At 31.5% G+C, this 52097-nt stretch overlaps 4 protein-coding genes and 1 pseudogene across 4 annotated transcripts; 2 read left to right on the forward strand and 3 right to left on the reverse strand.

Annotated features, from left to right (window-relative positions):
- Positions 1-3021: 3021 nt before the first annotated feature.
- Positions 3022-6797, reverse strand: LOC25492318 (AT-hook motif nuclear-localized protein 1). The gene is made up of 5 exons (XM_024780594.1): positions 6470-6797; positions 4442-4494; positions 4151-4285; positions 3484-3651; positions 3022-3186 (listed from the first exon to the last, which is right to left on the reverse strand). Exons 1-5 carry the CDS (start codon positions 6795-6797, stop codon positions 3022-3024), a joined length of 849 nt encoding a protein of 282 aa, XP_024636362.1.
- Positions 6798-16569: 9772 nt separating this feature from the next.
- On the forward strand, positions 16570-17610 carry LOC25492319 (uncharacterized; annotated as a pseudogene).
- Positions 17611-19743: 2133 nt separating this feature from the next.
- On the forward strand, positions 19744-21165 carry LOC11421309 (uncharacterized). The gene is made up of 4 exons (XM_003606247.4): positions 19744-20202; positions 20290-20412; positions 20497-20726; positions 20848-21165. Exons 1-3 carry the CDS (start codon positions 19759-19761, stop codon positions 20698-20700), a joined length of 771 nt encoding a protein of 256 aa, XP_003606295.3. The 5' UTR covers positions 19744-19758; the 3' UTR covers positions 20701-20726; positions 20848-21165.
- Positions 21166-31067: 9902 nt separating this feature from the next.
- On the reverse strand, positions 31068-36032 carry LOC120579960 (AT-hook motif nuclear-localized protein 9). The gene is made up of 5 exons (XM_039832738.1): positions 35669-36032; positions 33096-33163; positions 32835-32969; positions 32187-32342; positions 31068-31742 (listed from the first exon to the last, which is right to left on the reverse strand). The coding sequence occupies exons 1-5, from the start codon at positions 35997-35999 to the stop codon at positions 31266-31268; spliced, it is 1167 nt and encodes a 388-aa protein (XP_039688672.1). The 5' UTR covers positions 36000-36032; the 3' UTR covers positions 31068-31265.
- Positions 36033-43478: 7446 nt separating this feature from the next.
- On the reverse strand, positions 43479-48459 carry LOC25492323 (AT-hook motif nuclear-localized protein 9). The gene is made up of 5 exons (XM_013600417.2): positions 48044-48459; positions 45907-45974; positions 45269-45403; positions 44713-44880; positions 43479-44255 (listed from the first exon to the last, which is right to left on the reverse strand). Exons 1-5 carry the CDS (start codon positions 48372-48374, stop codon positions 43917-43919), a joined length of 1041 nt encoding a protein of 346 aa, XP_013455871.1. The 5' UTR covers positions 48375-48459; the 3' UTR covers positions 43479-43916.
- Between the last annotated feature and the right edge of the window lie 3638 nt (positions 48460-52097).

The raw sequence follows: 52097 nt of genomic DNA on the forward strand, positions 1-52097 counted from the left end.
ATACATCAAGAAACATGTGATAATTTTTGGAGATTTTTTAGAGAAAATTTTAAGCATGCAGGGGTTCAAACAGCAAAGAAAAATGGTGCAAATAGCAGAAAATAAACAAAAACGTAAAAAGAAACCTAAGCCCAACCCAAAGCCCAAAACTACAAGGTCCGGATGCACAGGAGCCACACGATTGATCCAGGATCCTGAAACCCTAGATCAAACGGCCAGGAATCAAAGGGGAATGGACCGGTCCTGGACCGGTCCGGTTCACTGGCTATATAAGGGGAGGAGCTCCGATTTTTTCCATTTTCCACTTCCCTTTCTCTCTCTAAGTTCTTCTCTCTTCTCTCACCTCTCTCTAACCCTCACCGCCGGTGAGGATGAAGCCACGGCGGAGACCTTGAAGGTCCGCCGGAAGCTTCATCTTCTCCGGCGAGTCCTATGCACTTTCCGGTGAAAAATTTCCAGAACTTAAAGATTTTCAAATCTTTTGATTCGTCCTTTAACCCTAAACACGAATCCAGCAATTGTTTTTTCAAATACAGCTTGAAACGACATAGATCTTGAAAACTTTATACGGTTTTGAAATGATTTTTTGATCTTTTTTGAAGGAAAAGGTTTAGATCCTTACGGATCTACATCGTTTCGTTGTTTGATTACTTTTCTGGTGCTTGTTCTTGCTTTCAAAACTTAGATCCTTATGGATCTAGGTTTTGTGTTTACGGTTACGGTCTTATCTTTGAATTCTGGAAATTTTTAGATCTGTTTCGCTTGCGTGATTTTTTACAGGTTTAAACTATGATATTATTTTCTGAGAAAGAGATTCTGAGTTTTACCTAAGGTTTTGGTTGAAACCTTTAATGGAGGAAATCTTTGGAAAAACTTTATTCTGTGTTTTCTGTGTTGTTGATTCTTCTGCTTGCTTCACCGGTCCAGATTCTGCTTCTTTCCTTCTTCTCTCTCTGTGATTTCGTGCTTGAGCTTGCTTCTTGGACTTACGTGAGGAAACCCTGTGATCAGTGCTTGAGCTTGCTTCAATGTGAGCTCGCACTTGGAATTGCAGGAAAATCTTCAATCCAGTGATGAAGATTCACACGAATCTCTGAGGATTGATGCAAAAATCAATGGAATCGTGTATGAATTTTGGTTCTGGAATTTTTTAGGGTTCTTGTGTTCTTACTGGTTTCTCTGTGATTTTTGGTTTTGATCTAACTGACAAGAAAGAGAAAGATTGATTCTGTTTTTGGTGAAGTGGCGTGTGATTAATGGCTCTGAATCTGACTCACTGTATATATAGCTGACATGTGTGCATTGGAACCAATGGAATTGTGACATCTGGACTTGTATCAAAGTGGCACGGCCTTGGTCCTGAAATGAACTTTGGGCTTTTCTGCAAAAACAAAAACTTTAAGGACTAAACTGCAATTAACCCTAAAAGGACTGAAATGTAAAAAATAATAATAGTAAAAAAGGACTGAAATGAAATAGAAAATTGTTTGGACAAAATGCAATTTTGGGGCCTCAATTGAGGGACCAAAATGCAATTAAAAATAAAATTGAGTAAAAAACGTAATTTGACCAAACGTAAAGCGAAACAAAAAATAAAACTGACAAAACGGACTAAAACGAACCAATGGCTTAAATGAGGTACTTCAAAGTAACCTCTCTATGCCAAAATTTTGTGTGAAATGACCAAAATGCCCCTAGGGCTAAAAATGACCTAAACAGATTGAAATTGACTTAACACTGACTCAGACGCAAGCTTGAAATGAATTTAACAGGGTTTACTGATGAAATGTTAAAAAAACAATCTGGAAAGACTCGGAGACAGTCACAAGGATGAAAATGGGTCCCACTGCAGGAAATGACCAAAATACCCTTCTGTATGACTTTTTTGCAAATTTTGAAATAAACTGTAGAAAAAGCAATGTAATGATTCAGAGACACTTTTGAATGACTTACAAGACAAGTAAAGACATTTCGAAAGGTTTTATGCAAGAAAAACATAGATGAAATTGTGATTGAAAATACTGCGAGGCAGAGACAATTTGAACTGTGCAGTTGAAATTTGATAATTGACAAAGTTTGAAATGAAATTGGGCCCAGTATTTTTAGGTCCAAAAACAGGGTATAACAATAAAGAAGTTGCATGACGCTCGAGGTGTATTGTCTGATATTAGTATTATGTTGATAGTGTCGTGTAGTATGTACTAGGACATGGTTTATATATCGTGTACTCGTTAGTCAGTGCATGTTTACTTCAGACAGGATTATGTAATTTGTACTCATCAGCTTGTACTTTGCTATTTTATTCGGTTAATATTAATTTTAATATTTTTGTACGTCTACTGATGTCCATGAATTGATCTGGGTCATAATGATTACAAACCATAACTTTGTTGGTTTGACTTTGTTGGTTTGACCTATTTTAACCATTCAATTATTGATTAGATTTAGACATAAACAATTATAATTGTGTACTTAATTCGACGTTCTTAAACCTTCAAGGGTTATGGGTTCACCCCAAGACTTTGGATAGCAATAATTGCTGAAAATATTTAGTGACCAAGACATTGGCCTAGCTATTTTCGTCAAATGTCTTAAAATCAAGTAATCAGAAACTCTAGATTCGTAGCTTGCAGTTACACAAACAATTCAGAGAAGAAAATCTGACATGACTTATTCACATAACCTAAAACTAAATAAATTAATCCATAAAACCATCATAACATTCCAAACACTAAATATAAAATCAATCCAATCAATAAGTCTGCAAAATATTCAAACACCGGAAAAACTAGATTCGCAACTTTCACTTCCAACAAAGTCGAACACTAGAAAAACATGTTGCTAACATAAGCAATAGCAACAAATATGTGTGTGTGTGTGTGTGTGTGTGTGTGAGAGAGAGAGAGAGAGAGAGAGAGAGAGAGAGAGAGAGAGGGAGAGGGAGGGAGAGGGAGCGGGAGAGAGAGAGAGAGAGATTATGTTCTTCATAATCTAAAAGGTTGAACAAAGGTGCGTTATATTTTAGGAATGTTGTGGGCAGCTAGGTTCTCCTTCAATAGTTAACTTAGGACCTTTCGAGTTATTATCCCTTATTGCTTCTTGATTAGTCGCCATGTTTGGAGCAGCTGAAGATGTAGATGCATACATTCTCTTCTTTATGTTTTTCTTGCAAGTTGCCAAAATTATCTAATGGAAAAAGAGAAAGTTTTAGTAAGTGTGTAACAATGGATATTAAAACAATTCAACACAATGACGTTAAAGATTTGTATTTTATTCACTACTGTTAGTTTAGTCGTGATAAATATTGGTTGGGATTTAAAACAGAAGGTAGTTTCTCTCCTCCTAACAAGAATTTTCACACACGAAATAGTTTGGGATTGAAAACTTATTGTATTTTGATAAATAATTTCAATCAATTCTGACCCTTGAAATCATCCAGAGGATTTTTTTTTTTTTTTTTTTTTTTTAAAAAAAAATTCTTACCTTAACAGTAGTAGCAGCTATCAATAAGTTGTCAACACGACCTCCAAAAACCTTGCCATCAGGTTGAGCCAATGAAACACTCAACATGCCAATTTTCCTTTGTGAACCACCAGCAGCACCACCAGTAATGGTGCATGGTCCACTTAAAGATAAGATGTCAAAGTGACCCTATATTTATAAAAAAAATAAAAAAAATATCAAGGTGATTAATGTAATGCATATTCAATGACCAAACTAATTTGCATAAAAAATTATCAAACAAATAGACGATCAACATATTTCATGACCAAATTATTCGATGAATGTAGAAATCACACTTGATACATCAAAATATGGTTCTCATAATCTTTCTTGATCTTTCATTAGGCTAATTGTGCTATTGTTAGTTCAATTTAGTTTTTACTAATTGCACAAGTATTTACCCTAATTAGTACTATTAAAGAGTATAAATTTTCATATCTCCCATTAACATCTTTATTTAAGCTTTATTAATTTTCTCCATTACTCTTACTTTTTCTAGTACAAAAAATGAGAGTTGAAATAAAAATTTCGTAGGATGAATAGTAAAATGATACATCTTATAAATTGATATATAAAGAAGTAATGGTGAAAATTTTTATGAATATTATTAATACATATAGGAGATTAATTGTTTCAACAGTGGTACCTCATGTCTTGAAAAACCATTAGAAACATCAGGTTCACAAAGGGTGAGACTTGATACAGTTCCACAAGCAGAAAGTATGCAAACATTTTCTTGAGGAACTTTCTCCATAAATGCAAATAACTTTCTAACCACATCCTGAAAATCACCAAAAACAACACTCTCAATTTATACCATACACATAGATTTTGAGAAATATCTGAACTCTAGGGTTTGTCTTAATAATTCAATTTAAACTATTTTTAATATGTCCAAATTAGAATTTCAAATACATTTGTACTGATCTCATATTACCTCTCTAGGGTTCACAATCAGCATATAAGGTGTCATGTTTCCTCCATCTGTTTCTGCAATACATTCATCTGCAACAAATATAAGTGCATATGTACTTGTAGCTTCAAGCATATTAACTATATATAGATAATAGACATTGTAAAATATTTTAGAAAAATTTAAATTATAAATAAGACTAACTAGATGTCTGTATAAAGTTATTTGCACTGTTGGTGCATTGTAATCAAATCATACAACAAATGTAAAATGAGATTTAAAATTAACCTTGAAAACTTAACAATCTTGGGCAGAAACATAATTTTCCAAAATTAACCTTCTTGAAAGTATGGAAACTTAGATTATTTACTCCTATTTGTGTCAAAAACTTAAAGACACTTTACATATTTTAAATTACATATTTGTAATGATCTTAATTTTTTTATAAAAAAATTGAAAATACGTTAATAATTAGATATAAGGTCGTATATTATTTATGATTTATATCAAATATTTTTCTTCTATTTATTGCAAGGTTTTTTTTTGTGTGTTTATAGTTTATTAATAAATACTTCGAATTAAATGAATTTTTTTTTTATTGTCATGAAATAAATTATAAATATTTATAACGCATAAATATTGATTTAAAAAGTAACGTGCAGAAAATTTACTTTCCCGAGACACTAAAAGACGAAGATAAATAAAATCTTCAGACTACTTTCATATAAAATATCGTATTAATTAAGACTTATATCTTTATATTAATTTTATTCATTATATTTTTATAACTAAAATACTTGTTTTTCTATCTTGCGCATAAAATAAAATATTTTGAACATCCTAAAATTCTTCCGTCAAAAGTAACCGAAATTAATAGAAAAACCAACATTTAGTGAGTCCACTAAAGATGGTCAAACAAATATTAGATATAAATAAAGTCGATAAATTATAATTTTGATAACGCTAAATATGTACTTTTATGAAACACATTTTTTACTTTAAAATTGTACTTGAAAATATTTTTATTTATTTAAAACTTCATAACATAATAAAATTCACAACCCAAAAAACCAAAATCAAATGGAAGAGTGACCTCACTAAAAGTGGTCAAATGAATTATATTAGTTCTCAAATAAATTCGTAGATATTTCGCATCTATTACTTATTAAATAATTTGTCAAAAATAACTTATTAAATAAATAATAAAAATAAAATATTTTCATTTTATCAAAATAGTTTTGGGAACTCCAAGACCTAAAAAAAAGAAATCAAATATTAGTTTTCATATATGAAAAACTGAATACTATATGATTTCCTCTTTAACAAAATATTGTTTGAAGGATTTCATAATAAATTAAATGTCTTCAACAAAAGTGTTACCGGTTAGTATCTTGGTGTTAATCACAAATCATATTATAAATTGAAAAATATTCAACAACCACTTGCACAATATTACTTCAACTTTTCAATTCCAAACAAGTATCAATATGAATTGAAGAAACATAAAACATAGTTTTTGTTTTGACAAATTAAAATGTAGTAGCAAATAAAATTATCTAGTTTTCACTAAAACCATAAAATCAAAAATAATAAGAGGCATGTGAATGAGTAGAAACAAGTTAAAAACAAAAAACAAAATAGGTGATGGATTTTGTTTGTTTTAGATATGTAATGTTCGACCACTAATCTAGACATATCCTCAATCAGATTTCGATTAGAGACAACGGCTTTGTCATGTATTATGAGAAATTTTGGATCTCAAAATCAGCAGTCGAGATCGTTTATGACGTGAAATGCATGTTATTATTGGTCCGTCTTCAATCCATTGAAAACCAAAATTATGTTCGTCATTCGGATTTGATTTGATAACAAAAGCCGCACAATTGAAAAGGAAAAAAATGTCAAACTCAAATGCATAAAAAAAAAAAAAAGACACGATGCACAATCATTCCAACAATTATTAATGTTAAAAATGAACTTTCAAACCAACATAACAAAATTAAAAACAATAAATATTCATGAAAAAAAAAATCAATGGAAAGAAACTCATACCAATGGGAGCCAAACTCTGCAGTTTTCCAGAACCACGAGGACGTCCCCTTCCACGCTTCTCCTCACTTCCACTAGGCTGATTGGAAGTCCTCGGTGGCAACTTGGTAGGAGACAGTCGATTCCTATCAACCTCAGACTTTCGAGGCCTTCCTCTCCCCCTTTTCACCAAAGCAGAGTTTGAACCTCCGATTTCAGACTTTACTACGGTGTCCAAACCAGCATCAACTCTATCAGCTTCCATCTCGGTGATGGCATGGTTGGTGGTTTTTGACCTGTCTTGGGATGAATTAAGTGAGAGTGTAAGTTCTAGGTTCACATTGTCCTCCATGAGTGAGATACCCTTTGAGATTCTAAAGCTATTTCTTCAAAAAAACCAAAAATTGAACTAACTTTGTTTTTGGTTTGTAGAAAAAATGTAGATGGTTGTATTTCACTACACACTATTTAAGAACGCCAGAAAGAAAGAAAATAAATATAAAATAAAAGCCTTTTTATTATCTTAAGTTAATTTATCTTCTTTTTTCTAATATTCATATTTATATTAGTCAAAAAATTATGCATATTTGTTCAAAATAATTATGTTTTTATTTATTTAATATATAATTATTATTTTAAAATTAATAATAGATAATAATAATAATAATTATTATTATTATTATAAAATAAAATTTAATATATGTAAATTAAAGTTATAAGTAATTAATTTGGACTTTTTCTATGATGAATTAAATCAATTGGCCCTTTTCCATGTTCCAAATTTGAGGTAAAAACAAATAAAATAATATATTAATATTTATTTAATATATTTTTTTGAAAAGGTATTTTATTTATTTAATATTATATTTTATGAGAGTTGAGGGTGTCAACTTTGTTGGGATGTTCACTTTGTCAAAAAAAAAAAAAAAAAAACTTTGTTGGGATGCTCACGTTTTTCTGGGATGTTTTCCTCACTCTTAATTCACCAAAAAAATATATATTAATATTTATTACAATAGCTAATTATTATTGTTTAGTATAGTTTTTTTTTTAAGGATACTATTTTTTAGCATAGTTGTATCTCATTTTTTTACAGTATTTTATACTGAATGAATGATAAAATCTTGAACATGAGGAAGATGAAACTAATTTTATAAAACTACCAATATTTATGCATCACCTATCGAATGCACTCCTAATAATCTGCCTGACCATCGTATACCTAAACTAGTAGATGATTTTGTTAACAATTTTTTTCTCACTGGCTAGTTTTTTTTTTTTTTTTTGAATAATTCTCACTATCTAGTTGATATACAAGGAAGTGCACAATATATCTTCGTAAAAAAAAAGTTATCTATCCTCAAGGACTTGTGATTATAAATATTATTTTTGTCCTAAGTATTTAGCTAGATGGTTTTGGTCTTTTGAGAACTTAATGTTTGATTTGGCTTTGAAGATATGCAAATTATAAATGATTGCATTGGAAGTTTTGGAGATTGTTACTACAATGAACAGTTCTAAATCCTATTTCTTTTCAGTGTTATGGAATGCATTGCTTAAGGATGAGGTAACTCTAAAATATTCTTTGTTCTCTTTTCAAGATACAAAGGGTGTTTCATACCAACATAGCTCCATATTCTCATGATTTCTATGTTGGTAAAACCTATTGAGGGCTATCACGAATTTCATCCCAAAGGTCTCTAGACTATTTTCATGCTTCAAGACCTTTGAATAGCCTCATATTTGCAGCAACGTCGTTGTATTTTGATCTATATTAGGGTTTTGAAGTCCCACAACAAAAGAAAAAATGGATTGTGCTAATGATCCTAGTTTATTTCCCTATATCACTATAGTACTTATAGGAGAATAAGAGCCTCAGATTATATATACAGACAGACGGAAATCATAGCTTTTTTCAAGATTGCCTACAGCCTAGTATAGGTGGAACTCACTGAGACATCTTGTCTCATCCCAATTCTTTTATTTTTATTTCAGTTAAGCATGTTACTTGTTATGAAGATAACCAGAAGATGTTTCATGATTATACACATCATTTTATATTAGCATATTGCAACTAGTTTTTATGTATTTTGTACTCAATTATTATTTTACATCATGTACTCGTTAGTGATGTACATGATTGTTTCAAACGGTATTATGTACCTTGTACGATTTAGCTAGTACTTTATCAGATGAATAAAACTGATTAGCCAATGTATTTTCATTCAAGTAAGAAATTATATTGTAATTTTAATGTATCTAGTACTTTAAACGGTCTAAATATTCTAAATAATTTAGTATGGCAGTTATAGAGTTGAAGGTTCGATTCAAGTTTCTAAAAAGTCGAGTCTAAAGTCAATTGATTTGTTACCTATTTACAGCAATAATTTTTTTAATAGTGGTCAATTTTTTTTCTTACTAATATGTAATACTAAGTTAGTCTCAATAGTTCACTTTAAACCATCTTTAATAGGTCAAAATTATAATTTGAAATATATTTTTATCCGTCTTATATTACCTCGTCTGGGTTTACAATTAGCAGATAAGGTGGCATGCTTCTTTCAGCTGTTTCTGCAACAAATCCACCTAAAACAAATATAAGTTTAATTTTAAAGCATAGGAAATAGATAAACTCACATGCCTACAAAACATAATTTAACAATCGAAAGTAGTTTCCAATATAAAGTACGGTGGCATTTAGCATGGGAATGGACAGTTGTTTTCGGAAAGTAAATTTTACCCATTAAATCAAATGAAGATCATACTTTTATCATACTCTCTCAACACTATATTTTTCCCCACTATCTTTCATCACCATTCTCTCTCTCCTCCATGCTCCAATCCACCACTAGCAATGTCACGTTCATGGTCTGTGAATATTTGTTTCCCTTTTTCTTGAATATTCTAACAAAAATTCTAGTTACAAATTTGTGTGTTTTTCGATTTTCCATCCAGTTGAATTTCAAACCAACACCAAGAGTTTCTCCACCAAGTAGATTGTTTACAATGTTCATGGCTTCATGATCTCTCTCTTCCAGTTCATGGCTTCATATTCTGATTTCTTATAGATTGTCTACAATTATTTTTTATCTCTAGTCTGGTTCATCACAAGAAAAACTATCACTAATTGATTTTCTAAACATATTTCCTTTTCATTTGATCTGATTTTGTTTGGGTTGTTTGATTTTCATTTGGTTGTAGTAACGGTGGTGGGAAAGTTACTCACAAACTAATCTTACATTGGTCCTACATATAATACAAGTGATATTTATCTTTTAGAATAGAAAAAGAATGGAATGATGTTGGATTTTTCTCAGCAATGCAATACGACATTTATCTGGTTCTTATATACTTCTATTTCTAATAATAATCACTAGGATGTTAACTAGTTCTTATCCAACACGGAAAAAAAATAGAACAGATAATAAAATGATTTTAGATACTTTTTTCAAAAAAAGTGATTTTAGATACTAAAATGTTCAATTGGATTCTACTAAAAAAACCATAATTCTACCAAAAATATAATGTTAATTAAAAGAAATAAAACTCCAGATCTTAACAGAAATGTAAGAGTGTAAAAGAGAAAGGAAAAAAATATGGTGTAGGTAGTCCATGATAAAATTAATACTTCTCTTTAATCTAATAGTTGAAAAAAACTTTTTCATGGTGGGAAACAACTCTCCATTCCCATACTAAACCCCACCTATAAGTACATATGCACTTGTACCTTCAAGGCAAATTTACTATACATAGATAATAGACATTGTAAAATATTTTAGAAATATTTAAATTATAAAATATGATCTATTAGATGTTTATGTAAAGTTATTTGTACAGCTAGTGCATACTAATCAAACTCTACAACAAATTATAAAAATCATAATGTTTTGCAAAAACTTAATTTTCCAAAACTTTACATCATCGAAACATGAACTATTCACACCTTTTTTGTGTCAAAAACTTAAAAGATACTTTCAAAATTACATATTTGTAACGATCTTACATTTTTTTTTTTTATGAAAATACAATAATAACTAAATAAATGATAGTAGGTTATTTAAGATTTATGTCATAAATATTTTATCTTCTATTTATCATATCGTTATTGTGTATTTAATATTTCCAAATAAAATATTTAAATGAAATGAATTTTATTTTCTTTATTGTCATAAAAAATATATTATAAGGTGACAACTAGACTACCCATGAAAGAATGATGGGTAATTTATCCCAACCAATACACATTAGCCACATAAGCACATATTCATGAACTATCTTGATCCCACAAATAAATTGTTCATTTTCATTGGTTGGTGGGTAAATTACCCACCATTCTTCAAAGGTAATTTAGAAAAAAACCACATTATAAAGGTTTTTTCTAGATTACCCTCTCTTATTTAGAGAGTATTTTACCCTCTCATGATATCAACCAATCAAAATGTAATATACATTGGCAACATTAAAGGTCATAAATGAGTCAATTTTTTTCTAAAAAAAGAATCAATTATAATCATAAGGTAACTTTTAATACTTTTAATTTTTATTTAATTATAGACATAATTACATTAGAGATCCTTTATTTTATTTATTTGTTACATTTGGGTCCTTTATCTTTATTTTTTTCCGCTTAGGTCTTTTATCTCTTATAAAAGCACATATACATCATTTTTCTCATTTTTTTATTAAAAATAATACATAATTTTATTTTTTAAAATATCTTTTTATTAAATATGATGAAGATGTTCATCATCTTCATCTTCTTCCTTTGAATCTTCATTATCTTCATTGAATCAAAAAAATTGTTACACAAATATATCTCCAAATATCATGAATTAATGTTATATTCACCTCAAATCTTTCTTTAAAAACAAAAATCAAACCCCTATAGAGAAAGATATTTAGTTTCATCACAAAAAAAAAGAAAAGAAATAGTTATATAAATTGTCACACTGTATATTATTATTATTATTATTATTATTATTATTATTATTATTATTATTATTATTATTATTATTATTATTATTTTCTAACTCAATATTCAAGCCCGACATAAAAAATAACCCCAAAATTGATAGTAGCTTTGCACATCAATTTTGTTGTTTTCAGAACAATCTTAACTTTCGTAAAGCCTAACCCTTCCGCAAGTGACTAAGCCTCCACCATCCGCCTTGCAACATTTGTGAAATTAAGTTTTTGATTTTTATGCTTAAAATAAGATTTGAGGTGAATATAACATTAATTCACGATATTTGGAGATATATTTTAGTAGAATTTTTTATTTATTTAAAGTAGATGATGAAGATTCAAAGGAAGAAGATGAAGATGATGAACATCTTCATCATATTTTTGGATTTTTTTTTCAGTTTTAATAAAAATATATTTTAAAAAATAAAATTATGTATTTTTTAATAAAAAAAATGCGAAAAAAATGTATATGTGCTTTTAAGAGAGATAAAGGACCTAAACGGGAAAAAATAAAGACAAAGGACCAAACTGTTACAAATAAATAAGATAAATGACCCATAATGTAATATCGCCTTAATTATATTTAGGTGTTCAATCTTAATTAATTTACACTACAGGACTGGCTTAGAACAATTAAAATTTCACATCAAATTTTTTTCATCTGAATGTCCTTAAATTTATCAGTTATATTCATAAAATTTATTCCTCCCATTTTAATTGTTCAATTTTGTCGTTCCCAACTGCCACATTTTTCAATTTTCGTGAGAATCGTCATGATTTCAAATATCGTGAGAATTGTCGTTATTTCCAGTACAACGTCGGGTATGATGACTTGATTTTTCTTTTTGATTTGATTTTTCTTTGTTGTGAGGTAGTTAATTATAAAAATTGAGTAAATCATCCGTTGTACTTTGAGGGCTGCTAGCAGGTGTTGTTGCTGTGATGTTGTGGGAGTTTGCTAGCATTTTTTTGGTTGTTGCTGAAATGGTTATGTGATGAGGCTTTTGTTCTTTTATTTGGACTTAAAGACTTTTGCTGACAGTGAGACAGGTCTATGCGTGTTAACAGATTTTATTAGGTTGGCTGCTTAAATAAAATAAAATAAAGTCACGATACCTGACGCGGTTCTAGAAACAACGACAATTCTCACGAAAATTGGAAATTGCGGCAATTTGGAACGACAAAATTGAACAATCAAAATGGGAAGAAGAATGAAAAAGAAACAAAAATTGATCAATATATATATATGGAAGAATAAAGAAGAAGAAATTTGAAAGAATGAGATGTTTTTGTTCTCACGTTCGGGGTTTTGGAATGGAAGAAATTTTATGAATGTAAATGATGAATTTAAAGACATCCAGATGAAAGAAATTTGTTGTTAAATTTTATTTGTTATAAGTCTTGTAGTGTAAATTAATTAAGATTGAACATCTTAATATAAAAAAAAAATTAAATCATTTGTTGTTTCAAAAAAAAAATTAAATAAAAATTAAAAGTATTAAAAGTTACATATGATTAAGATTAACTCTCCTTAAAAAAAAATTAAGATTAACTCTTTTATTTTTAGAAAAAATCTACTAATTTATTTGACATTTAATGTTACCTATGTATATTACATTTTGATTGGTTGATATCATGAGAGGTAAATTACCCTCTAAACAAGAGAGGGTAACGTAGGCCTCACCCATTATAAATCCTAATAACGCACAAAAAAATGGTCAAAAAGTAACGCGCAATAAATTTAGTTTCCCAAAACATTCAAATTTAAACCAAAAAGTAAATAAAATCTTCATATTTTAAAATATTATCATTTTATTTAATAATTAGATCTTTATATTAATTTTAATTATTAGATTTTGTAATTAAAAAATTTTGATTTTTTTTTTTTTTTTGCGCATAAAAGAAATTATTTTAAACATCCTAAAATATTATAAGTGAGTCTACTAAAGATAGTCAAATGAAAAACCAACTTGTTTGGACTCCAGTGGCAAGGATCTCCTTCCAAGGACGAACTCGAAAAATACCGAGTTTGATTTCCAGGGAGAACAACGCTTGGCTAGTGCGCATGCCTCTACGCATGAGTCGGATTAGTCGTCCACTATTGATGAGTTGGAAACCCGTATAAAAGCCAAAAAAAAAAAAGTTAGTCAAATGAATATTAGTTGTCGATAAAGTCATTAAATTATAAGTCTAATAACGCCAGAAAAATATACTTTTATGAAACAATAATCTTTGGACTTAATATTTATTATCTTTAAAGTTAAGACTTATATTATATTATTATAATTCTAAAATTTTGAATTTAGAAAAGACTTCATTACATCCTAAAATTCACACCCAAAGAAACCGAAATCAAAAGGAAAACTCATGTTATAAAATTAATCTAAAGTATTACAAGATATTATATGACATAGAAAAGTAGAGAAAAGGATAAAGAGAGAATAAAAGAGTATATTGTATTGCTTCTCAAATGTTAAAATATGAGTCCTATTTATAGGATACAATATGAACAACTGAATGATCAAAGTAATTAACTAATCATCTATTCACTTATAGAAGTTATTGGAAGGTGGAAAACTAAGGATAGACATCTGCTAAGTAAATGTTCTTACTAAAAGTGGTCAAACAAATTATATTAATTCTCAAAACAATTGGTAGATATTTTGCATCTATTACTCATTAAATAAAAAATTAAAGATTTTCTCTTTAACAAAAACTATTTGAGAGCTCCAAAACCTAAAACAAAGAAATCAAATCTTATTATTCAAATATGAAAAACGGAATACTAAAATATCCCCCATTAGCAAAACATTGTTCGAAGGATTTCATAATACATTTAATGTCTTCAATATGAGTGTTTTTTTTTTTTTTTTTGGTAGAATCTTCAATATGAGTGTTATCGGTTAGTATCATGGTGTTAATAATAAATCATATTGTTATAATTATAAAACAAAAATTATTCAACAACCACTAGCACAATATTACTTCAACATTTCAATTCCCAACAACTACCATTCTGAAATTGAAGAGACGTAAAAGATTTTTTTTTTTTTTTTACAAAATAAAACACAAATTAAAATGTAATAGTAAACATAATTATCTAGTTTTCGATAAAAAATTTAAAACTAAACCTAAAAATATAAAATAATAAGGAACAAATGAACGACTAGAAACAAGTTAAAAATAAAAGGGTTAATTAAGTTAAAACATATAAAATAATAATAAAAGGGTTACCTAAAGGGAAGGTTTTAACACCATAAACGTCTATAGTATTCTATAGAAACCTCTTGCATTTTTTACTTTGTGCTAAAATTATTCATTATTTGCTTGTGCAGCTATTAATGTAAATAAAGACAAGGAAAATATTTTTTATATTTGTTTGATTTGGAAAAACAAAGTCGGTTACCTACGTATCCGCGAGGGATCAAAACCACGTAGTTCTGGGTAAAAAGGCGAGTGATTTGTTTGATATTTTTTAGTTTTTGAAAATGTTTTAAAAGATAAAAACCAAATGGTAAAAATAAAATTTGTTTAGTTGTTTTTTTTTTAATTTTAAAAGAAAGATTCAAATATGATTAAAATTGATTGTAGTTTTGTTCAGAAAATAAAGATAAAAATCAACTTGATAAGATCAAGTGTTTTTTAGAAAAGAAATCCTCTTTCTTGAAACTTGTTTTTAATTATTTGAATGTTTTTTTTGGATTTTTCATTTAAAGTCTAAAATAAAAATAACCACGATTAAAGCGCGCAAGAATTCCGTAACGACATTAGGTCGAAACGAAACCCTTTCCTTTGGATAAAAACTAAACCTAATAATTTTTTTTTTCGCATTTTCAATATATGAAAGCTAAATAAATAAAAGACAATGCCTATTTTCTTTATATTTTTACAATTTTCCTAAATACATTCTAATAGCAAAATAGTAAAATGACAAAAATAAAATGTAAATGATGATGATAAACAAGAATAAAATGATTAACTTAAATTAATAGTGTTAAGGCTAGAAGAAAATATAAAAAGCTACCAGTTATAAGCTAAAAAACTACTTGAAATAACTTTTCAAAAAACGCTATAAGCTCATGAAAAAAACTTGTTGCCAAACACGTCACGTTTTCATCTAACGAGCTTATAAGCTAATCCAACAAGTTATAAGCTAGTTTTTTTTGTGTTACCAAACACAACCCTAATCTAGGAACCAAGTGTAAAAGCGCAAAAAAAAAAAAAAAAAGAAACACAAGTAAAATATTTTGCACAGGATTTTTCAATATAGATGTGTAAAAATCAATCCATGTGGAGGGGAAAGGTTTGTTACTGGGCCTGGGCGGGTAATAAACAAAGCAAGACCAGCCCAAACCAAAACGAAAAGAAAAGGAATGTAATAGAGTGTCCTCGTTTATTTAGGTTTAGAGTGTGTTTGGATAGAGCATTTTAATGAGGGAAAGTAATTTTTTGAAATATTTAAATTGACTTGACCCAAATTCCATTGTTTGGGAAAATATTTAACTCATTTTTAAAATTCAAGGCATTTAGATAAGAATTTTTCTTTTGCAAAATTTGATGGATTTAAAATAACACCTAAAATACCAAAATTTCAGAATTCTCTCATTTTCACCACACATGCGTTTCTCTCTTTTTCACGCGTTTCTCAATTTTCTCTTTTCTCTTTCGCGAGCTTCACCTTCACCTTCACTGTGCCTCTCTCCTTCTACGGTGGTGCTTCTCCCTGCTCGCCGTCGCTGCCGTTTTCTGTCTCTCCTCTCCGTGATAGTTTTCTCTCTCCTCGTCGAAGTTTTCATCACACGCGACTCTCACTAGCTCTCAGGTATGTACATTTTTTTTTCTTTTATTTGATAGATTTCAGTGCTTTTTGATTTTAAGTTGTTAGAATTGATACATCTCAGTGCTTATGTTAGAATTTGTTGGAATTTTTGAATTTGTTAGAATTTTTGAAAATGTTAGAATTTGTTGAATTCACTGTGTATGCTTGTGGTTTGTGTTTGATTGACTTTTTGTTGAATTCATTGTGTAAGCTTGTTAGATTTGTTGAATTCACTGTGTAAGCTTGTGGTCTGTTGAATTGACTGTGTAAGCTTGTGTTTGTGTAAGCTTGTTGAATTCACTGTGTAAGCTTGTTAGATATTGCTCTTGTTTTTTGATAGGTTAGTACTATGTTGAAAGCTTTTTCTATCAAATTTCAAGTCATAATTTCTTGTGTTTAGATTTCAAGCTGAAATGGACACTAGTACAATCAATGATTCAATAGCTTCAAGAAAACGTAAAAGAGATGAAGAAGAGATGAGAGAGCTTGAGGAAACAACGTTCATTGTTGTTAGTGTTGCTACTATGCTTTTAGGTGCATTGATTTGGTATTATGATACATATTTTGTTAAGGAACCAGCTCGAAATTTAGAATTGGAAAGGCGCAATTTTCTAAATCGTTTATATAGAGGAACAGAAGCTGATTGTATTGAACAGTTAAGAGTTAGTAAGAGGACATTTTTTAAGCTTTGTAAGATTTTAAAAGAGAAAGGGCAATTGGTAAGGACAAGAAACGTTCCTACAACTGAAGTTGTCGCAATGTTTTTGCACATCCTTGCTCACAACCTAAAATATAGAGTAGTGCACTTTAGTTACCGTAGATCAAAAGAAACAATAAGTAGGCAATTCAATAATGTCCTCCGAGCTGTTATGAAAGTGAGCCAGGAGTATTTGAAGTTTCATGACTATCATCTAGAGGGTCCAGAGGCAAATAAATGGAAATGGTTTGAGGTAAGTTTGAAAGTTGTTTGACAACATATAAATAATTTTAAGTAGTTATGGTTGCTGTAATTTTTTTTAATGTTTTTAGAATGCAATTGGAGCACTTAATGAGACACATATTCTAGTGACGGTTGCTGCAGAAGATAGGCCTAGATATCGTAATAGAAAGGGTGACATATCAACGAATGTCTTATGAGTTTGTGGTCCAGATTTAAGGTTCATTTATGCGTTACCAGGGTGGGAAGAATCTGCTGGAGATTCTCGAGTATTGAAAGATGCTTTACAACGTCAAAATTGTCTTCGAATTCCAAATGGAAAATATTTTCTTGTGGATGCAGGATATACAAATGGCCATGGTGGACTTGTGACAATGGAAGAATGGCGACTATAGGCGGACTTGTGACAATGGAAGGATGACAACTATAAGTGGACTTGTGACAATGGAGGGATGACAACTACAATTGGACTTAATTACTATACATGTGTATACCACACATTTGTTGTGGGAATTATTACATTTAGTAGTTAATTATAGTCTATACTTGTCTATTGACATTGTCTACGATGAGTAGTTAATTCTTTTTAAATGTCATTTTCGAAGTGGCGAAGAATATTAGACACATGGGTTATATGTGAACTTACAACTTTTATAATACAAATATTAGTTTTATTAAAGAAAGTTTTTTCTTACAAGTCACATTTTAAAGAATAATCCAAATTCATTTTCATTTCACGTGATTTTGCTAATAATTGATGTATAATATGCCAAATGTTTAATAGAAGGAATCATTAGGGAAGAAAATATAGTTATTTTGTTTCAATTATTTTAAAAAAATGAACGATTGTAAAAAAAAAAAGTGAACGAAATCGAGTCAAGAAATTTAATAAATTATGATAGAAAAAAATTAAATTAATTATTTTTTAGGATTTTTTTTCCAGTTAATTAGTTTAAAAATGGAAGAAATTATAAGAAATAAAATTTAGACAAATAAAGGAATTCAATTACTTTGTCCTCCAAACAATGAATTTTGAAAATGAAGGAATTCATTCACTTTATCCAAACAAAGAATTTTGAAAATGAAAGGAATTCAATTGAAGCATTTGAATTCCTTAGAATTTTAAATCCCCTTGAATTTTCAAATGCTCTATCCAAACACACTTTTAGGGTTTGGTGGTGGTATATGTGAATTGCTGATTGTGATTCATTCATTCCTTCCGTGTTTCAATGTCGACGATGGAATTGCACTACAAGAAACATTACCTTTTGCCAGGGGCAAAATCCCTGTCAAAAGGACAAAATCCCTGGGAAACGCGACATTTGTGAGGGAAAAAGCCAGGGGCAGACGCACTCGCAAAAGCACTCATCGCAAACACTTTGCCAGGGGCTACACCCCTGGCAGAAAAACGAGGGGCTGAACCCCTGGTATATCGCCAGGCTTTCTCCCTGGCAGAACCCCTGGCATGTTCCCTCACTTTCGTCTGCAGCTTTCCTGCACCTCTGACTACGACTCTGACTGAAGTGATTGATGGAAAGCAAGTCAGAACAGCAAAAAACCAGGGACACGCGAGGGGTTTAACCCCTGGCAAACGTCCTTATTTTCTTTTTTAAATATTATATTTATCAAAACGAATTTTTTATTAATTAATAAAATATAATAAAAATAATTTTCTTTAAATTAACTCAAAATAACAGTATTATTTTACAATTTTTTTCTCCAGTTTTAATTAACATTTTCCCTAATAATTTTTTTTCCTTCAGTGTTATTAACAAAAAAATTGAAAAAAAAAATATCATAACATTATTATTTTCCATTTTGTCTAAAAAAAAATTAGAAAATATATTTAAACATAATATAAACAGATCTTGCAACAAAATATATATATAAAAACAAACATCATATAATTTCAACTACTAAAATATCATCTATATCAAGTATTTAGAAGTGTAAAAATTACTAACTTGTTGAAGAACAAATCCATAGAGCAAGTTTAGCAAGGAATCAACACGAGAAGGCAAAGAAACTTGAACACGGATACATGAAAATATTTATGTTAATAAGTATTAAAAAATCAAAACACAAAAATATAATAAATGAAGTGAGTTTTAATCACCAAAGTTAGAGAAGATTATTGATGTTGAAGAGTACAGTGTAATAGTGTATAGAAAAAGTGGAGAGTGAGTTTTTTTCTAAGTCTCAGACACCAGCACTAATGAAAATGGATCGGATTGGATTATATAGACATGAAAAAAGCCAGGGAAAAAACGAGGGATATGCCCCTCGCAAATCCTAGTCAAATCCTAGCTAAGGCTAGGTGACAGAACGGGAAGAAAATATAGAGGGAATCAAGCTTTTGGGCAGCTTTTGAACAACATGAAATGACTACTATATGACACATGCAAAGATTCTCTGCTGAACTCAATATCCCAGGGGCAGACCGTGGTATTTTCCCTGGTATAGTGCTGAAAAAGCTGCAACATGTCAGCCTTTATCAAATTCAAATTTCGCGGTCAAAATGGGCCAACAAAAGAGACAGACTTTGGTAATAAACGAGGGCCTCACCCCTGTCAAAATGTAAGTGGTCCCGGAATGACCTATGTCAATTTGCCAGGGGTTTTCCTTGGCTTAGTCCCTGAGAAATTTGCCAGGGGTTTCAAGACCCTGTCAAAATCCCTAGCAAAAGGTAATGTTTCTTGTAGTGTGTGCGCAAACAAATACTGCGAAGAAAGTGTGAAGTCGGACCCGGAACAGGAACCGAAGGAGGAGGATAAGCGGGACTTGACGAAGGAGGAGGATAACTGGGAGAAGGAGGAGAAATCGGAAGAAGAAGAGGAGGATAACTGGGAGAAGGCGGGGGAATCGCAAGAAGATTCTGAGTATAGTGATGATGAGGAATTAGGGCTTATGTATGAGAACGACCCTCGACCATTTATGTATACGAGGCGTTCTGATGGTCAAGTGTTTATGAACAAGGCTTGGTTGGATCGTGAGACTAAAGTTCGTGAGTATAATGAGCTCTGTAGCGGTCTAAGTGTAGGCATCTATCAATTTCATGTTGTTTGTTTCACCTATAAACAATCTCTTAATTAATTTTGATTGATTCTGGACAACACAAACCAGGTTTACGATGCTATCTCCCCTCCACTTGATTGCGATATATCTGGCGGTATTGTACCCCTCGATTTAGATGAAGATGTGCTCCCTACTCTCGAAAAACTCTGCAACGTTGCTTTGAATAAGCAGGTTGGTAATAATAATATTGTATTGTAGTATGTTTGTTTTTTTGTTCATTAACTAAACTAATTCTTCTTTTACTTATTTAATTAGGCTCCAACTTTTGTGTTTCATAATGTTGTCAAGTGTACCCATCCTGCTGCTACTGATTTAACTGCTGGTAGGGTGTATTACATTACTTTTCAAGCAACAGATAAAGGAAAACCTGATCTAACAACTTTCCAGACTCATGTTGTTCAAGATCCTGGTGTTGATATTGTTGATGTTGATGTCAAAAAGTTTCTCATTAAAACCTAATACACCCCGCCATGGTTATGGTTATGGTTAGTAATCATAACAACATACCCATCTTTTCATTTTACCGTACATATACTTTGCTGCTGCTGCATTATATGTAATCACACCGGTATGCCCCTAACCCTTGATTATGTATTCCTTTTGCAGGAATCTACCTGCCATGGATATGCTTGTTTTGGTTGCGCTGGAAAGACTTGTTTGTAGGTGTAGTTAATTAAATAAATATGATGGGTGTTTATGACTTTATGTACCATGGTATTTCTGTGTAATTGGGATGATATCTCTCACTGTTTCATATGAACATATCTATGTCTTGAATCCTTTAGAGTTTCGTTTCTTTTTTAATTTGATCCGCGAACCATTATGTCTGCTCCCATTGAATGACTAGAAGTTGTTATGTCACAGTCATTTATTACTTCCATTGCTAAATTCATGTCTCATAATTCATGATTGTGGAATGCTGAAACCGTGTATTAGATCTCTGAAATTAAGTTAATGTGATCTTCTTGCCTTTGTGGTTTGATATTTGGGCTCTCTCTCTCTCCTCTTTTCATGTTTTGGATTTTGGTGTTATCAAGTTAACAAAAAATCTGCCCTTGTGCCACTATCCTTCACAAATTGGCCACACGGCTGTAAAAAAATAAAAATAAATCTGCCACTGCAATCGTCCATGGCACTAGTTGAAAATACTCCTAGCTGGTGGTAAATTAGGGAAATTGTGTTTTTGTTAGGGACCATGAGGAAATAGACCCCATTTTTGGAATGTTTATCATAGTAAACGTTTCAAGGGGCACTGTTAAGCTGGGAAATGAAGGAGAGTAGTGGCATTAGGTGCAAGGGTAATGTGTGACTCATTCTGTTAAGTCGTTAGAGTCAGTTAGGAGAAATTTCTCTCTGGTTTAGGAGTTCAAAGAACTCTGGTTTACATTCTGTTTTTCCTGCATTTCCACCATTACATAATATGCAATTTTTACCTCACTTTTCTGATTTCTATCAGCATACCTCTGTTAGTAAATCGATGGGATTGTTGTATCATGTTGGCTACCCATCTTTTCATGCAAATTTTACCTCACTTTTCTTGATCTAATGACATTCGTTAGAAGCAAAGTAAATATCTTACTACTAATATGTCACTAAGATATTTCCTAAATAAAATATATGAAGAAAATTATAATTAGTTAGCAATTATAGTTAATTTAAAATTTAAAATAAATTGCTCATAATAGTAGAAAATAATGACTTGTATTGTCAAAAAAAAAAAAAAAAAAATCTACGATGACTTGTACACTTTCGGGAGTCGGATGCTATTCTCAGCTCCCCTCCATGCTTCTTCAAAAAATTGAATCAAACAACTTACATTAAAATTATTTATTTCCTATGCTCCCATCCACTTTCTCCCAAGAAAGCAAGACCTTCAATTACAAACGTCATTGAAGAAACATATATAACATAAATAGTACATTAATGTTAGTTAATTCACCAAAAAGTACATAACCAAATCAATTACAAACGTGTAACTTTGTTTTTGTCTACTTGGAGAGAATATCTTATCCTTTCTAGCAGTGATTATTAAATTTTGCCTTTTCAAAAGAAACAACAAACATGTGAATTTGATACTTTAAATCAATGTTTTAAAAACCAAACAGAATATCGAAAAGAGTCATAAATGGGAAGGGGAGGAAACTAGAGGGAGATTCGGATGCAAGGAGGTCGAGATTAGAAGGTACTAGGAAATATTACTCCGAAAAGGAGGATATTTTTTGGGCGAGTATGGGTGTCTTAGAAAGGTTCTTATTGGAGAAATTTTTTCAATTGTTCGGCAAAAGATCATTGATGCTAGATTTCAACATGTTCGTGTGATACCAATGAGGGGAGACACTGTGTTTCTGATTTGTTATGGAAAAAGAAGACATGTTATTTGAGGTGCGTGTGTGGATATCGAAGGATGATAATGTTTATGAAAGAGGAGCTTGGTTACGACTGTATGTATTATGTTGCATGTTTGGAATATTCACTTTCTTAATTTGATTTCTTCGACATATAGAAGGCTATTAAAGGTAGATTCTTGTAAATCGAATATTGAACGATTTCACTTTGCCCCTATTTTGATCACTATAAATTCTTGAGCCATTAATGTGATGGATGAATTACTGGTTGATTACAAGACTTGCAAGAGATGCTTGCATTGAGAACAAAAAGAAGGGGAAAGACAAGAATGAAGATTAAACTCAAAATAGTAGTCTAGGAGTGAGATAGTGACCGTTCTGTTGCAGATTTGACAAAAAAAATAGACACTCATATTCATTTTCCAGAACTAATAAAGTGAAAATGATATGAAATTTAAATAAGAAAATTAAAAATGCCAAAATATCAATTAAAACTAAATAAATAAATCCAAAAAAAATCATAACTTTCCAATAAAAATCCAATCAGTGAGTCTGCAAATATTATTTTTCATCCATTGTATTCCCTAAGTTTTCTGCATGCCACCAAAGAAAACTAGATTTACAACTTTCACTTCCAACAAAGTCATACACTAAACAAACATGTTGCTAACATATGCAATAAAAAATACGAGAGAGAGAGAGAGAGAGAGAGAGAGGGATAAATTATGTTCTGCATAACTCAAAGGTTGAAGAGAGGTGCTTCATTCTTCAGGGACATGGTTGGCATCAAAATCTGGAGATCTTTTAACAGGCTCTGGTATCTGGCTATCAAGATCGATAACAATAGAATCGGATAGAACATTTTCATCCGCAACATTAGTGACATTATCTTCTACTATGACACCATTAGTATTTGTTGTTGTTGCAGTTAGACAGCTAGGTTCTCCTTTAACAGGCTCCGGTGTCTGGCTATCAAGATCGATAACAATAGAATCGGATTGAAAATTTTCATCAGCAACAATAGTGACATTATCTTCTACTATGACACCATTAGTATTTGTTGTTGTTGCAGTTAGACGGCTAGGTTCTCCTTTAACAGGCTCTAGTGTCTGGCTATCAAGATCGATAACAATAGAATCGGATTGAACATTTTCATCAGCAACAATAGTGACATTATCTTCTACTATTACACCATTAGTATTTGTTGTTGTTGGAGTTAGGCAGCTAGGTCCTCCTTCTGTTGTTAACTTAGGAACTTTCGAGTTATTTTCTTTCGCTGAATCTTGATTAGTCAGCATATTTGCAGCAGTTGAAGGTAGTGATGAGTGCTTTCTCTTTATTTGATTGCTTATGGTTTGCTTGAAAGTTGCCAAAATAAGCTGGTGGACAATGCAACACAGATAATTCAAAACAAGGATTTGAAAACAATTAATCATCAATATTTTTTTATAACCATGTTATAGGTACAAAGTATTCACTATTATTTACAAGTGACTAATCAACGTTGGAGAATCTATTAGACACACAAGGTAAGTCTTAACCATTCTTTTTTTTAACATGCTAGAGTTAGGGATTGAAACCTTAACCACTTTTCAATAAAAAAATTCGAGAAATTTTTCCCCTCGTAAACATTACCTAGAGGCTTTTGACCGAAACATTACTGAGACGTTACCCTTAGGTAATGTTTAGAGGTTTAGAATTCCTCGTAAAAGTATTTCGACGCTCTACTTACACTATATGGTTCTAACTATCACCTTTCATATTTTACTGAATGTAACCACAAATGCAACCGCAAAATAAAGCTTCAAGAGGTTATTAACAACAGCATTGTAATCTCAAATGAAATCAAAGGATAATCTCTACATAAATAAATTAATCTAATAATTCAATTCAGACTCTACATATGGATGTTGAAAATAATTCTTACTTGAGTAGGAGTAGCAGCTATCAATGTGTTCTCAACACCACCTCCAAAAACCTCTCCATTAGGTTTTGCCAATGAAACACTCAACATGCCAATTTTCCTTTGTGCACCACCAGCAGCACCACTAGTGAAGGTGCACGATCCACTTAAAGATAAAATCTCAAAGTGACCCTATATTTACATAAAGGGAAAAGTCAACAAAACATGATTACACACATACACAAAAAATGGAGAGAAATGAGAGAGCATATTTAAACATCCAATTTTATTAGGCTAATTGTCTTAATGTTAGTTCTATTTGGTTGGTATTAATAGCACTAAGTCTTTACACAATTAGTACTATTAAAGACTACAAATTTAGTTTAAATTTCCATGTTTCCTTTTTACGTCTTTATTTACACTTCATTAAATTTCTCCATTCCTCTTACTTTTCCACTTAGAAAATTATTGTTGAAATAAAAATTTCATAGGTTGAATAGTAGAACATAACAACTTGTGAGTTGAGATATAAAGACGTGATGGTGAAAGATTAAGGGGCAATCCGGTGCACGAAAACTCTCGGGTACACAGGGTCCGGGATGGGCTGTTTTTAGGAATTGAACATGTGACCATTCAATCACGCCAAAGTTACCCCTCGTGATGGTGAAAGATTTATACAATTGTACCTCGTATGTCAAAAAACCATCGGAAACACCAGGTTGGCGAAGGGTGACACTTGATATAGTGCCAGTAGCAGAAAGTATGCAAACAGCTGAACAAGAACCTTTTCTATTTGGTTGGTATTAATAGCTAGCACAAGTCTTTACCCAATTAAATTTCTCCATCCCTCTTACTTTTTCACTTAAAAAAATTATTGTTGAAATAAAATTTTCGTAGGTTAAATAGTAGAACATAACATCTTATGAGTTTAGACATAAAGGGCAGCCCTTGTGATGGCGAAAGATTGATGTGGATAATATTAATACATATAAGAGGAGATTAATTGTTTATACAATTGTACCTTGTATGTCAAAAAACCATCAGAAGCATCAGGTTGGCGAATGGTAACACTTGATATAGTGCCAGTAGCAGAAAGAATGCAAACAGCTGTAGAAGGACCTTTTTGATAAAATGCAAATATCTTTCCAACGATATCCTGAAAATCACCAAAAATTTGGATTGATTGGTTATACCAAGTTAATCTCAATAGTTGACTTCAAACCATTTTTAAAGGAACAAATTAGAAATTGAAATATATTTTATCTTGTCTCATAGTAATTACCTCTCCAGGTTTCACAATCAGCACATGAGGTGACATGGTTCCTCCAGCCGTTTCTCCAACACATCCACCTGTCACAAATATAAATTTCATTTTTAAGCATGGTAAATTGATAAAATTACATGCCTACAAAAAAATCATTTAACAATCTTGTTATTTTGAAGAATCCAAAAGAAATACATACGATGAGAACCAGTGAAACACAAGATTTACCTCAAATGTATTCGAGGCCTATTGACTATGTATAGATAATAGACATCGTAAAATGTTTTGCAAATATTTAAATGATAAAATAAGATTAATTAGATGTCCATGTAAAATTATTTGCATCGCTAGTCAATAGTAATCAAATCATACAACAAATAATACAATAATAGTTAAAGAAAGAGAAATGATCTTTTGCTGTGTTCAATATAGGCAATAAGGTCTGAACCTAACATTTCTTACATATCACCCAAATCCTTCGCGACTAGAGTAATCCTAGTGACTTTGATCATATGTTGCTTTTTTTTTTTGCTAAGCAAGGAATAAGGACAGACATTAGGAGGAAACACCAACATCCCAGTCAGGTTGACATCTCGGGAAACCTCTGTCCTATGCCGTCAAACTCTAAAATTTTATGGAAAAATATATACAAAAAGAGGGGGACTAGGCTAAAACCCTCAAATGAAAAACAAACAGAAAATAGAAAATACGGAAACAGACTACAACAGACTAAGGAAACATGTAGTTAGGCAAACCAACTCTTTCATGAAAGAAATCCATATGCAACTCCGCTTTGTTTATACTTAAAAAAAAAAAAAAAAAAATCAAATGAATTGAATATTATTAACCTCTTATTTAAGACTTATATATGTCTATTATTTTTTTTATGAGAGGAACTTTAAATTAATTTTATTTATTATAGTTCTAAAATTTGGATCTGTAAAAAATCACATTAAAGAATATTATTATAACATCCTAAAAATTCTGCCGTCAAAAGAAATTGAAAAACCAGCAATATGTAAGCCCATCAAAGATACTCAAACGAAGAATAGTCATCGATAAAATTGGTAAATTGATAAAATTTTATTTATTAGTTTTATACCGCTTAAAAAGTGTACGTTTATGAAACACCGTAAAAATCTTTGGTCTTAGAAATATTATTTTTGTATTTAAAACTTACATTATATTCCTTCAAAAAAAAAACTTACATTATATTATTATAGTTCTAAGTTTTTTAATTTATTAAATACATCATAACATCCCAAATTTCGTCGTCCCAAGAACCCGAAATTAATCAAGTGAAAATCCGACATTAAGTGACCTCAATAAAAGTATTCAAGCGAACATTAGTTATCAAAAAAGTCGGTAGATATTTCGCGCCTAATACTTGTTAAATAAATATTAAAACTAAAAGATTTTTGGTAATAAAATAAATAGATAAAAATATTCCCTTTAATAAAATACCGTTATTAGTTGTCAAAAAGTTTGGTAGATATTTTGCGCCTAATACAATAAAACACCGTTATTAGTTATCAAAAAATTTGGTAGATATTTCGCGCCTAATACTTTTTTTAAATAAATATTAAAAATAAAAGATTTTTGGTACCAAAATATAAATAGATAAAAAAAATTCCCTTTAACAAAACACCGTTTGGGGTTTGAACCCAATCTTATTTTTCATATATGAATAACTGAATACTAATTGTATTAATCCTATAACTGTTTGCAGGATTTCATGATGATTTTCATGTCTTTAACAATCAAATGATAAATATTTAACAATCAAACGATAAATATTACCTCAACTTTTCAATTCCAAACACATATCAATCTAACATTAGAGACAAAATAACATAAAACAGAATTTGTTTTAACAAAATAAAACACAAATTATGTTGTAATAGTAAAAAAAAAGGATAAAAGTGTACCTTATACCAAATTAACGATACAACACACTATCATTTCAACAAGTTTCAAGTGTAAAAAAGAACCTTTTCAACCAAACAATATAAAATAAAATAAAAATAAAAAAAATTAAAAATGATAACTTAATGCCAAAAACAAACAAAAAGGAACAAAAAACCCAATAAAAAGTAAAAGAAACTCATACCAATGGAAGCCAAAATTTGCAATTTTCCAGAACCACGAGGACGTCCCCTTCCACGCTTCTCCTCACTTCCACAAGGCTGAATAGCAAGCCCTGGAGTCGGTGTCACCGGAGACAATGGCTTCCCGCCAACCTCATACTTTCGAGGCCTCCCTCTGCCCCTTTTTACCGGAGCAGATTCCGAACCTACAGATTTGGACTTTGCTCCAGTGTCCGGACCAGCAGGTCCAACACCATTTCCTTCAACTTCCGTCATGATGGCGGCATTGTTGGTTGTCTCTGACTTATTTTGGGTTGAAGACGGTGAAAAAGTATACGGTAGGTTTAGGTTTTGATCCTCCATGAATGGTTTTGATATCCTTTGAAATTCTGAAGTTGGTGCAAAAAATATGAAGCGTGTTGTGTTTTTAATATACTGTATTGCAGAACGTTCCTGGAATAAATTAAAAGAAAAAGTAATAAAAATAAAAATCTTTCTTATATTCTCTTATTTCCTGAATTTGTTATTCAATTTATCATGAAATTACCCTTCAATGGATTTTCTGAATTTGTCTTCAATTTCTGTATCTTCTTTTTCAAACAGGCCTATTTATTTTAGTCAAAGAATTATATGCATAATTATATTTTTTTTTGTATATAATAATAAATATATTAAATATAAATAAATCATAAGTAGAATCGAATTAATTGGGCTGATGAGTTGTATTTGTATGTGAATAGAGCCAATACCCCTTTCCCAAATTTGAAATTTGAGATAAAAATGACAAAATAATTTATCAATATTTATTACTAATTATTATTATTCTGAATACTTTTTTTTTTTTTTGAACAAGTCAAAATGTAATATATTAATTCACCAAAAGTGGTTCATCTCGCATAAGGTGTGCAAACGAGAACCACTCAATACAATACAATGTTAAGTGTCTGTTGCCATAAAAAAAACACTACGAAATAATAACAAAAAGAAGACTACACCATAACACCCATACAATGGAAAGGGTGTTGCCACCGGTCATGATAACTTAAAGCGAAAGGGTGCATATTGGCCTTTAGCCATAAGAAAGACATAAACTTGACATTGTCTGTTAAATGAGCCGAATCCAAAGTTTGCTGCTTAAAAATTATGTTGTTCCTTTCCTTCCAAATAACCCAGACACAAGCAAGCCAGATTATTTTCAGGAAAGAATGTGTAAATCGCGGTAACCCCGCTATATGGCCAAACTGATGAAGATGATAAAAAACCGAGTCTCGTGCGATAAAAGAAATGTCGAGCCACTGATATAGGAGGTGCCACACGCTGCCAAAAAGTCACAACCAAAAAGAAGATGAATTGAGGTCTTGAGGGAGCCGCACCCTCTAACACATGAACTGTCGTCGATTATCCTGAATACTTGTATCCGATTTTTTTGTTATTTTGAATTGATATATATTTGTGAAAGATGGAATCTTGAGGATTACAAAAATGAAATTAATTATTGGCAAGGAGGTATAGGTTTTGATTGCTTTCATTCACAGGGGTTTCATTATCGCAATCATGGGGTCGGTCTGAGAGCCATCGCGATGACGTTTGAAGCGGAAACAAGGTTCAGCGCCCCTGCATTTTGATCATGGTTGTGCTTTTTAATGTGGTTTTTCACGCGTAAGGAAACAATTAACATTACCCCACTGGCGACATAATTATGTTACTCGCGGTAATCTTTTACCAACGACGGCTGCCTCTATTTCACTAATATTCCAAAACAGTTGTTGTATGTGGAGTTGATAAAAGGCTTTGAGACATGTGGCATTCTATCTGATGTTTATGTTTCCCATGATAGAAATGCTAGAGTTCAAGTTTTTGGGTTCTCGCGTTCTATTCATATGTGGGTTGTTGGTAAACTAGACAGAGCTATGCATAATGTCTTTGTTGGGCATCAAAGGGGTTGGACTAATGTGACATGCTTCAATAGGTTTGGTGGTGTAGGTAAAGAGTTAGGGAAGAAAAAGAATGGACTGAGGAAACATTTGGTTGAGGGAGAAAAATTTCATTGAAAGAGTGAGGAAAAAAAAATAAGAACGAGGGAGAAATGTTGAGCACTTTGAGAGATAGAGAGAGAGAGAGAGAGAGAGGTCATGCACGAAGGCTATAACTAGAGAAGGTTAAGAATAATTCTCGTTATCGTGCGAAGGAAAAAGTTAAAGGGAACAACGATGGGTACGTATATGTCTAAAAAGCAGGTCGTAAGTGATGTTTCGTACGTAGATATGATAATTGGGAAGGGGAGGAAACTAGAGGGAGATTCGGATGCAAGGAGGTCGAGATTAGAGGGTACTAGGAAATATTACTCCGAAAAGGATGATATTGCTTGGGAGAGTAAGGGTGTTGTTGCAAGGTTTTTAAAGGAGAAAGTTTTTAAGCTGTTCAGCAAAAGATCATTGATGTCAGATTTCAACATGTTTGCATGATACCAAAGGGGAGACATTGTGTTTCTGATTTGTTATGGAAAAACAAGATATGTGCTGTTTATAATGAAGCGGTGGATTTTTACAATATGTTCTTTGTTGAGATTTTTACTGTATGGTGTTCTGTTGCATGTTTGGAATATTCACTTTCTTAATTTGATTTCTTCGACATATAGAAGGCTATTAAAGGTAGATTCTTGTAAATCAAATATTGAACGATCTCACTTTGCCCCTATTTTGATCACTACAAATTCTTTTGAGACCATTAATGTGATGGAAGAATTACTGGTTGATGACAAAACTTGCAAAATAAAAATTGTGGAGGAGTTAGAGTATGGGCTTTCAAGAAATGCTTGCATTCAAGAACTCAACGACGATTGTGACCAAACAGTAAGGAAATGGAAAGACAAGAATGAAGGTGATATGAATTTTTTTCAAGTACTGCTGCACTATGGAGGACCAATAGAATTTTTTTTTTTTTTTTTTGACAAGGAGGACCTATAGAATTGTCCGCCGTAAAATATGTCTATAATATTAATCATGCTATATTTGTTCAAAAATTGTATAATTCAAGACATGATAAAAATAACATCAAAAATAATAAATTTCCAATTTTTAATATAAACTTGTTCCAACAAGATACTAATAAAGTGAGAATGATATATGAAATTTAAATAGTTATTAAGAAAAAAAAAATCAATTAAAACTAATTAAATAAATCCAAAAAAGCATCATAACTTTGCAATAAAAATCCAATTAGTGAGTCTCCAAATATTATTTTTCATCCATTGTATTCCCTAAGTTTTCTGCATGCCACCAAAGAAAACAAGATTTATAACTTTCACTTCCAACAATGTCAAACACTAAACAAAACCTGCTGCTAACATATGCAATAAAAAATATGAGATAGAGAGAGGGAGAGAAATTATGTTCTGCATAACTCAAAGGTTGAAGAGAGGTGCTTCATTCTTCAGGGACATGGTTGGCATCAAAATCTGGAGATATTTTAACAGGCTCCGGTATCTGGATATCAAGATCGATAACAATAGAATCGGCCGATTGAACATTTTCATCAGCAACAATAGTGACATTATCTTCCACTATGACACCATTAGTATCTGTTGTTGTTGCAGTTAGACAGCTAGGTTCTCCTTTAACAGGCTCCGGTGTCTGGCTATCAAGATCGATAACAATAGAATCGGATTGAACATTTTCATCAGCAACAATAGTGACATTATCTTCTACTATTACACCATTAGTATTTGTTGTTGTTGGAGTTAGGCAGCTAGGTCCTCCTTCTGTTGTTAACTTAGGAACTTTCGAGTTATTTTCTTTCGCTGAATCTTGATTAGTCAGCATATTAGCAGCAGTTGAAGGTAGTGATGAGTCCTTTCTCTTTATTTGATTGCTTATGGTTTGCTTGAAAGTTGCCAAAATAAGCTGGTGGACAATGCAACACAAAGATAATTCAAAACAAGGATTTGAAAACAATTAATCATCAATATTTTTTTATAACCACGTTATAGGCACAAAGTATTCAATATTATTTACAAGTGACTAATCAACGTTGGAGAATCTATTAGACACATAAGGTAAGTCTTCTTTTGCGAACCATGTTTTTTTTTTAACATGCTTGACTTGGGGATTGAAACCTTAACCATTTTTCAATAAAAAAATTCTAGAAATTCTGCCCCTCATAAACATTACCTAGAGGCTTTTGACCGAAACATTACCGATCAGTGTAACCACAAATGCAACCGCAAAATAAGAGGTTATTAACAACAACATTGTAATCTCAAATGAAATCAAAGGCTAATCTCTGCATAAATAAACTAATCAAAATCAATTCAGACTGTACATGTGGATGTTGAAAATAATTCTTACTTGAGTGGGAGTAGCAGCTATCAATGTGTTCTCAACACCACCTCCAAAAACCTCTCCATTAGGTTTAGCCAATGAAACACTCAACATGCCAATTTTCCTTTGTGCACCAGTAGTGAAGGTGCATGATCCACTTAAAGATAAAATCTCAAAGTGACCCTGTATTTACACAAAGGGAAAAGTCAACAAAACAAGATAACACACATACACAAAAAATGGAGAAATGATCGATAGAGCTTATTTAAACATTCAAGTTTATTAGGCTAATTGTCTTAATGTTAGTTCTATATGGTTGGTATTAATAGCTAGCACAAGTCTTTACCCAATTATTTTTCTCCATCCCTCTTACTTTTTCACTTAAAAAAATTATTGTTGAAATAAAAATTTCGTAGGTTGAATAGTAGAACATAACATCTTATGAGTTTAGACATAAAGACGAGTGGTGAAAAATTAAAGGGCAGTCCAGTGCACTAAAGTTCTCGGGTACGCAGGATCCGGGATGGGCTGTTTCAAGGAATTGAACATGTGACATTTCAGTCATATGAGAACAACTTGACCAGTTGCGCCAAAGTTACCCCTTATGATGGTGAAAGATTAATGTGGATAATATTAATACATATAAGAGGAGATTAATTGTTTATACAATTGTACCTCGTATGTCAAAAAACCATCAGAAGCACTAGGTTGGCGAATGGTAACACTTGATATAGTGCCAGTAGCAGAAAGAATGCAAACAGCTGAAGAAGGACCTTTTTGATAAAATGCAAATATCTTTCCAACGACATCCTGAAAATCACCAAAAATTTGGATTGATTGGTTATACCAAGTTAATCTCAATAGTTCACTTCAAACCATTTTTAAAGGAATACATTAGAATTTGAAATATATTTTCTCTAGTTTCATAGTAATTACCTCTCCAGGTTTCACAATCAGCACATGAGGTGACATGCTTCCTCGAGCCGTTTCTCCAACACATCCACCTGTCACAAATATAAGTTTCATTTTCAAGTAAATAGATAAAATTACATGCCTACGAAAAATTATTTAACAATCTTATTATTTTCAAGAATCCAAAGACATACATTAAAAAAACAATGAGAACCAGTCAAATACAAGATGTACCTCGAATGTATTCAACAAAGTCATTATAGGTATATATGCGCTTGTAGCTTCAAGGCCTATGGACTATATATAGATATAATAGACATTGTAAAATGTTTTGCAAATATTTATATGATAAAATAAGATTTTTTTTTATTTTTTTTTGGTACAAAATTAGATTAATTAGATGTCCGTGTAAAATTATTTTTCTTTATTTTAATAAAAAAAAAATACATTATAAGCCTAATAATGCGCATATAGGAGTTGCAAGCACACCAAATATTATTAAGAGTATGCAAGATTGCTGCTAGATATATGTCCGCCACTTGAGAAGAGCATCTTGCTGGTCTACAAGACATAAGAGTATCAAAGGAAGATGTATCTGCAACACAATTTTGCCTAGAGCCAATCCAATCCCAAAGACGGGCAGCAAAGGTGCAAGTAAGGAAAAGATGTTCCAATGATTCATCTGCTTTCAAGCATAAACTGCATACTGACACGACAATACAACCACGGCTTCTAAGATTTTCATCAGTGGGCATTTTTCCTTGATGAAGCCTCCAATAAATAAAAGAAGTGGAAGGCGGGATAGCAGCGCTCCAAATTGCATCCGCCCAAGGCATTAGAGTGGCTATCGGGCACAGAAACAAGTAAGCGTGCTTTGACGAAAGAATTCCATCCGAAGAATGCCTCCAAACCAACGCATCCGGCAGCTGGCTATTCGGTAATACAATGCTATCTATTTTGTTTTGAATGTCTCCACTAGCAGCTATATTCGTAGGTAAGAACAATGCTCCGTTAATAATAGCTTCAGAGAGCTTTCCTTTAAGATGACCGTGAAACTCTGTATCCAAATTCAACAAATCCACCAACGGTTCCCCTAACCAATTATCAGTCCAAAAATTAATTTGATCACCGCTGCCCACTATCCACAAAGAATTAACCAAGACAGTACCTATATGCGCTTTAATTCCTGACCAAACCAACGACTTAAAATAACGCAAGCTAGGCTTACCATTTGAAATAACGAAGAATAGTCATCGATAAAATTGGTAAATTATAAGTCTTATACCGCTTAAATCTTATATTATATTATTATAATTCTAAATTTGTTTATTAAATACATCATAACATCCCAAATTTCACCGTCCCAAATATCCGAAATTAATCAAGTGCAAAACCGACATTTAGTGACCTCACAAAAAGTAGTCAAGCGAACATTAATTATCAAAAAAGTCGGTAGATATTTCGTGCATGATACTTATTAAATAAATATTAAAAATAAAAGATTTTTGGTAATAAAATAAATAGATAAAAAAATTCCCTTTAACAAAACACCGTTATTAGTTATCAAAAAAGTCGGTAGATATTTCGCGCATAATACTTATTAAATAAATATTAAAAATAAAAGATTTTTGGTAATAAAATAAATAGATAAAAAAATTCCCTTTAACAAAACACCGTTATTAGTTATCAAAAAAGTCGGTAGATATTTCGCGCCTAATACTTGTTAAATAAATATTAAAAATAAAAAATTTTTGGTAATAAAATATAAATAGATAAAAAAAAATCTCGTTAACGATACACTGTTTGGTCAACTCAAAATCCAATCTTATTTTTCATATATGAATAGTATTAATCCTCTAACTGTTTGCAGGATTTCATGATAACTTTCATGTCTTCAACAATCAAATGATAAATATTTAACAATCACTTGCACAGTATTTTACCTCAACTTTTCAATTCCAAACAAATATTAATCCAACATTAGAGTGAAAATAACATAAAACACAATTTGTTTTTAACAAAATTAAACACAAATTATGATGTAATAATAAAAAAAAAACTATCTAATTTCCACTAAAACTTTAAAACTAAAACCTTAAAATAATAAATAAGAGACGAGTGAATGAGTAGACACAAGTTAAAAAAAAAAAACTAAATAGGTGATAAGGTTGTGTTGTAGGAAATGTTTGATCTCCAATTTAAACATATCTTCGATTAGATTTAAATTAAATGTAAAGACGTGAGATGTGCTTTATTTTATGATCCACGTGAAATGTGCTTTGTCAGTTATTCATCATCAAATCCATCAAAAAACAAAATTACTTATCCGCTATGAGATTTGATTTGAGAGTACAATTGAAAAGGAAAAAAGCGTAACTCATACCAAATTAACGATACTACACACTATCATTTCAACAAGTTTCAAAGCGTAACTCATACCAAATTAACGATACTACACACTATCATTTCAACAAGTTTCAAGTGTAAAAAACAAACCCTTCTCAACCAAGCAATATAAAAAAATAAAAATGAAAACTCAATGCTAACACAAACAGAAAGGAACAAAAAACCCAATGAAAAGTAAAAGAAACTCATACCAATGGAAGCCAAAATTTGCAATTTTCCAGAACCACGAGGACGTCCCCTTCCACGCTTCTCATCACTTCCATAAGGCTGAATGGCAAGCCCTGGTGTCGGTGTTGCCGGAGACAATGGCTTCCCGCCAACCTCATACTTTCGAGGCCTCCCTCTGCCCCTTTTTACCGGAGCAGATTCTGAACCTACAGATTTGGACTTTGCTCCAGTGTCCGAACCAGCATCATTTCCCACAACTTCCATCACGTTGGCAGCAATGTTGGTTGTTTCTAACTCGTTTGGGGTTGAAGACTGTGAAAGAGTATAAGGTAGGTTTCGGTTTTGATCCTCCATGAGTGGTTTTGATATCCTTTGAAATTCTGAAGATGGTGCAAAAAAAAATGAAGTGTGTTGTGTTTTAATACACTGTATTGCAGAAAGTTCCAGGAAAAAATTAAAAGAAAAAGTAATAAAAATAAAAAGCTTTCTTTTATTCTCTTTTTACCTGAAATTGTTCTTCAATTTATCATAAAATTACCCTTCAATGGATTTTCTGAATTTGCCTTCAATTTCTGTATCTTTTTTTCAAACAGGCCTATTTATTTTAGTCAAAAAATTATATGCATAATTATATTTATTTATATATAATAATAAATATATTAAATATAAATAAATCCTTGACCAAAAAAAAATATAAATAAATCATAAGTAGAATCGAATTAATTGGGCTGATGAGTGATGATGAGTTGTATTTGTGTGTGAATGGAGCCAGTCCTTTTCCCAAGTTTGAAATTTGAGAAAAAAAAGGACAAAATAATCTATTAATATTTTTATTTTTTTGACAAAAATGTCTATCAATATTTATTACTAATTATTATTATTGTGAATAGTTGTATCCGATTTTCTTGTTATTTTGAATTGATATATATATATATATTAGTGAAAGATGGAATCTTGATGATTACCAAAATGAAATTAATTGCCATTCAAAAAAAAAAACCAAAATGAAATTAATTAATATATTGAATTTTTTTTCTATCAAACAATTGTTAAAGATTATAAAAATGTTGATAAAGTTAGTAGAGTTGTTACTAGTCCGTACCGGGAAATGGTCTTCATTGGCTGGAAACCACCTCCGAATGGTTAAGATAAGTTAAATTATGATGCGTCTTGGAAGGATAATTGTATAGGTGGTTGTGGTGGTATTATTCAGGGAAGTGATGGAGAGTGGCTAGGAGGTTTCACGAAGAGAATTGAGAAGTGTAGTGCATACATGGCAGAGCTGTGGGGAGTGTATGAAGGGTTGACGTATGTCAGAAGGTTGGGATTTCAAGCTGTAAAGGTGGAGGTAGATTCTTCTTTAGTGGTGAATATCTTCAACAGTAATAAGAATGGAAGTATTATGAGTATATCTTTAGTTGCAAAGATTCGTCGTTTCCTTCAGATGGATTGGTGGTGCGCCGCTCTTATTGAGAAACAAATCACTGTGCAGATGTTTTAGCTGATCTTAAATGTTCCTTGCATACAAATATTTGTTTTTATGAGTCTTGTCCGACTCAGTTTGGTCATTTGATAGGAGCTGATGTTTTGGGAGTTGATGTTCCTTGGATGGATAATTGAGGTGCCCGTGGCCGGGGTGAAATTTTTTTTTATAAAATCGCCCACGGGCACCTCAATTATCCAATAAAAAAATAAAAAAATAAATATAGGAAATTTTATAATTTTAATTGGATTCTAGATTTTATCTTGAAATAATATATAAATCATTTCGTCGGATAATTTATCGGTGAAAAATATATATTTTGTCGGATAATAATATATATATATATATTCGTCGGATATTTTATCAAAATATATTTCGTCGGAGATCCTAAATTATCCGATAAAAAAACAAAAATGAAAAATTGGATGGTTCATGCCTCATGGTGTGTGAATCTGGTTTTAAAAATGGTATATATATTATTGGATGCAAAAATTAACATCAAATCTTCACTGGCTTAGTGGTAACACAGCCTGGCAATGTCTCACACGCGCCTGGTTTGATTCCCTCTGGGAACAAAATTGAAATTTTTTCTCAATTTCCTGAATACACTACAAGACAAAACAAAAAGCAGCTGGCTTTGACACGTGTCAAAATCTGCCGGTCCCGCCATTTCAAATGGCGGTAATGGCAAAAAAAAAAGCCAGTCAGGATGCGACACGTGTACCGGCGGCTCAGTCCTGCCGTTTCAGATGGCGGGAACGAAGAAAAAGACTAAAAAAAGTGGGTCATTTTGGTAAAAAAAAACTAAAGGGGGTCAGACTTGAAATTTGTTTTTATAAAAGGGTCAGAAAAAAAAAAAAAATCTCGTTTGATCTCGTTGTAGTTTTTTCTCCTTCCTTGCTTTTAAGCCCTCTTTGTAATAAAAATAATTAAAATTTTAATTTTAATTTCTAAGATTTAAAAAATTAATTAATGTTTTAGCTTTTTCTATGTTTTATTCGTTGTATAAGATATTTATTTTTTTTGGTAATAGAAGAGGGCTGGCGCCCCGGTGTATAAGATATTTATTAGTATATAATGTGGTATTAACTTTTTATTTTATGAAAACATTTTTCCTAGCCCACTTAAGAAATTTAAAATCATAACTAATATAATGTTAAGGAGTTCGGTCACGTGATCTTGTGTTAATGTGTCAACATTTTTTTTTTTAAGCAATGTACCAACATGTATTACACATTTAATTATGAATGAAATTCAATAAGTTATCTTTTTAAAAAAAAAATATATAATTAAATAGGTCAATGAATATTGGTTCAGTTAATAAGAAGTTGTCTTATTTGTCATATTGTGTGTTCTACTTATCCTATCAATGTGAGAATCTTGTTTGTCTGTGATATATAAGTACCATAAATATTCTTTAAACTTTGAGGTATAACATTTCTAGTAAACCTCTAAACCTAATTACTTGTTAAAATTTTATGTTATAAAAAATATAAAGTTTATTTCCCTGTTCCACAATGAGTGATCTTTTTTGTAATTTCATACATATTAAAAAAAATGTAAAATTGAATGAGAGAGTGATACTTTTACTAAACTATCCTTAATAATGTGTTGTTGTAATCACTATTACCATGAAACATAGTGGAATATATTGACTTTCAAATGATGAAAATAGTTCTAGTTAGAGGGTAAAATTGAGAAACAAGTTTTTTTGAAAAAACAAGTTTTTTTTTATAAGCAAGGAGAGAGAACAGACATCAAGAGGCATCATCGGCATCCCAACTAGGTTGAAACCCCGAGAGACCTCCATCTTATGCCGCCAATCTCAAAAAAAAATATTGGGGGGGGGGGGGGGGGGGGGGGGGGGATAATTACAAAAGGAGGGGGGACTAGACTGAAACCCTCAAAAAATAGAAAAGAAAGGAAATAGAGAAAACAACAAAATCCATCCAAAAACATATCAAGAAAATTTGTAGTTAGGAAGTCCACATCTATCCCGAAAGAAAGCAAGCCTCAAATCATTTGGAAGAGTGTCAAGCCAAACCGCACCAACCATGGAGTGACACAAATTAGCCAATTTATCCGCGCAACAGTTGCCTTCACGGTAAATATGAGAAGAAATAACCTGAATCCCAAGGCTTCGAGCATTATGCCAGCAATTACAAAGCATAATAGGAACCAACAAAGAGTTAGAAAAAATCAAAAGAGCACTGGTGGAGTCGCTCTCAAGCCAAATATTCCTCCAACCTTCCCGAGCAGCATACTTAATAGCAAAAATAATTCCTAGTACCTCCGCATAAAAAACAGATTGTAAACCAACGTTACAATAAAAAGCACCACGGAAGGTGTCTAGATGATCAAAAAACAGCCCCCCACATGCCGCATGTCCACCAATCACTGAGTCATCCGTATTTACTTTCAACCAAGGAGAGGTAGGGGCCTTCCATAAAATCATAATTATTTCCTTGACTCTACGACAATGATGAGAAAACGCAAATGAGTCAAGAAAGGCAAAGTCCGAGTGCAAGCACTTACCCTTAGAAACATTTCCAGACATTGCAACATAGGAGTGAATGCGGACTTTGGCTGAATGCAAAGATGGCGTCACCATTGAAAAGCGTAAAGAATTTCGAGCCCACCAAATTGTATGAAGAGTATGCAAGACTGCTGCCAAATAAATGTTCGACACTTGGGAGGAACACCTAACCGGCCTACACGAAAGTAAAATAAAAATAAAAACATTCATTTTAGAACAATTTTTCTTTTACAGATGAATCATTCGTTTTAGGATAAATAGTCAAAATTATAGGTGTGACGGTTCGAATGGGGTATTTTGTAATCCATTAGCCCGACGACGCAAACTTTATTTTGAATAGCATCTAAAAAATAAGAGAAATTATATTTGAACAATCATTTTTTGATAATTTTTATAACAACTTTCTCTCTCATGCTCACATTGTGTTTTTACTTTCTCTCAATATTGCTTTGGTTTTTGTTTTTCAATACTTAGATTTATTTATATATTTTGGTTGTCCAACAAGTTGTACAAACAAAAGGTTATTCAAATAACATTCCTCAAAAAATAATAGAGCAATTAAAAATCATTGATGTCATTCACCCAAAAAATAATAATATATCATTGCTATAATAGTTTAAATTTATTGATAAGAAAAGAAAAGAAAAATAAGAACTTCTAATTTGGTTTTGACTTTTATCTAGAAAAAAAAAAAAAATCATGAAAAGCGTGGTCATAGACCTCCCCTTGTTTGGATTTTGTGCATTGGACCAATGTTAATTTGTTGACTCATCTTCCTACATCGAGGGTTGCGTACACTTGGCATAATGGTAGGTTTGGTGCAAAGAATGTGGCCCTTCGTCTAGATCGATCAATTTGTAATGACGAATGAATTACCTTCTGGAGTCGTACAAATTGTTGCTCTTTATTTCGTCATCAGTTAGATCATCATCCGCTATTGATATCAATTGATACATCTTTGGTTAAACATGTATTGCCTTTCAAAATTTTCAAAACTTGGACTACTCATGAGGATTGTCGGAGGCTGGTTAATGATAATTGGTCGAGGAATGTTAGAGGTACCGGTATGGTTCGTTTATAGCTAAAATTAAAAAATTTGAAGCATGTTTTCAAGAATTTGAACCGCACCGTGTTTGGGGATATCGATAGACAGGTTCGATTGTCGATGGATGAGGTAAACCACATTCAGCTTTTGATTGATATAGAAGGGTTCTCGGATGCTCTCTATGCCCCAGATCTTGTGGCTCAGTTGCTTCTAACGAAGGCGCTATAAACTGTCAAGACCAACTTTGGAAGGAAAAAGCAAGGGACCAAAGTTTTATAAATGGGGATCGAAATACTTCCTATTTTCACAGGGTGGCTACCAAAGCGATTTCTCTTTTGTACGATGGGAACATAGTTATCAGTGGTACAAGATATTGAGGTACGTGTGCTCACTTATTTTCAGTCCATTTTCTTGATAAAGGTTGCGGTGTACTTAATGGGGACGGGGCACTAGGCCCGGATGGTTTTGGAGGATATTTCTATCAAACTTTTTGGGATATTGTGGAAGCAGATGTCACTCAGACGACACCAGAGTTTTATATTACTGGTGTCTTAGCTCCTAACATTAATTCTAATTTGATTGTTCTCATTCCTAAGGTCACACGGGCCCAGGCTATGGGTGACTTCTGTCTTATAGCTCTAGCGGATTTTTCAGTTTAAAATTGTTACTAAAACTTTAGCAGACAGGTTGGCCCTCATTACTATGTGTATTATCTCTATATATTGAGCAACGGGGCTTTATTCGGGATCGCAACATTTCTAAGTGTGTTATTGTGGCATTTGAGGCCATCATCATAATTGGCAAACGACAATATGGAGGCAATGTTGCGTTGAAGGTGGATATTAAGAAAGCTTTTGATACTTTGGATTGGAATTTTTTGATTGCGGTGTTACGCAAGTTTGATTTCGCTGATTGGATTTTAGCTATTTTACAATCGGCTTGGCATTCTCCTGTGAATGCTAAGGTGGTGGGGTTTTTTTCTTGTGCTCGTGGTGTTTGCTAAGGGGATCCCTTGTCCTCGCTCCTTTTCTGTCTCATAGAGGAGGTTCTTAGCAGTGCATGATTGTGCATATTTCCTATTCCCACGGTGTATCTCTTCCCACTCACATTTTATATGCGGATGAGTGGTAATATTTCGAGGGGTAAGTGTATTGTTGTTAATGCTAATCTTCTTGATTCTTTTTCGGTTTTCCTGCATAATCGTCAACTCAGAGATATTTTATTGGTGAGTTGGAAGTGAATACAGATGGCTGGGTCATTGGAAATCATGTTGCTTGTGGATGTTGGTTTCGAGATCGTTTAGGTACTTTTCTTGGTGCCTTTGCTTGTAATCTCGGAATGTCTTCTGTTTTTTACGCTGAAATTCATGGTTTTATTCTGGCTCTGGAGTATGCCGCACACAACGGATGGAGAAACATATGGTTAGAGAGTTATTTCAATGTTCATGTGAGCTTAGCTCAGTTGGTATGGACAATGCATAATATATGCAAGGTCCGGGGTTCAAACCCCATCCACCACAAAAAAAAAAAAAAAAAAAAAAGTGATTCCATTAGTGCCCTCTCAATTTTCAAAAATCGTTCTTTGGTTCCGGTTATGATTCGCAATCGTTGCCATAATGCTTGTAATCAAGGGATACAAGTTATTTCTTCACATACTTTCAGAGAATGCAACTGCTACACATATTTGTTAGCTAATATGGGTCATTCGCTTCAGGGTGCGGTTTGGTTCTCGGTGTTGCCTCACGCTTTGCAGGCTGAATTTTTTAAGGATCGTTGTGGTATGCCTGATTACAGGTTTCCTTTGGCGACTGTTGTTGACTGTTTCTGTTTTTTCTTCCTGTTTTGAGGGTTTTGGCCTAGTTCCCCCTCTTGTATGTACTTTTCCCACTATTTTTAATAAAATTTTATAGCTTGGCGGCATAGGATGGGGGTTCTTCGAGATGCCAACTTAGTTGAGATATCGTTGCTTCCCCTTGATGTCTTGCTAAAAAGATTTTATTTAAATTTTTAAAATGTTTTAGAGCTTGTCATTTTTTTTTTTTGACTATTTGAGCTTCTCCTTGTTGCACTTCCTTTTTTTTTATAATGTTTTATGTGTGTAGGTTGGAAAATGAAAAAAAAAAATTATCGATCGGATTACCCTTTAGTTTTCTTTGTGTATAATTTATTTTTTGTTAAAAATAGGTGAGTCGTCGGTTTTGTTTTTGTTAAAAATAGTGAATGAATTCAATAGATTTCTAGAGGAAAAGTACCAAAAAAAAAAAAAAACTTAATTAAAAGTATTTAGATTATGGGTGTGTTTAATATGAAACTCGTAACAATAGTCAAAAGGTGGAGCTATGTAATAATAAATAATTGAGAACAAAAAATATATTATATTAAATATTACTAAAATCTATGTTAGAGCCTCCCCTCAAATTTAAACTAAAATGTATGCATCAAATTGTAATTAGGGATAGAAATATGTTAGATCGAATTGGATTACAAGGGCCTACGACTTAACCTACGTTAGGTTAGTTGAGACTTTTTATTAAAATAGATAAGATTAAGATCTTTCGGAATCTTATCTAACTAAAAAAGTTGGATTACGAGCCATAAGAAAATCCTTTACGTGTATCTGATCGTATACTTAGGTAAATGTTACATCTAGGGAGATGTTTGATACTAAATATCAAATTAAATTTGATAAAAAAAAATGGTAAATTACGAAATATTTACAAGTTTTTAATAAAATAATTACATAAATGCAAACATATCATACAACATAAAACAACTTGTAATCTATGACACTGATTGTGATCTGGTAACGAATAAGTTCTACATTGAACTGTTGACGAGTAGTCTAGACATGCTTTTCAACTTTTTAATGTCAAGTAAAACTTGAATATCACCCAAATATAATGAGCGCAAAGACTCGGTCACATAGAATATAAGGTGTATTTTGATGTTCCCAACCATGCTTAGTGTACTAGGAACGAAGAAAATCCTCTCATCAATAAAAATCCAATTAGTGAGACTGCAAATATTATTTTTCATCCATTGTATTCCCCAAGTTTTCTGCATGCCACCTAAGAAAACTAGATTTACAACTTTCACTTCCAACAAAGTCAAACTAAACAAACATGTTGCTAACATATGCAATAAAAAATATGAGAGAGAGAGAGGGAGAAATTATGTTATGCATAACTCAAGGCTGGAGAGAGGTGCTTCATATCTCAGGAACATGGTTGGCATTAATATCTGGAGATCTTTTAACAGGCTCCGGTGTCTGGCTTTCAAGATCGATACATTTACAACGAATAGAATCGGATTGAACATTTTCATCCGCAGCAATAGTGACATTATCTTCTACTATTGCACCATTAGTATTTGTTGTTGTTGCAGTTAGGCAGCTAGGTTCTCCTTCTGTTGTTAACTTGGGAACTTTCGAGGTGTTTTCTTTCGCTGAATCTTGATTAGTCAACATATTTGGAGCAGTTGAAGGTAGTGATGAGTGCTTTCTCTTGATTTGATTGCTTATGGTTTGCTTGAAAGTTACCAAAATAAGCTGGTGGAAAAAGAGAGACTTTAGTGTGTGACAAGGATTTGAAAACAGTTAATCATCAATATTTTCTTATAACCATGTTATAGACACAAAGTATTCAGGATTCACTATTATTTAGAAATGACTAGTCATCGTTGGAGAATCTATTGAACATACAAGGTAAGTCCTCTTCTGCCAACCATTTTTTTTGAACATGCAAGAATTAATTAGAGATTGAAACCCTAACCACTTTTCAATAAGAAATTTCGAGGAATTCTACTCCATGAAAACATTACCTAAAGGCTTTTGACAGAAACGTTACCGAGATGTTACCCTTAGGTAGGCTTTACGAGGTTTGGAATTCCTCTTAAAAGTATGTCGAAACTCTATTTTCCGACTATTATCAAAGGATAATCTGTACATAAATTAATTAATTAATTCAATTCAAACTCTACATATGGATGTTGAAAATAATTCTTACTTGAGTAGGAGAAGCGGCTATCAATGTGTTCTCAACACCACCTCCAAAAACCTCTCCATTAGGTTTAGCCAATGAAACACTCAACATGCAAATTTTCCTTTGTGCACCACCAACAGCACCACTAGTGAAGGTGCATGATCCATTTAAAGATAAAATCTCAAAGTGACCCTATATTTACATTAGGGGAAAAGTCAACAAAACAAGCTAACAAATTTACATACATATTTATAGCACAAGTCTTTACCCAATTAGTACTATTAAAGACTACAAATTTAGTTTGAATTTCCAAATTCCCTTTTACATCTTTATTTACACTTCATTAATTTCTCCATTCCTCTTATTTTCCCACTTAAAAAATTATTGTTGAAATAAAAATTTCATAGATTGAATAGTAGAACATAACATCTTATGAGTTGAGATATAAAGACGTGATGGTGAAAGATTAATGTGGATAATATTATTAAAGAGAATGTGTTTGTGTGTTAAAACGTGTGTTTCTAGCATTTTTGTAATATTAATACTTATTGGAGAAGATTAATTGTTTATATAATTGTACCTCGTATGTCAAAAAACCATCAGAAACACCAGGTTGACGAAGGGTGACAGTTGATACGGTGCCAGAAGCAGAAAGAATGCAAACAGCTGAAGAAGGACCATTTTGATAAAATGCAAATATCTTTCCAACCACATCCTGAAAATCACCAAAAACAAAACTCTAAACTCATACAATACATATATTTTTTTGAGAATATTTCAAAAATCGAACCATACATCAAACTGACAAGGCTTGCGATTCTTTTTTTTTTGGTCAAGTGACCTACGATTCTTTAAACCGCTTAAACCTGGAAAAAAAATATTGGTGGACCGCTCAAATAAATGAACCGCATACAATGTCTAATTAGGTTCAATCAGTTGAATTATCCAACTCAAATCCAATTTTAAAATCGCTTTCAAGTTTCAAAACGAATACAAATCTAAATTTGGCGCCAGACAGTGGACCTCATGAACTAACCTTCTATAGTAAGATTTAGTTGAGTTGTTACCAATTTACAATAATTCTAAGTTTTTAAATAGTAATAAAAGAATTGGATTGATAGGTTATACCAAGTTACTCTCAATAGTTCACTTCAAACCATTTTTAAAAGGCACAAATTAGAATTTGAAATATATTTTCTCTTGTCTCATAGTAATTACCTCTCCAGGGTTCACACTCAGCACATGAGGTGACATGCTTCCTCCAGCCGTTTCTCCAGCACATTCACCTGTCACAAATATAAGTTTCATTTTCAAGTATGGTAAATAGATAAAATTACATGTCTACAAAAAAACCATTTAACAATCTTATTTATTTTGAAGAATCCAAAAAAAAACGATGAGAACCAGTCAAGCACAAGATGTACCTCAAATGGAGTCAACAAAGTCGGTATAAGTATATATGTGTTTGTAGCTTCAAGGCCTATTAACTATGTTTAGATAATCGTCATTGTAAAATGTTTTAGAAATATTTACATGCTAAAAGTAAAACGAAAATAAAATATTCGGACTTTAAATATTATCTTTATATTTAAGACTTATATCTTTATATTATTATTTTTTTTTTTTTTGAGAGGGTCTTTAAATTAATCTTATTTATTATATTATTTTAGTTCTAAAATTTGGATCTGAAAAACACATTAAAGAATATTATGATAACATCCTAAAATTTTGCCGTCAAAAGAAAATGAAATCAATTGGAAAACCAACATTATGTAAGCCCACCAAAGATAGTCAAACGAAGAATAGTCATCGATAAAATTGATAAATTATAAGTCTATTACCGCTTGAAAAGAGGACGTTGATGAAACACCATAAAAATCTTTGGACTTAAAAATATTATTTTTGTATTTAAAACTTATATTATATTATTATAATTCTAAAATTTTGAATTTATTAAATACATTATATAACATCCCAAATTTCACCGTCCCAAGAAACCGAAATTAATCAAGTGGAAAACCGACATTAAGTGACCTCACTAAAAGTAGTCAAACGAACATTAGATATCAAATTGGTAATGAAATATAAATAGATAAAAAAAAAAATCCCTTTAACAAAACACCGTTCTTAGTTATCAAAAAAGTCGGTAGATATTTTGCGCCTAATACCTGTTAAAAAAATATTAAAAATAAAAGATTTTTGGTAATAAAATATAAATAGATAAAAAAAAAATCCCTTTAACAAAACACCGTTATTAGTTATCAAAAAAGTCGGTAAATATTTCGCGCCTAATACCTGTTAAATAAATATTAAAAATAAAAGATTTTTGGTAATAAAATATAAATAGATAAAAAAAATCCCTTATCTTATTTTTCATATATGAATAACTGAATACTAATTGTATTAATCCTATAACTGTTTGAAGGATTTCATGATAACTTTCATGTCTTCAACAATCAAATGATAAATATTTAACAATCACTTGCACAGTATTTTACCTCAACTTTTCAATTCCAAACAAATATTAATCCAACATTAGAGAGAAAATAATATAAAACATAATTTGTTTTAACAAAATAAAACACAAATCATGATGTAATAGTAAAAAAAACAATCTAATTTACACTAAAACTTTAAACTAAAACCTTCAAATAATAAATAAGAGACGGGTGAATGAGTAGAAACAAGTTAAAAACAAAAAACTAAATAGGTGATAGGGTTGTGTTGTAGGAAATGTTCGATCTCCAATTTAGATATATCTTAAATTCGATTTAGATTAGATCAAGATGTAATAACTTTTTCACATATCTTGATTGTCAAATTTAAATTGTTGGCCTAATATTGATTTCAAATCAACAATCAAAATTGTCTATCACGTAAAATGTGCTTCTTTTCTTACAATCCACATGAAATGTGCTTTATTAGTTAATTCATCATCAAATTCATCAAAAAAAAACAAAATTACTTTTCCACGTTGGGATTTGATTTTAGAGTACAATTGAAAAGGAATAAAGTGCAACTTATACCAAATTAACGATCCAGCACACTTTCTCGCCTATCACGTGAAATGTGCTTTATTAATTATTCCTCATCAAATCCATCAAAAAACAAAATTACTTTTCCGCGATAGAATTTGATTTGAGAGTATAATTGAAAAGGAAAAAAGTATAACTTATATCAAATTAACGATGCGACACACTAGAAATTCAACAAGTTTCATTTCAAGTGTAAAAAACCAACCTTCTCAACCAAACAATATAAAAAATATTAAAAATAAATAAAAAATGAAAACTTAATGCCAAAAACAAACAAAAAGGAACAAAAAAACCCAATGAAAAGTAAAAGAAACTCATACCAATGGAAGCCAAAATTTGCAATTTTCCAGAACCACGAGGACGTCCCCTTCCACGCTTCTCCTCACTTCCACAAGGCTGAATAGCAAGCCCTGGAGTCGGTGTCACCGGAGACAATGGCTTCCCGCCAACCTCATACTTTCGAGGCCTCCCTCTGCCCCTTTTTACCGGAGCAGATTCCGAACCTACAGATTTGGACTTTGCTCCAGTGTCCGAACCAGCATCATTTCCCAACACTTCCGTCACGATGGCAGCATTGTTGGTTGTTTCTGACTCATTTTGGGTTGAAGATGGTGAAAGAGTATAAGGTAGGTTTAGGTTTTGATCCTCCATGAATGATTTTGATATCCTTTGAAATTCTGAAGATGGTGCAAAAAATATGAAGCTTGTTATGTTTTAATACACGGTATTGCAGAACGTTCATGGAAAAATTAAAAGAAAAAGTAATCAAAATAAAAACCTTTCTTTTATTCTCTTTTTACCTGAAATTGTTCTTCAATTTATCATAAAATTACCCTTCAATGGATTTTCTGAATTTGTCTTCAATTTCTGTATCTTTTTTTTTTCAAACCGGCCTATTTATTTTAGTCAAAAAATTATATGCATAATTATATTTATGGGTCTTGTTAACGAGTGTTCCCGGGGCATTCTTTAAGAATTCCAAAACAAGAAATAATTTTATAAAAAAGTCAAATATTTTGATTTTCGATGCATTGATCACACAACTTTTCATGATAAGTTACCATTTAAAAGCCTTAACTAGTACCGCGTGAGCACTGGTTAACATTTCCCTATATTTATTTATATATAATAATAAATATATTAAATATAAATAAATCATAAGTAGAATCGAATTAATTGGGCTGATAAGTTGTTATTTGTGTGTGAATGGAGCCAATACCCCTTTCCCAAGTTTGAAATTTGAGATAAAAAAGGACAAAATAATCTATTAATATTTATTACTAACTATTATTATTGTGAATAGTTGTATCCGATTTTCTTGTTATTTTGAATTGATATATATTAGTGAAAGATGGAATCTAAAGGATTACGAAAATGAAATTAATTAATATATTGGATTTTTTTTCTATCAGACAATTAAAATTTTATTTGCTATGATTTAAAAAATTAATGTTTTATAATGTTTTAGCTTTTTCTGAATTTTATTCACTGTATGAGATATTTATTAGTTTTTAATATTGTATTAATTTTTTATTTTAGGAAAACATTTTTCCTTGACCAATTCAGGAATTTAAAATTGGAAAATGCTTAAGCCAGCAAGAAACAGTATAACAAGAATATCACGAAAGAATTTTACCGCTATACAATTGAAATTCCATTACCCCACTATCCCGTTTTTTCCGACCAACATGAGATGTGATTGGTTCCATAGCAATTCGCGAGGAGTTCACGAGAAATAGGGTCGCTGTTTAAAATTTTAGCTAATGTTACGGAGTTCGGTCACGTGATATCGGAATGTAAACGTAACTTATTTTCAAAACTCCTATGTTGATGTGCCGACATGTATTTTTTTTAGGCAATGTACCAACATGTATTCTACACTTAATTATGAATGAAATTCAATGAGTTGTCTTTTAAAATATGTATATATAAATATGTCGATGAATGTTGGTTCGATTAACAAGAAGTTGTCTCGTTTGCCATGTCATATGTTATACTTCCCCTATCAACGTGAGAATCTTATTTGTGTGTGATCTATAAATATTATAAATATTCTTTAAACTTTGAGGTATAACATTTCTAGTGAAACCCCTAAAGCCAAACTTGTTTAAACTTTATGTTACTCCCTCCGTCCTTATATATAAGACCCTTTTGCCAAAATCACGGGAATTAAGATAGTGGATATTTGTATTAAAGTTGTTTGTAATCACTATTGTTTTTACAATTTTATCCTTTAAGAAAGAAGGTTAGTTTATGTTTTCAATATGTTATTTATTGTTGATTGAAGAAAAAGATGTATAATAAATAGGGGCATGTATGTAAAGAAATAATTAATGTAGTTGGAAATAACAAATGGGTCTTATAAAAAGGGACAAATTTTTTTTCAAAAGGGTCTTATAATTAGGGACGGAGGGAGTAGTTTATTTCCTCCGTTCCACAATGAGTGTCCTTTTTTTTTATTTATACGGATAAAAAAAATTGTAAAATTTAATGAGAGTGATACTTTTACGAAATTATCCTTAATCATGTGTTGTTGTAAATCACTATTATCATGAATACATAGTGGCTCCTTCAAAAAACATGAATACATAGTGGAGAATATTGACTTAAAATTGATAAAAATAGTACTAATTAGAGGATAAAATTGAAAAACAATTAATTGATAATATCTTAAAAATAAAAAAGATCAGTCATTTTAGAATAGCAATTTTTTTACAAATGAATCATTCATTTTAGGATAAAGAGATTAGGTAATAGTCAAAATCTTAGTTGTGACTGTTCAAATGGTGTATTCAAGACATAAAGGAATTAATAGAGCAGATTAATGCAACTATCAGCCACACCCTTCGAAAGGGCAATTATTGTGCAGATTTTATGATTAAACTTGGTGCCTCGTTGGACAATGAGCTCATCCGTCATGACTCTCCTCCAGGAGAGCTTTTACCTCTCCTCCAGAGCGATGTTGGAACCTTTTACTTGAGACTTTAATTCTCTGTTTGTTTCTTTTGTTTTCCTTGCTCTTTAGCCTTTGTAACAAAAAAAAAACTGGTGTATTTTGTAAGCTCATTAGTCTGACACGCAAACTTTATTTGAATAGCATCGAAAAAATAATACAGCAATTAAAAATCATTTATGTCATTCACCAAAAAAAAATGCATCTAAAAATTAATGCAGCATAATTAAAAATCATTGATGTCATTCACCCAAAAAAATAATAATATGTCATTGCTAATAGTTTAAATTTTTAGATAAAAAAAGAAAAGAAAAATAAAAACTTCCTAATTTGGTTTTGACTTTTATCAAGAAAATCATTGTATACTTTTTTGAGAAGATTTTATTTAAATTTTTAAACTTGTTTTTGAACTTGTCCTTTTTTTCTACGATTTGAGCTTCTCCTTGTTGCTAGGGTTGGGAATAGGCCAAGCCGGCCTACAGGGGTCTACGGCCTGGCCTGTTTTGACCTGGTCTGGTCTGGCCTGTTTAGTTGATAGCCCAAGGCTTAGGCTTTTTAGAAAGCATGTTTGGTTAAATAGGTCAGTCTTAGACTTTCAGAAAAGTTTGTTAAGCCTAATAGGCCGGCCTATTAATACTTATTTATTAAAAAATGTTTTTTTTATATTAAAATAATTGCATACATTAAAAATATAAACATTTCTTTCTCTATCTATTAGTCCCTTAATAGACTTTGTTGTTATAGGCTTTTAATTAGGCTTTAATCTAGTTAAAATTTACTTATAGTGAAATAGGCTTTTTAAGTAGGCTTTAATGCTTGTTTAGCCTATTTAGTAGGCCAAATGAACTATTTGATGGCCTTATTGTTAAGTAGGCATGTAATTAGGCTTTCAGGCCAGTCCAGACTTTTAAATAGGTCAGATCTGACCTAGAAAAACGACCTACGATAGGTCATAGGCCAGGCTCAGGCCTGTAAAAAAAATTCATAGGCCAGGCTCAGGCCTATCAAAGCCTGACCTGGCCTGGCCTATTTCCACCCTACCTGTTGCACTAATTTTTTAATGGTTTATCTGTATGTAAGTTGGAAAATGAAAAAAAAAGAATATATATATAGATCGGAATATACCCTTTAGTTATCTTTGTGTATAATTTATTTTTCTATTAAAAATAGTAGAGTCGTAGCTTTTGTTTTTGTCAATGAGTCATGGGTTTTAATTCCTCTTTTGCACATAAATAGTGCAGATAGAAATAAAATGAAACAAAAGTAAAAAAGAGTGGATGAATTCAATAGATTTCTAGAGGAAAAGTGCTAAAAAAAAAGCTTAATGAAAAGTATTTAGATTTTGGATGTGTTTAATAACTCTTAAAAATGGTTAAAAGGTGGAACTATGTATGCATCAGATTGTAAATAAGGGTGAGAAT

Source organism: Medicago truncatula, chromosome 4 (genome assembly GCF_003473485.1).
Source record: "Medicago truncatula cultivar Jemalong A17 chromosome 4, MtrunA17r5.0-ANR, whole genome shotgun sequence".
NCBI classification, from domain to species: domain Eukaryota; kingdom Viridiplantae; phylum Streptophyta; class Magnoliopsida; order Fabales; family Fabaceae; genus Medicago; species Medicago truncatula.

What these genes read in the sequence shown, in the direction of transcription:
- LOC25492318 (XM_024780594.1), bottom strand. Translation starts at nt 6,797, where the DNA reads ATGGAGGACAATGTGAACCTAGAACTTACACTCTCACTTAATTCATCC. An exon ending in GCAGAGTTTGGCTCCCATTG is followed by an intron (nt 4,495 to 6,469) that starts GTATGAGTTTCT and finishes AATGTATTGCAG; the next exon opens with AAACAGATGGAGGAAACATG. An exon ending in TAGCTGCTACTACTGTTAAG is followed by an intron (nt 3,187 to 3,483) that starts GTAAGAATTTTT and finishes TTTTTCCATTAG; the next exon opens with ATAATTTTGGCAACTTGCAA.
- LOC11421309 (XM_003606247.4), top strand. Translation starts at nt 19,759, where the DNA reads ATGACCTATGTCAATTTGCCAGGGGTTTTCCTTGGCTTAGTCCCTGAG. An exon ending in AGCTCTGTAGCGGTCTAAGT is followed by an intron (nt 20,203 to 20,289) that starts GTAGGCATCTAT and finishes AACACAAACCAG; the next exon opens with GTTTACGATGCTATCTCCCC. An exon ending in ACGTTGCTTTGAATAAGCAG is followed by an intron (nt 20,413 to 20,496) that starts GTTGGTAATAAT and finishes TTATTTAATTAG; the next exon opens with GCTCCAACTTTTGTGTTTCA.
- LOC120579960 (XM_039832738.1), bottom strand. Translation starts at nt 35,999, where the DNA reads ATGGAGGATCAAAACCGAAACCTACCTTATACTCTTTCACAGTCTTCA. An exon ending in ATGGTTTTTTGACATACGAG is followed by an intron (nt 32,343 to 32,834) that starts GTACAATTGTAT and finishes GTGTAAATACAG; the next exon opens with GGTCACTTTGAGATTTTATC. An exon ending in TAGCTGCTACTCCCACTCAA is followed by an intron (nt 31,743 to 32,186) that starts GTAAGAATTATT and finishes ATTGTCCACCAG; the next exon opens with CTTATTTTGGCAACTTTCAA.
- LOC25492323 (XM_013600417.2), bottom strand. Translation starts at nt 48,374, where the DNA reads ATGGAGGATCAAAACCTAAACCTACCTTATACTCTTTCACCATCTTCA. An exon ending in TGAGTGTGAACCCTGGAGAG is followed by an intron (nt 45,404 to 45,906) that starts GTAATTACTATG and finishes GGTGATTTTCAG; the next exon opens with GATGTGGTTGGAAAGATATT. An exon ending in ATGGTTTTTTGACATACGAG is followed by an intron (nt 44,881 to 45,268) that starts GTACAATTATAT and finishes ATGTAAATATAG; the next exon opens with GGTCACTTTGAGATTTTATC.